Here is a 72,089-nt window from a genome sequence, read left to right as displayed (position 1 = left end):
AGAATTTAGGTGAAATCTATATATCGAGTTTATTCAAAAGTTCACACCTAATTATAAAAGTCTATCATTACCAGCTGTGAGTGTTAATATTTCAAGGTTGATTATAATTAATGAAAGTCTATTAATATAGCGTCTGATAGCTGCTATAAGTGATAGCCACGATAGAAAATTATTAGTGATAGCTACTGTGTTGATCTTTCAAAGTTGATAGTCATTTATGAAAGTCTATCATCGAGAGCCACTAATAGTTTTCCATCACTGGTATAGCTCAATCTTTCAAAGTTGTTGGTTTTCTTTCAATGTTGATAACTACTTATAAAAGTCTATCATTGATAGCCACCGATAGCATTAACTGTTAATATTTCAAGATTGATTCCAATTAATAAAAGTGTATCAATGATAGCCACTAATAATTGAAAGCAAATTAAAAGCTAATATTTCAATATTGTATTAATATCTCTCAAATTGAAAGCTATCATTGATAGCAACTATCAATAATAGCAATGATAGCACCTATTAGTGATAGCAGCTATCAGTAGAGATCAGTGATAGCTTTCAATTTGAAAAAATTGGAAAGAAGAGGGCAAAATGATGGTTAGGCGTGTGATTTTTAGTCTTTTACCATTTTTTATTCTATATATGCAATTATGTTATCCTTATAATACACAATATATTATTTTGGGTTTGAATTCCATTTATGCAACTAGTCCTTATTATTAATAATAAACTTGTAATAAAATATTACATACAAATACCTAAAAAAATAACTTTATTTTATGTCTCTGTGTGTATATTTTGGACATGATTGCCATGGTGTCTATCTAATATAAAATTCAAATTAATGATTGATAATGAATATATAAATTATTATTATTATTAGATATTTTATGATTTTTGTTTTTATACATATAGGTATTTTATTTTTTTTAATTTTTTTTAAAAATATGATCTCTTCTTTAAAAACACTTTATTTAAACAAACATAAAAAAAAAAAATTCTTTCTTTACCTTGGTAAACTAACAAAATTATTTAACTAACCATTTAAAAGTTTACTTTGGAATTTTAAAATTAACATGAAATTAAAAGAAACAAATAATCCTATAGATTGGTAATATTAAAAAAATCAATCAAAACTGTATTAGAAAAAAAAAAAGTATAAGTCCAACTATTAACGTATTAACATAAAACAAAATTCTAAAACACATATGGAGAAAATGACTAATACATGCATTTATAATTTATCTTTTAGATGACGTTTTTATCCATCATTTATGTTTTGGATCTAAACATTTAGATCTTTGGAATGACCCAAAAATATTAGTTATTGTAGCTTTTTAAATAACGTAATGATCCAAAAATATTAGAGATCGTAGTTCTTTTTATGAAAAAATCAATTGACAATCAACGACAAAACTAATTTTTTTAAAAAAATGTTTAATAGTAATAATGTAACATACATAAACTTTACAAACAAAAACAAAATCATTATTATTATAAAAATAATTTGAAAAACCTATAGCAAAAGTTGATACCTGTGATGGATAATATTTTGTTTGAAGAATCTTTTTTCTTTTTTGCATGCTTAAAACTACTTTGCATTCATACAAATCATTAAAAACTTCGAGAGAATAAATCGTGACATGAGAGAGAAAGGACTTAAGAAGAAGATACTCAAGTTTTGGTAGAAAATGAATAAAGATTAGATGTTTATCAAAAAAGACGTTACACTATTGAAATTCTATTAGTAAATATGATTAAATGTAAAGATTTTCAATATTCTAGCTTTTCATATTCCAACTTTTCAAGATACTCATACTGATTATTTTCCAATTCATAGGTTAATTATGCATCAAAATATTATATTTAATTGAAAATTTTGATAATATATAATCTACTTTTTATTTTGTTCTAGAAAAATTAAAAATTAAAGATAAGATATGAGTAATTATAAATCTTGAGAAGATAACAAATTCAAGGAAGATTACCATAGAAGTTATTTAATGTCTCGAGTGGGGTTAAAAATAGCAGTAGGTGAATTTTAATTAGTTTTTATTCATAAATGGTAGTTTTTTTTCCTAGGGATGCCCATTTACCCCGCAGTGACTCTGAACGCAGCGGAAAATCTCAGATTAGATGGAGAATGGGGGAGGGAGCGGGGATAATTTTTTTCCCATTGGCTAGACGAGGACGGAAACGGGGATTATATTCCCCGCCCCGTCCCGATGAATATATTATATAATTATATTTATTATTATTACAATAATTATAATTATAATAATAATTATTATTATTATTATTTTATCTATATACTTTTTACAAAAATTGTGGTATAAAAAATTCGTTGTTTTCTAATTTTCATTTAAACCTTTTCGTACGTTAATACATTTATAAATTGTTTTAACATTTAAAACTTTCTACTTCTAAGTCATAAATGTTGTACTTAAACGGAAAGCTTGGCTATGATATTGTAATATAATTTTAACTCTTAGAAATTATAAGATTAAATTATATTTTTACAAATATAATAGTATTATTTTTATAATGATTTTTTATACTATTTTCTTTGAATGAAAAATTTATTGGAAATAACTCATTTAATATATAATTTTATTTGGTTGAGAATAAATAAAATTGCTAAAAATGAATATATTAAAAAAATACGAAATTTTTCCTCACACAGAATTTTGCGAGGACAGGGAATAAAATAGGAGGACAGAAATGGGGACGAGAAAGTCTTCATCGTCCCCGTCCGCCCCGTGGACATCTCTAACTTTTGCCCACGTAATTGTAGTTATTGTTGTTTAGCCCGATTAGAGAAGGGACGTAATAGGAATAATAGAATTATCATTGGAATAAAATAGTAAAAAAAATGATCCTCTCTGTTAACCATTTCTGTTAACCATTTTTTTGAGATGGTAAGATATACAAGGATGATTTAAAAAGCGTCCTAAAAACATGAAGTATTAGTACATATCATCTACATATCTATATATTTATATATTATCTAAAAGGATTATGAGAAAAACATTTGATTTTCCTTTTATTCATTTTAATTGATAGTTATTAAGATGTCTTATGTAATTTCACACTTAAATCATTAAAATATCTCATTTTTATCTCTAATATCTTCTCCACATCAAATAAATGGAAATTTTTTTTTAATAAATCACCTTTTATTATCTAATTTTAATTCACGAAAAATATATTTTTTAAATCATATTGTATTTTTAGTAATCTCTACTTCACTATAAATAAAATGATTTTTAAATCTTATTTTATCCTCTAATATCTTATCCATGATTTTTTTTATAATCATATTTTTATCTCTAATATCTACTTCAATCAAATAAATGTAAAAATATTTTAAAACAAATAACATTTTATTCCCTAATCTTCTATTCATGATTTTTTTAATAAAAAAAATCACAATTTATCCCTAATAATCTTACTTCACATTAAATAAAGGAAAAAAAATAAAAAAATAAAATCAAATTATGATTTGAAATCTAAATTTTCTCTATAAACCGCCAATTTCAATCTCTCATTTTCAATCAGGTATCTTCTCTCTCTTTTTTAATTTCGTTAATAGCAACATCTTTCCCGACAATTTTTTCCTTCGATAACAAATTTAATTTCTCTGTTTCAAGTATCTCTTCTATTTTTTATGGAAAGATATCATTTCTTTTTTTTTGTTTAACGTCCAATTTCATACGAAAAAAGCAATACCTCAACTAAACTATAATCATATATGTCATTAATTCAAACTACACATAATGTTAATTTATATGAAAATTTGTTGACTACTTCTATATCTACTTAGTTGATGTCAACATAATTTTTCATTCAATTTAGTAGCATTGAGAACAACAAAATTGTCAAATTAATTATCTTAAATCTTAATTAATTAAGCGCAAAACCTTAACAATTCATAAGACATCAAGTATTCTCAACTCAATGTGACTATAAAAGCTATCAACGTACACCCAAAATCTTTCATCCACTAAAATGTTAAAACTTGTGATTAGATCGTTTTAACGAAAATAAGTGATATTTGTATGAACCAGATCGAATTTTTTTTCTCTAATTTGGCAGAAAAAAGAAAAGAAAAAGAAATTTTTATGTCGATTTAAAAGCACTTTTTGCATTTCTAGAAAATGAAGGTTGGATCCGCATTCACACTTGCCAAACTTGAAAAAAAAAAAGAAAAATAAATAAATAAAACCTTAATTCCTCACCACTTAGTTTGAACTAATTTTATAAATAAAATAAATAAATAAAAACCAATGAGACGATGGTCGTGAATGTGTTTATGACAATATTCAAAGTGGCAGATAATGTCGGAAATAAAATAAAATATTGTGATTGAAAATTTAAAAAAAAAAAATGGGAATCAATTCTTTGTCTTTGTGTCATAATTTTTCAATAAAAGGAGAGAAAAATATTAAATGAGTATTTACTAACAATAATGGTAACTATTCAACTTGAAGGGAAAAAAAAAAGAAGAAAAATTAATTTGCTCGTGATTGAATTCAATTCTCTGTTCTGTGAAAATCAAGTTGGATGGGACCAAAATAAATTCTTTAGGTACGTAAGAGGGAGGGAAAATGTCGGGGTAGGAGATGTACTCATTATTATTAATTTTGAAATAATATATTCTTTATAGGTCAATCTGAACACAAATTAATGGTTCGATGTTTTACTCTTACACGAGTGAAAAAAAATCAATATTAAATATTTATATCGAAGTTTGATATCAACCGTAATTTTGGGGAGACAATCAATCAAACGCCCTATAAAATAGACAACGGTGTGGTGTTTGGCCATCAACACTCCAACAATCAAGTCTCTAACATGTAGAGAGAGCTATATGGTATAGGAGTTAGGATTTATTTCAGCATAACTCAAATGTCACGAGCCCTCTCGATCATATAGAAATGGATTTTATAACGATTATTTGGCTAATTAACTTGTCAGATCATTGATCAAGTCGTTATAACCCTTGTGGATCGTTGGATTTATTACATTAGTGACCCAAGCATGTGCAATATTACAACACTTATACATAATATTTACTTTCAGAGGGTCGGTCTCCTCCACCCTTATGGCTGGTCCTACGGGTTAATCTCCATATTTAGCCAAACAAATGTATGACTTGATGGTCAACCTTATAGATCGATCTCGATACTTAGCCAAATAAACTTGTGGCTTGAAGGCAATCCTATGAATCGATCTCCATACTTAGTCAAATAAACACATGGCTTGATGACCGACTCTCTTAGTCAAATAAGTAGTCACTTTTTCATTCACAACATTAGAAAATATTCATTTTAAAAATTAAAGTTGTTCGTAATTTTGTTGATTCGAACATAGTATTTTAAAATCTTATCTCCTTTTGAATTTTTATATTGTGGTTTTTAAATATCTTAATAAATACATGAATTCATAGGCAAAATCTAAAAGCAAAATCTATATATTTTTTTTCATTGGTTTGGTTTGTTAAAACATCAATAGAAATTGGGTGATAAAACATGAAAAATTATTATTGAAGTAGTGTCTAAGCTCGTTTTCAAAAACCGAAAGGAAGAAGGTGCATATATTTTGCAAAAAAAAAAAAAAAAAAAAAAAAAAAATTGTATTGTGGATAAATTTGTATATAAATTATTGTTATTATTATTAAACCAAATTTAATAAAAATTAACTTTAAATAACTAAATTTAAAATTTATTAAAATTATCGGTTTATCGAAAGCACAAATACTAGAGTAAAATAAATTGGAACCTAAAGTACAAGGCCCAATATAGTATTTTAACCAGGTGAATTTTCCTTTGAAATTTAGCGCGAATTGCAAAAGCCACCCCTAAAGTACGGTGGTAGTTGCAATTATAGCCTCAGGCGTTCTATTATAAAAATTGAGCCATCAAATTTATTCAAGTGTTAAAATTAGGCCCTCAAACTTACATATTTGTAGCATTTGTAAGAATTATATAAGCTTGAAGATTCAAGTTTTATCATTTTGAGTCTAATTTTAACGTTTGTATAAGTTTGAGGGCTCAATTTTTATAACTGAAAGTTTGAGAGTATAATTGCAATGACCATTGTACTTTAAAGGTGACTTTTGCAATTTATCCTAAATTTCAAGTTACGTTTACTTTTCTATAAACGTAATCAAGCAGTGGTAACATGAAAAGTTGGGTCAAATTGCATTTATTGTTGTTTATCAAAATTATGTAATCACAATGAAGTGTGGGCCCTACAACAAAATCCATAATTTAATTGTGGAAGGGAAGATCATCTATCCGATTATGTTTGATCATTGTGTGAAACTCATACGATTTCTTTTTACTAACTTTTCATCATTTACCCTTTACCTCTAAATTCATACCCATATTCATATCAATATCAGTATCAGTGGTCTGTATCGATATCAATATACTATATGTAATTTTTGGATTAGTTTGTTACAAAAATGTAATTGAAAAACAAATTAAATAATGTGGTCTTATTAAATCAAATAACAGTAGATTTTGTTTGAAAAAAATATACTTTTTAGATTTTGTTTGAAAAAAATATACTTTTTAGAAATGTATTTACATGAAGATTATGTGTTTTTTTCTAAAAAGAATATTATGTGTTTTTCTAAATTAATATTTGAAAAATGATTTTTTTCTAGAATTGTGTATTTTTAAATTTTTTAAAATATAAAAAAATAGAATACGTAAATAAAAATGATAAATGGTGTTTCATTCTTATAACATATTACTTAACTGCCACGTTTTAATTAATAAAATATAAAAAAAGATATTATTGTAATCATTAATATGAAAATTTGATTACACATCACTTTAGAGTGAACATTCCCTTTGTGATTAAGGTTACGTTTACACTAGTGAAAATGTAATAAACCAATGGTAATATTACCTTTGGGTCACATTCCCTCCGAACGTCATGATCAAGTCTATTAAGATACTCATATTCATTGTCACTTTTTATGATTATGAAATCTGGCAAATGAATGTCAGTACAACTTTTTTTGAATGACTGTCTTGAAGAGAATATCTATATGTCTCAATTAGCGGGGTTTATCGCACAGGGTCAAGAGCAAAAAGTTTGCAAGCTTAATAGATTCATTTATGGGCTAAAACAAGCGTCTAGATCCTGGAACATGAGATTTGATACTGCGATCAAATCTTATGGCTTTGAACATAAGTTGACGAACCTTGTGTTTACAAGAAGATTAACTGTAGCTTTTTTGGTTCTATATGTTGATGATATTCTGGTTATTGGGAATGAAGTAGAATTTCTAGCTGACATTAAGACATGGCTAGCAACACAATTCCAAATGAAGGATTTGAGAGAAGCACAGTATGTTCTTGGGATCCGAATCGTTCAGAAGCACAAAAACAGAACGATAGCCTTGTCTCAGGTATCTTATATAGACAAAATGTTGTCTCAATATAAAATGCAAGATTCCAATAAAGGTATGTTGCCTTTCAGGCATGAAATTCCTCTGTTTAAGGAACGATGTCTTAAGACACCGCAAGAGGTTGAGGTTATGAAACGAATTGCATATGCATTAGTAGTAGGGAGTTTAATGTGTCATGTTGTGTACTCGTCCCGACATATGCTATGTAGTTGGAATTATTAGCAGATATCAATCCAATTCTGGATATGATCATTAAAGCGTCGTTAAAAACATCCTCTAGTATTTTCAAAGAACGAGGGACTATATGCTTGTATATGGTACTAAGGATCTGATCCTTACTAGATACACTGATTCTGAGTTTCAGACTGATATAGATTCTAGGAAATCTACTTTGGGGTCAGTATTCACTCTGAACGGAGGAGCTATAATATGGAGGAGTATTAAGCAAAGTTGTATTGCTGACTCCACTATGGAAGCTAAGTATGTAGCTACTAGTGAAGCAGCTTAAGAAGCGGTATGGCTCAGAAAGTTCTTTATCGATTTGAAGTCGTTATAAATATGCATATGTCCATCACTCTGTATTGTGATAATAATGGTGCAATTACTAATTTAAAGGAACGTAGAAGCCACAAGCACGGAAAAGACATAGAGTGCAAGTACCATCTCATCAGGGAGATCGTACACCGAGGAGACGTGATTGTCATGCAGATTGCCTCTGAAGACAACTTGGCTGATCCATTTACTAAGGCCCTCTCGGCTAAAGTGTTCGAGGGTCACCTAGTGGGATTAGGATTGCGAAATTGATAAAACTAGGGCAAGTAAGAAAAGTAATGGGTATCTGATGCCCTAGTTTATTGTATTTATTCTCTCGTTACTCAAAATTGTATATATGTTTGTATATATATGTAAAATCCATTGTAGTTTTAGTCCAAGTGGGAGTTTGTTGGATTGTATGTCCTAAAACTCGCAGTTTGAAATGTTAAATATATTCTATTATCAATAAAGATGTTATTGACGTTTATTCAATAAAACTGTTATTGAATATGTGAATTGCACTTGTAAAGTCTAAATCTAATAAACTAAAGATCCATGGCTATTATTTGAATACATAAACTTTATGTGGAGACATAAGAGTGGATCAAGTTCAGTAAATAGCCAAAATGGTCTATAGTATACGAATAAGGCTGGGTACCTTATTCTGGTAACACTACTGGATGCGACCCACTTTGTAATTATTACAATTTGTTGTAAAGTGCTACAAATGAAGTGGTCCTGATTTGCTCATGTATTGACATGAGGAGCGGAGACATCCTATGCAATGATCTTGCATAAGATCGGACCAAGAGTTAAGTCATTCTTACTTTATAATGTTGTTTACTGTTTAATATTGACTATTTCAAAGCGATGACCTAGGTAACCTGACCTTAATCCTCAGCTAACTATGAACTCCTGTTTATTTGGAATTATCCTTAGATTTACATGGGTGAGGGTTGCCTTAACAGCGCTGGCTCAATAAGCCTTCCATTTCAGGGCTAAGGACCGGTTAGATAGCTGGGGACATAAGATGCAAGACGGAGTTCACTCCTACCCACTTTTAGGGATAGTAGAGAGGTTATTTCCTTAAGTGCTGACTTCGAGTCTTGAACAAAAGGCCCCACCCTCTCATTGGCCTGAGAAGGACTCGGTTTAGTGATTGGATCACAAACCAATTCTTTATTAGAGGATTAGTGGGACTTAAAGGAGAAAAATGTAATCTTAGAGGTAAAATAGCTTTTGACTCAGCCGTTAATATGAACAACCTGTGAAGGGTTAACTTATTAATCATGGTTATATCGAGTGGACATAATATATCTACAATGAGAGGAGTGCAATTACTGGGCTTTAGTGGAGTGACCCAATAGTTAACGAATGGTGGTTAATTAGGTTAAAGAGTTTAGTTAGTTAATCGCGGATCGTTAAAGCCCATGATCTGTAGGTCCATGACGTTCCCCTACTAGCTCATATCAGACTAAACCTTAGAACAACGTGATGAATGAATTTGAAGCATTTAAATTCAGTTTTTGGAGCAACGCGTTAAATATATACGATATATTTAACCTAATGTTTAATTGTGAATTAAACATAAAGAGAGAGAAAATAGGAGATATGTAAATAATATTCAAATATCAAGATTATGAATAGTGATTCAAATTCATTAGGATTTTTGTTGGATTTAATATTAAATTGAATTAATTATTTAATTTAATTTAATTTTAAAATTGATTATTATAATTAATTTTGAAATTAAATGGAATTGGTCAAAATTGCATTAAAAGTCAAATTTGTTTACTTTAGACTTTGAGAGTCAAACTTTGATCAAGTTAGTGGAAAGATCCAACATTTGTGAGTAGGAAATGTCATCTTTTGCATGGCTAAGTGTTGTCTTTATTTGAAGACACTTATCCTACTAAATCCCACTTTAAGTTAGTGGATTTTGAGTGTCAAATTCTCATCAAACTCAAAGTTGCATGTTTTGGCATGTAATGGTCTTTATAAGGGAATGTGTAATGAATTTTAAAAACTCTTGACCATAGTGGAATTTGATGAGATTATGTGATAATCTCATTACATTTTTCTCTCAAAGACTTAACCTTTTCCTCTCCAAATTAATCACTCATCGAATCCCACAATCCCGTTCTAAGGTCAAAAAATAGTCGAGAAAACTCTTGTGGTGGTCTTCGAACCCTTCGTGAGGAGATTGGAGCTATATTTGAGGAGATTAAAAGCCTAAGAAGGTTGACCCCTTTTATTTGTTTCAATTGCATGCTTATCCTTTGTGATTAACCTAATTAGAGTACTTTAGATCCGTTTTTCTTCCGCTGCATATGTGTTCGTTCCATTTATTGGTATCAGAGCATGCTTAAAGTACTCAATTTTTGGTTAATTTATGCATATGGTGGGTATTGATTCATATGATGAATGGTTGAGTGTTCTAAAATGGATAATTTCGGTTTTGGCATCAGTTTTTCCTCTTGGGTTGTAATAATTATTGTAATTGTCTGGTGTTTTATGGGCTTTAATATGTCGTGAAGGGTCTGTAAATTTGTTAGAGTCATTAAAGTCGAAATTAGGCTTTAATTGCTCAATTTCGGCATAGAGGATAGCTCCAATTTGGTGAAAAATTGATCACAGACCCGAGTTGCACTCCCATACTTGATAGCCGACCCGATGACCCGACCCGGTTGGCGCCTAACCCGCGTGGAGGGAGTGAAGACTCGTGTAAGTCCAGATCCGGCGACCCGTCTCGACCCGTTCAGTCTGCTCTGGTTGAAGCCCAGCATGTGCGCGACCCAAGCGCGTCCGCCTCACCAGCCCAATTTGATCCAGCCCAGCTGCATTGCTCCGACTCGCACCTCCTCTATCCAGTTTGCACGTTCGGTTTGGTAGCTCAGCCGATTCAGGTCTGGATCGGTCCAGTTCGACTGGTTTGATTAGTTTTGACCGGTTTTGGACGATATTTACTGTTTTTTGGGTTTTTTAGGCCGGTTCAAGCGTTTTTCAAGTGGTTCGAGCTAGTTCGAAGTGTTTGGAGGCGGTTCGAGGCTAGTTTTTACTTGTTATTATAATAAGTATATCTTTTAGCTAGCTTAGGATGCCAAAACTGGTCTATTTTAGTGTATTTATTTAATTATACATTGTGAATGTATGAATTAAATAATTTATCTATTGTGTGCATATTGTATGCCATGTAGATTTTAAATCCCATTATAGGATAAGCATGTAGCATGCATTGCAAGTATATTATAAGTGTTATAATGTATAGTATGCATGTGCAGGATTCCATGTTTTTTTTTTATATAAGTTGTTATATTAACGCATGGAATTAATGTTTATATAATTGTTATATAAAAGCATGTTATGGATGCAAAGTATGTATATTATTTTATAAGTTGTTATAAAATTAGATTAGACATTAAAATCTATAGCAAAGATAAAAGCATGCTCATGTAGGTTAACCGTCTGTTTTAATAGTTAAATAGGTCGACATCTTGTAAAATACGGTTAAAAACTTAACTAGTATATAATCCTGTCTAAAGCTAAGGGTGCTTAAGTTGACGGTCTAAGGAATACCTCCTACCTATGGATTATGGCCAAATAATTAAGCGTTATTAATCGATTTATAAGCACAGTGAGTGGTGTGAGGTGTTAAAATTGGTTTTTCACTTAGACATCGTAGATTGAATCCAATTATAAACAATATACTTGGATAAACCACATAGACTTAGGTTGTTTAATTAGCCGAAATATTCCTAAGTAAGGATTTACCCAAAAAGAAAAAAAAAATAGAATGCTTCAGTGGGAGATTAATAACATATGGGATATGTTGTTCTTAGCTCTTACATCCCTAAGAGTTCACATCACGAGATTCATGCAACGCTTCATGTCACCCTGAAGTGACCTCCATTCGGAAAGAGTTTGCATGAGTCAATAACAAGGTGAATAGGCGAAGTAGTTCATAGTAAGTGAGTGAAGGATGTGTGTCAACGTGTCCTGCGGTCTCTTCAATTAGCTTAGACCATGAGATTCCTATATTGCGCTTATTTTTCGTCTTTAATTTGGAACTAGCTATTCGCTAACCATGGCTATCCCCTTGGAGGGTTGTAACATAAGATTCGGAACAACTCAAACTCCAGAAATGGATAAGATTTCTTAGGTCGTTTCCCAACTTTAACTCTCTAATTCGGTAGCCTTGTTAAGGCCGCTAATCTTTGAGATTTGAAAATGGAGGGTTACACTTACATAATTACTAAGTGTTAGTAAGTTCTTGACCGAAAATGATAGCTAAATGACTATCGAAATATGATTTATTCTGGAGATAGAATTTAGTCAAGAATACCTTGCTTTAGTGAAGAAGTATTTAGCTGACCCCCGGTAGCACTTATTTTGACTCATTATAGTATCGTTGCAAATAGCACTTATTTTTTTGGTTTCGATCAAAACATTAATTGAACTTGTATCTACAAGAAAATTATCGAAGAAAAAGTAGCTTTTCTAATACTTTATGTGGATGATATCCTACTCATTGGAGATGATGTAAGGTACCTTACTGAGTCTAAAAGAACAGTGTCCTAAGATAGCTCAAGGAGTTGAGGATATGAGACGAATTCTTAGGAGAATAAGGGACTACATGCTAGTGTATGGAACTAAGGATTTGATCCTTACAGGATACACCGATTATGATTTCAAACTGACAAGGATCCTGAGAAATCCACGCCAGGATCAATATTTATCCTAAATGGGGAGCTATAGTGTGGTGTAGTACGAAGCAAGGATGCATTGCAAATTCCATTATGGAATCCGAGTATATGGCTGCTTGTAAAGCAAAAAAGGAAGAAGTTTGGCTAAGAAAGTTCCTAAGTGATTTAAAAATGGTTCCAATTATGGATTTGCCTATCACCTAATACTGTGAAACAGTGGGGCAGTAACCATTGTTGATAAATTTACGAAAGCTCTCTCTTGACAAAAATGTTTTAGGGTCATTTAGAAAGTTTAGGTCTACGTGACATGTATATAGTATAATCTAGGGCAAGTGGGAGATGTGTAATGGGTATATGGATGCCCTAGTCTATTGTATTTAGCATTGTCCCGCCTTTTGGATTGTGTACAACCCATTGACTAGAGTATTAGTTTATGTGAGAGTTTATTAATTCAATAAAAGTTATTGTTTGTATTGTTGTCTAATTTGTCTTAATAACCCTAAATCTAATAAAATAACATCCAAGGTTATCTTATGAGTCTTGAACTGTATGTGGAGACATATAGGAATCAATGTTCAAGATATAACCTAAAAGATCTATAGTATAGGGATAATGCTGGGGACCTTATCCTGGTAACACTATGGATGTAATGACCCGACCCCCTAGGACTTAGGTAAGACTGTTACTAAGATAAATGCATGCACAAAGTTTAAAACGACGCTTAGTTATTTGAAATAAATGCTAATTAAACAAGAGAAATTCATAAGGCATTTATTAAATGCAATTGTTAAAACAGTTAATAGGGTACCCATAATTCGTAAAGACTATTAAAAGTATACAAAAGACATAATCCTTAATAATAAGTTTAAGACAGTAAAACTAAACATTAAGGGAAAAATATAAGGACTCTAAATGTCATGATGCGGAAGCGTAAAAACTAGTCCCAGTGGCATGATCACGAATTCTGCTGCGCCATCGCCGGTGTATCTCTACCCTTACCTGAAACATCAACATAAGAAAGAATGAGCATGAAAATCCTTGATACTATAGCTCACACAGTCTCAACGTTCTAAGAATCAACATTGTAAAATTCTAGAACATACATGAAAATCCTTGATACTATAGCTCCATCACATACACATGATTATTAACAACATATCATACTACATTCATGTATACCTTACATCATAATTCCACAGCATGCAAGTATGCCTCAACACCAGCAGATCAGATATCAACATATGAAAACACATACCATCACATACTAACGATCGAATACCTAGGTGTATCTTTAAACAAAACAGAACCCGTGCCAGAACATACTTGATTCAGGTCATACTATCAGTCAACATGCTAATATTTACTATAACTTACATTTATCACGTGAGCATACAAATAAAACCTGGCCCGTGGGTAGTTTCAATGGTAAGATTACTTACCTCAAATAAAGTCCAAAAGTTAAGTCAAGCGAACAAACTCCTTTCTAACTTTCCACAATTTTTGAATGAGATCCTAGAACATGGAAAAAAATCGATTAACCTTTGAGCCCAATTTTTAAACATTAAATCATTCCCAAATTACCAGCACAACTTACCCAAAAGTGGTTTGACCAAGATCACCTCAAAAGTTCTAACACCAAAATTTTGTTGGAATCAAACTCAAGTCATTCGCGTCTAAATTCAAAACTTCTCCAAAACTTGAATCTAAAGCCCAAAGTGTAGTTTGTTCCAAATTGTCGTCTCTCAAATAAATGCCTTAATCTAAGCAATTCAATAATAATGGTTAGAACCTCAAACAAATTCCAGCAACAACATTTTAATTCAATCCTTCCAAGGCTTAATATACTTACCAAAATGTTGCTTGGTCCAAAATTAGTTTCAAACTCAAATCCGTTTGCGAATCCAACTTAATCCTGCCAATGTCTGACAACACACTTCGACCTTAAAATTCCTTCAATGCTTGAATCTATGGCCGAAACAAATATGTGTCAATAGATTGAAGTAGAACACCATTAGCCAATAAATCAAAATAAAATAGCACAAACTTACCCCAAATCCAAGAGTTTCGACGACCCTTATTGTTGGCAGCAAAAACGACGAGAAACGACGGATTTGAAGCACCCTTGCGTGACTGACGACGAGCGACCCAAAAGTGAGGCGTAGTGGTGGCCACCTGGGTGTGGGTCTTCGAATCTGGGCGTGAATGACAGCGAAACTCGAGACTCTAGGCGACGACCTGCAACCCATGGAGACCAGCAGGGGCCGGAGAGCGGTACCATCGGGGTTCGACGGTCGGAGACGCGGCTGAGGAGAATCGGACGAAGATGGCACAGACGTGAGCGACTGGGTTTATGCAGAAGCGCGGCGCACGGTAAACGTCTGATTTTCGATCTTGGCGGTGACTGAAGGCTGGGCGGTGTAGCTGGGAGAGTTTCGACTCAGATTTGGCGGCTGACGAGGCTGAGTGACTAAGGCGGCGGCGGAGCAATGGAGGACGGGGAGGGGGGTCTCGGTGGCTGCTAGAAGAAAGGGGGAGAGAAAGAAAAGAAAAAGAAAAAGAAAAGAGAGAGAAAAAAAAAGAAAGAAAAGGGAAGGATTAAATAAAATAAAAATAAAATATTTTATTTTATTTTATTTATTTTATTCTTCTCCTAATCCCCATTATTTTCTTAAATTCTCTCATTTTCTAATTTGGAATTAATTCCTGCCATCAATTTCTAACATAAATTTCCAACTTCAATAATCAAATTCTAGTAATTACTCTTAAATGTCCAAAATTCCAAAAATTTCCCCAATTAATATAAATTAATGAAATTACACTACAACAAAATTTTGAGGTGTTACATTCTTCCCCACTTACAGAACTTTCGTCCCCGAAAGTTACTGTTGGAACAGCTCTGGGTACTGGGTTCTCATCTCATCCTCCCGCTCCCAGGTGGCTTCCTTGAACTGACGATTCTGCCATAACACTTTTACAAAAGTTATCTCCCTATGGTGCAATGTCTTTAACTTTATGGCGAGAATTTCTACAGGCTTCTCCTCGTAGCTCAAGTTGTCGTTCAACTGAAAAGATTCAAAATTCACTATATAGAATGGATCTGTCAATACTTTCTCAGCATCGAAACATGGAAGACATTATGGAATGAAGACAGTGCTGGAGGTAATGCCAATCGGTAAGCTACGGGGCCAATTTGCTCTAAGACCTCGAAAGGCCTAATGAACCTCAGAATCAGCTTCCCTTTCCTACCAAACCTCAGAATACCTTTCATAGGTGCCACCTTTAAAAACACTTTATCATTAATCACAAATCTCAGGTCCTTACGTCTCAAATCAGCATAGCTCTTCTGTCCGCTTTGAGTTGTTTGCATACGAGCCCTGATCTTCTGCATTGCCCTCTTTGTGGTTTGTACTAGCTCATGTCCTAGCAACTTCCTCTCGCCAACCTCATCCCAGCATACTGAAGACCTGCACTTCCATATAGGGCCTCAATGGCGAAGTGCCAGCGGCAGTCTGATAGCTATTATTATATGCGAATTCCATTAAATGTAAGTGAGAGTCCCAACTTCCTGAAAACTCTAGTGCACAAGCGCATAACATATCTCCTAATATCTGGTTCAGACATTCTATTTGACCATCAGTCTATGGGTGAAAATTGTACCAAAATTCAATCGAGTACCCAATGCTAAATGGAGACTCATAAAAAAACTAGATGCAAAACAAGGGTCATCGTTTGACATAGCTAAAACTAGTACCAAAAGTGGTGTAACCCCTTCCATAAATAACTATGAAACTTAAGATGTTAAAATCAACAACACTTTTACATGTCCGAGCTGAGAACTGTGAAAACAGTCATGAAATTAAGAAAGTCTTATATACTAAAAACATATATCTGAGCCTACCATGTCACAGGGAAAACTTCATATGAGCAGTGAAGAAACTGGTCATGCTATATAATGTGTCATCTGAAGATATGTACCAGTACAAATCTAGTCAAATGAAAACTGCTTCTACTCTATAAGCGCCGATTGTGATGTCTTTCTTAGGGTCTACATGTCTGAGAATAACTAGGTCTAATTAAGTCTCATATTCAGCAGAAACTCATCATGAGGCTCTATACTGCCATGGGCTATAAAACTTGCTTTAGCCAATCCTCATATTATTCCTCAGTCTTAAAACAATCATATATCATTGCTTAGACCCTGCTGCGGATGAGTCTAAAATTCTCTCTAAAAACGAGGTTTTGAAGTCCCTAGATGCTAAAGCATTAGTCAATTGATAAAAAAATTTCTATAACCTTGTAATAGCCGAAATTTTCCCCTGAAGTTCCTTTTTTTTTTTTTTTTTTTTTTTTTTTTTAACGATAAAACCTTCTTATCTCATAAGTCGTAGCTTGAATTACTCGTACTCCCTAGAGCTAGTTAACTCATTGTCAATGCAAGGGAAAACATATTATTTGGTACTGCTCCAAACCCACCTATAACTACTTCTTGCTATCAACTCAACTTTATTACCAGTCTATCCCTCATGTCAACGGTGATATTGGAAGATCCAACTTACTTCCTTTTGCCTATCTTGAGCTGGATTAATTTCCTTTTTCAATCAAATTAATGGTCTTGCTAGTTCATGTTTCCAACTTGCACACAAAGTCAAAATCCCTTAAATCCTACTAATGCCTTCAATGATTTATCTCTTAACTAATGAAGCCTCAACATACCATATCAATAGCTCTCGAACATCTACTGTTACTAGTAACTCCATTTAGTTTATCCCTTCTCGACCTTCTATTTCGACAACAGATTCTTGTGTTAAAACAAAGTTCCATACCAAATCATCTATGTAAGCTATCTTTCCATCTAATACATATTGTCCCAAAGTCCCACATGATCATTAGATATTTTTCTTTTACACCAAAACAAATACCTTGTAACCGCTCTTATCAAGCCTTCAAACCATACTTAACTAGGAGTTTCGAACACATTAAATTTCTTTCTCTTTCGCAAAAGAGTAAACTTTCTTGAATACTTTTCTCTCATTCACACTTATCTCTGATAAAACCACTAAATTCAAGACACCTTTTTTTGTTTTTTTTTTTTTCCCACTTTCCATGTGGAACATAATCTCTTTACTAAATTATATTTTATTTAACTCCTTCATAAATCTTATCTCTCTCACTAAGAATTTCCATCTTGTAGAATTCTTCTTTGCAAATTTGCATACTTTTAAACTCCAAAAGACTTTTATTTCTTCAAATTTGCCTAACTTAGATCTCCTCATCATAATAAGGCTCTGGTTTTTGTCTAGGTATACTAGAATAATCCTTCAACCTAAACAAATAACATCTTACTTTATCCCCTTTAAGTCCAAGGTCATGTCCAACCATTTTAGCTTCCTTTAATGACATCAACTTAGCTAAATATTCCAAAATAATTCTTCATACCATCACATATATTTTATCTACTCCATCAAGTCGTAGTATTATCCAAGTGATTATGACTTATGAATCCTTTCTAAATTTCTTCTCAAAATGCTGGGTTTTTAATATCTTAAAACCTTTAATAAATCCATCGTCTCTTCTTCTTGTCCTTCATATCCATAAAAAAATTTTTTAACCTTATTTTCGAGAAGGTGCCATGTGAAAAAAATTTATTTATACTGTCTCCAATTGCACCACAAAACATAACACTAGTCCTTAATGAATTCTTATCAAGACAATTTTATTCCTGGGCTTAAACATATACATACCTTTATTTCTAAACTGTCATAACTCTACATAGTTTCATCAAACTTTAAGATCTCTGAACTGAGGTATATGTATTTATTTGTTTCTAACATAATTTCCATGAGATAAACTAGTGCCAAGTGACCTCATAATTTATTTTATTTTATTTTTCTCCTTTTGTAGTGTCGTACCTGATAGTCCTCTTATAATAACTTCTAACGAGTCACTGACCTAGCATTAGAACCTGGTGCATTTAAGCTAAACAAATATTTTAATGCACAACTATCATAAACTTGTAATTGATAGGACATACCTGGCGATAACGAGGAATCCGTTCATGGGCCACCGGGACAATCTAGACTTACATAGTAAGTTAGTCTACAGAACCCAAAACATGGGCTCTGATACCAACTGTAACGACCCGACCCCCTAGGACTTAGGTAAGACTGTTACTAAGATAAATGCATGCACAGAGTTTAAAACGACGCTTAGTTATTTGAAATAAATGCTAATTAAATAAGAGAATTTCATAAGGCGTTTATTAAATGCAATTGTTAAAACAGTTAATAGGGTACCCATAATTCGTAAAGACTATTAAAAGTATACAAAAGACATAATCCTTAATAATAAGTTTAAGACAGTAAAACTAAACATTAAGGGAAAAATATAAGGACTCTAAATGTTATGATGCAGAAGCGTAAAAACTAGTCCCAGTGGCACGATCACGAATTCCGCTGCGCCATCGCCGGTGTATCTCTACCCTTACCTGAAACATCAACATAAGAAAGAATGAGCATGAAATACTTAGTAAGTAACCCCACCACTGGGGTCAGGCTAGACATATATGTCCTCTAGATACCCACCTATGGCACATAAACAAATGGAACAAACAAGAAACTGGGTCCTATCCTATTGTAGTTAAGTATGCCCAAAAAACTGGTGAACCCTGAAGGGAACACAAAACTGGTGAATCCCGAAAGAAACACAAACTGGTGAATCCCGAAGGAAACACAAACTGGTGAATCTCGAAGAAAACACAAAACTGGTGAATCCCAAAGGAAACACAAACGTGTGAATCCCGAAGGAAACACAAACTGGTGAGCATCTAACTAATCAATGAGGATATTCACACGGTCTCAACGTTCTAAGAATCAACATTGTAAAATTCTAGAACATACATGAAAATCCTTGATACTATAGCTCCATCACATACACATGATTATTAACAACATATCATACTACATTCATGTATACCTTACATCATAATTCCACAGCATGCAAGTATACCTCAACACCAGCAGATCAGATATCAACATATGAAAACACATACCATCACATACTAACGATCGAGTACCTAGGTGTATCTTTAAACAAAACAGAACCCGTGCCAGAACATACTTGATTTAGGTCATACTATCAGTCAACATGCTAATATTTACTATAACTTACACTTATCACGTGAGCATACAAATAAAACCTGGCCCGTGGGTAGTTCCAATGGTAAGATTACTTACCTCAAATAAAGTCCAAAAGTTAATTCAAGCGAACAAACTCCTTTCTAAATTTCCACAACTTTTGAATGAGATCCTAGAACATGGAAAAAAAATCGATTAACCTTTGAGCCCAATTTTTAAACATTAAATCATTCCTAAATTACCAGCACGACTTACCCAAAAGTGGTTTGACCAAGTTCGTCTCAAAGTTCTAACACCAAAATTTTGTTGGAATCAAACTCAAGTCATTCGCGTCTAAATTCAAAACTTCTCCAAAACTTGAATCTAAAGCCTAAAGTGTAGTTTGTTCCAAATTGTCTTCAGTCTCTCAAATAAATGCCTTAATCTAAGCAATTCAATAATAATGGTTAGAACCTCAAACAAATTCCAGCAACAACATTTTAATTCAATCCTTCCAAGGCTTAATATACTTACCAAAATGTTGCTTGGTCCAAAATTAGTTTCAAACTCAAATCCGTTTGCGAATCCAACTTAATCCTGCCAATGTCTGACAACACACTTCGACCTTAAAATTCCTTCAATGCTTGAATCTATGGCCGAAACAAATATGTGTCAATAGATTGAAGTAGAACACCATTAGCCAATAAATCAAAATAAAATATCACAAACTTACCCCAAATCCAAGAGTTTCGACGACCCTTATTGTTGGCAGCACAAACGACGAGAAACGACGGATTTGAAGCACCCTTGCGTGCCTGACGACGAGCGACCCAAAAGTGAGGCGTAGTGGTGGCCACCTGGGTGTGGGTCTTCGGATCTGGGCGTGAATGACAGCGAAACTCGAGACTCTAGGCGACGACCTGCAACCCATGGAGACCAGCACGGGCCGACGAGCAGTACAATCAGGGTTCGACGGTCGGAGACGCGACTGAGGAGAATGGGACGAAGATGGCACAGACGTGAGCGACTGGGTTTATGCAGAAACGCGGCGCACGGTAAACGTCTGATTTCCAATCTTGGCGGCGACTGAAGGCTGGGCGGTGTGGCTGGGAGAGTTTCGACTTAGATTTGGCGGCTGACGAGGCTGGGTGACTGAGGCGGCGACGGAGTGATGGAGGACGAGGAGGGGGTCTCGGTGGCTACTAGAAGAAAGGGGGAGAGAAAGAAAAGAAAAAGAGAAAGAAAAGAGAGAGAAAAAAAAAAGAAAAGAAAGAAAAGGGAAGGATTAAATAAAATAATATATTTTATTTTATTTAGTTTATTCTTCTCCTAATCCCCATTATTTTCTTAAATTCCCTCATTTTCCAATTTGGAATTAATTCCTGCCATCAATTTCCAACATAAATTTTCAACATCAATAATCAAATTCCAGTAATTACTCTTAAATGTCCAAAATTCTAAAAATTTCCCCAATTAATATAAATTAATGAAATTACACTACAACAAAATTTTGAGGTGTTACAATGGATATGACTTACTTTGTATTTGATACAAACGTAATGATCCAATGCGTTCGTGTAGGTGACACGCAAGTGGGGTATCCTATGCAATGAGCTTACATAAGACTGAACTGAAAAATAATAACCACTAGATGTAACACTGTTGACTAGTTAGGTTTCTATTTCAATATGATGACCTAAGCGACTTAGTCTTAATCCTAAGTATATTATGAACTCATGTTCACGAGGGATTGACTTTTGATTTGTATGGGTGAGTGTGACCAAATCGCCAATCTAATATGTATATCATTTTGGGGACAAGACCAAGTGGGGAGTTGGGAACATAATAATACAAGATGAAATTCACTCATTCCCTCATTGAGCATAATTAGATGAGTGTTCCCTTAAGTGGTGTCTCTGGGATTTGAACAAAGAGCCCTACCCTCTCATTGGTCTGAGTGGGTTTCTGTTTATTGGTTGGACCATAAATAATTATTCATTAGAGAAGCATTAGTACTTAAGAAGCCAAAGGTAACCCAAAGATAAAACGGTAATTTAATCAAGATGGAGTTACAAACACTCGTGAAGGATTAATTTGCTGGTATTTGTCTATATTCATGGACAAGAAATATATCTGCAGTGAGAAGAGTGCAGTTGTGGGTCTTTAGTGGAGTGTACCTGCAATTAACGAATATTGATTAACTTGGTTAATGAGTTTAATCAATTAATCTCATATCGTTGGAGCTTTTGATCTATAGATCCACCAGGTTGTTGGGGTTGATGCCCTAAAGTCTCGTGTCATGTAGTTTGTAAATAGTTTGTACGAACGCTTCCGTTGTATAATATATGATATTTACTTCACATCTGGTTTTATGCTCAGTTGCATGTTTTATTTGCTTTACCACAAACCAATAAACATAAAATCCCTAGTTATCTGTATGTAACTCAAGTATGTATATAGTGACATACAAGTGGATCATGTCTTGAGAGATAACCAAAATAGTCTGTAGTATATAGATATATGAGAGAAACCTTATCCTGGTAACGCTACGGATGCGACCCGCTTTATGGAATGGTCACAAATGTTGTGACTTGTCACAAATGGTCTGATCCTGATCATTCATATTGGGGACATACGAGCGAAGGTTTCCTATACAAATAGTTTGTATAAGACCTGACCACGAAGTGTTAACGTCTTGTTATATAACATCGTTCATGACAAAGACTTCACTTCACTAGGATGACCATAGGTAACATGACCTCAATCCTAAATGAGTTGGAAAGTCCTGCCATTGAGAGCGGTTCTTTAATTTGTATAGGTGTGAGTGGCCAGGTCGCCGATTCAAACCTACCATTTTGGGGATTCATCTGATTTGGGAGCAGAGAACTCAATTACACAAGATGGAATTCACTCCTTCCTAGAGGCAAGGGGAAGTAGATAGATAGCTGCCTTAAGGGCTGATTTCGGGGCTTGAACGATGTGGCGCTACACACCTTATCTTGGCCCGAGGGGTGTTCACACATAGTTGGACTATGTTGTATTGTTCATTAGAGAAATCAGTGGTACTTAAGGAGTGAGATGTAACTACAGAGGCAAAACAGTAAATTGGCCCAATTGTACTTATGAGCATTTGTGAAGGGTCATCGTACTCATGATTGGTTATATCTGATGGACACAGAAATATATATGTGGTAAGAAGAGTTCAGTTGTTGGTCTTTAGGGGAATGCCTGACAGTTAACGGATGGTGGATCTCGTGTCTAAAGAGTTTAGTCAGTTATTCATGGACTATTGAAGCTTTGAGCCACGGTCCATTAGGTCCCCTTGGTAGCTTGGATAAAGTCGAGAAACAATGTTTGGTTTAATTTGAAATGTTCAAATTGACAAGAGGGAGTTTGATTATATATGATATAATTGGACTGGTTAATTATATATGATATAATTGACTAAATATATGAGATACATTATTTTGAAGAAACTTAGATATAAATATGATTTATATCAAGTAGAGGATAAATTACTATTGTAGATATGTGATATTAAACTATAGGGAAGAATATAATATGATTATATTTATTAATTATTGAATTGGTTAATTATATGATAATTGACATAAAATTTCTCTCGGACATGCGTTAGTGGGAGCAGCCGTTTCGGTTATGGTAACCGAAAGATAGAATGAAAATTGGTTTCATTTTACAAAGGTTAGAAAAAAATTGGCATCGGTATGGAAACGTAAACGATCGCATAAGTCGAGAGCCTATATGATAGTTGCTTAGCGCTTAAACGATCGCACGCTAGTCCTTAAACGATTACTCAGCTTTCCTAAACGGTCGCATAGTGTGTCGTGTTTTCTAAATGATCGTCTACCTTTTACTAAACGATCGTTTAGTAAAACCTACACTATTGTGTAGCTTCTTCTAAATGATAAGCAGTTAGCTATACGATAGCTTTCTTTTCTCTCCCACTTGCTTATCGTCTACACGATTAGTTCATTCTCCAACCTCTACCAAACTCACCAAAGACCACACTTTAGATTCTCACTCTGAGAATACCAAGGGCTCTATTTTGGTGGGGTTTTCCCCGTTGCGTTTCACTTGTTTGTGATTGATCGTGCTGCTGCAGACGACGCGTTTGCTGGGCGATAGAGTACGGGTGGAGGTTCTTCCGCTGCATCTGAGTTCTAAAGCTTGAAGAGGGTCTTCAACTGATATGAGAACTTTTTCCCTTATTCTTTAGTGCTCAAAGCATGCCATTAATTATTGTTTGTTTGCATAACTGTATGTTAGAATGTATATGTTGTATTTCGGTCACGGTGAAATCGGAAAGATCCGAACGCGCTCATGGATGCTCTTCGTTAAGAGATCCTTCACAGGTCTCCTTATTAGCTCACTATAGGATACTTAAAAGAGATAATTTGAATTGTTCAAATTAATTTGAGGAAACTATATATTAATGTATTTAATATATAATTAATTATGGATACGATCTATAATTAAATTAGAGAGTAATATTTGAATAAGATTTTAATTCAAGTGAATTAGATTTACAAAGAATTAATTAATAAAGAATTTTTGCATATATACATAGAATGTATATGATGAATGTATATGATAATTAAATATATACATTAAATTGGGTTTAATTTTATTTAATAATTGTGCAAATTAAAATTAAATAAGTGTTATTTAATTGGCTAATTGATTAAATAAGCGTTATTTAATTATATGAGTTAATTAATTAAATAAATGTTATTTAATTAATTATAGAAAAGAAAAATACATTGGGAAAAGGGCTTGACTCTTCTCTATATAAAGACCTCCCCATGGTCATTTGAGAATGCACTAAATACACAATTCTCATTGTAGAAAAACTCTGACAATACACAACTCTTTAGTGTTATTGTGCAGAATTTTCTCTAAGCCATAAATCTTCTCTATTCTCCAAAACCTTATTCTCCTCTCCATCTCCCAATAATTGGATACCACTTATCCCTCTATTGGAATCTCAGAGAAAAATGAGGTAACTCTCGTGGTAGTGTTCGAGATCGCTCAAGAAGTTGTTTGTGATCAAGACCGTTTGGAGATTCGTTCATTGGAACCTTAGAGTGGATTGTTCGTGGCACTTGGGGAATCTACAGAGGTAAGAACTGTTCTAAATCTTTTCCCAAATAGTATGCTAATTTACGTGTTTATTCATTCAGTTTAGTATAACAATTTTGTTTATTGTAAAAATCGAATCGCGGGATGCAAGGCATTCTCACACGAGACACTTCCGTTGCAGGCCCTTTAATTTGATTTTTCCAAAATATGAAAAATATAGAGAAGCAAAAAAATATGCATTCTACAAAATTTACAGCATGCTTTAACAAGATTAAAGAGGAATTAGGGTTTGGTGATTACATACCCTTGAAGAAACTAAAAATTTCATGTGATCTTTTCCAATCAGTCACGAATGCACCAATCACCTTTGGATCAGAGCTCCAAAAACACAACACTTCAAAAGCCAATTGGAACACCACCACATTGAAAACCACGATATTCTCTATAGGATGAGAATATTAGAGAGAGTTGTGGGCTTCTCTAAATTTGAAAAAGGGAAAGAGTTTTTTTTTTCTTTTGAGAGGAAAAAAATTTGAATAAACTTTAGGATAGCATTTGGATCATTCACACCGACGTTCTGTGTTTTTTGAAAGAAGATGATAGCCTCTCCTCCAACTCCCCTCATCCCACGATTTTTTAGAGATAATAAGGGAAAGATGTTATTTTCATAATTCCCTCCCATTAATTCAAATTTTAATTTAATTAATATATATATATATAATATATATATTATACTATATGTTATATCAACTACAACATGTAGTTTATATTATTTCAAATATAATATGACCTATAGTTTGAAATTCTCTCAACAATCTATGGTATTTAATATAAATCGAATTTATATTAAATAATTATATGAATTCAATTCATATAATTAATATTTGAATCATATTCAAATATTTATTTTATCTCAAAATACATTATATTAATCGTATCATATATAATTATTTTATATTAATTATATCATATATAATTAATTATCTCAATTAATTTGAACAATTCAAATTAATCCAAAATTAATTTGATTCTCAATAATCTCAGTTGAGTTACCGAGAGGATTTTAGGGACCTATAGATTGAAGCTTCAATGGTACTTGGATAATTAATTAAACTCTTTAATTAAATTACCCACTTCCATTAATTGTTGGTGACTCCATTAAAGACCGACATTTGCACTCTTTGTGCTACAGATATATTTATGTGTCCATTGGATATAACTAATCAACAGTACGATGACCCTTCATAAATTGCTCGTAAGTACAACTAGGTCAAAATGACTGTTTTGCCTCCATAGTTACATTTAACTTCTTAAGTACCACTGATTTCTCTAATGAATAATAAGTCATAGTCTAACTATGACCAAACCCCTCTCCAGCCAAGAGAGGGTGTAGTGTCACATTGCTCAAGCCTCGGAATCAACCCTTCAAAGAGCAATTTCTCTACTTTCTTTAACTATAGAGAATGAGTGAATTCCTTCTTGTGTAGTCGCGTTCCCAACTCCCCAATCAGATGATTCCCTAAAATGATAGGCATATTGAGTTGGCGAACTAGCCATTCTCACCCATGCAAATCAAAGGACCACCTTTAAAGGCAGGAGTTCACGACTCACTCAAAATTCAAGTCAAGTCACCTATAGTCGTCCTGATGAAATATGAGTTTCTTCTATCAATTGTGTTATATAATGATACTATTTATTTTGTGGTCTGATCTTATACAAACTCTTTGTATATAACACATTCACCCACATGCCTCCACATGAATGATTAAGATCATATCATTTGTAGCATTTTACAACGGTTGTAACAACTACAAAGTGGGTTGTATTCGTAGTGTCACCAGGATAAGGTACCCAACCTTATCCATATACTACAGCCGTTTAGGTTATCGCTTGAACATGATCCACTTGTATGTCTCCACATACATGCTTAAGTTACAAAGAAAACCTTGGATCTTCGTTTATTGGTTTTGTGGGTTAACGCTACAAAATGTCAAATAAAATGCCTAAGATTTTGTTAAAAAAAAAAAGAAAGAAAAAAAGAAATTGTTTGTACATTACAATTACAAACTACAGAACCCACTGAAATTTAGGCCATCAACCTCAACAGTAGATCCCTGGGTTATGACCAATGAATACCATATAGAATTTCGATTTTCCCATCTACCTATAATTTCAAAATAGGGGTAGTCAATACCAGTGATAAGTGGTGATGTGAAGGATTTTTTCGGGTTTAGGATTTAGAGGTTCCAACTTCCAATGGTTATGGGTTAGAGGTTCTCATGCAACCCTCTACTGCCTATAAAAAAAAAAAAAAAATTGTGCAACTAGATATTATAGTTGTCAAATTTTGAGAGTCAATTATATAATACACGAAAATCAGTCTATCGATCTTTTAGCACTTTTAAATTAACTTTCAATTTGACTTTAAAAAACAATGTACTAAGGATGAAAACTATGCAAGTCTATTACTAATAATTTTTTAAATATAACATTTTTTTTTTTGTAAAACTTTAGCCATAATTCTAAGCTTCATTATTTAAATAACGTTATGTAATTTATGAAAATAATGATTATGCAAAACACATTGCTCAAATATTGTTTTGAGAAACTATTGGTATTCTTATTATTCTAACTTTTATTAAATGTTTGTAGGAAGAGTGTTAAAATTATGAGTATTTTTCTTAAAAAAAAAACATACTAAAGAACTATTTTCAAAACAGTATTACAATTATGAGTAATTTGTACACAAAAAAAGAAAAAAGAACACCCTTGAATTTTTTTGTTTTTTATCAAACTAAACGAAATGCACTTTAGGGATATGTTTAATAAAAATGTTGCAACTATGAGTATTTTTCAACAAAAACAAAGAAGGATGCTTGAGACAACCACAACAAATGAAGGATGCCTCATATTGAAAGTGGAAGAAAATAAAATTATAATAGTACATTAAAAATCTTCACCAAATTAAGCAACAAATGTCTAACTACAAAAAAGGGTTACTCCGAACATAAAACTTACAAACCTCAAACTATTTACAACAAATCACAAATCATTGACAGGTAACAAGTCAGAAATGTCCACAAAGAAAAATATCCCTCAACAATGTCAATATACATGTGTAAAAATACAAAACCACGGTACATTACATTCTTCACCAAGTCAAGTAATAAACATTAGACTATAACAAAGATTATTCTAAACGTAAAACTTACGAATCTCAAACTAGTTACAAAATATATGTTTGATTAGTTTGGATCGTACAAGGAAGAAAAAGAAGTATAGTTAGATCAGAGGGTGGGTCAATATGACTAAAATACAAAGAAAATAGACTAATACATACCTTTTGATTATGTTCAGAATGAACGGAGGTCGAGACAGTCCATACGTAGGGAGGCAGAACAGAGATGTTGTCTAACAAAAACATGAAAACATTGATGATAGATCTTACTTGGAATAAAATGAAGGAAGGACAAATCTTACTTGGAATAGAATGAAGGAAGGAAGGAAGCATACCTTGTGTAGGGCAATCATTCTTTTATTAGCTATCTTATATGAATGGAAAAATTTTGAAGTCAGAGGTGGAATAAGGAAATAAAATATATTGTAACAGCCAAAACACACATATGAGAATGTAAAATGGTTTAAGAACAAGTTGAAAAAAGAAAGTTATAAGAGGAAAGTTGGGAATAAGGACGTACCAACACAGTATATCAGAGGAGGCAGTAGAGAATTCTAGAAAATATGTGAAGTCAGGTAAAAATAGAAGATACAATAAGGTATGGGGTGGGAAGAGTTTGGTACACTTAAGTGTACCTAACCTCAATAAGTTCAAATAGTAACTTCATTAAACCCATAAGAAAGAGAGTCAACTCAAACATAAACAAAGTAAGTAATGGTCAGGTTAATATTAATTGGGTGGTTGACCATAAAATAAGACTGCTAAACAATAATGGGCAACCAAATTAAATACAACACAATATCTCACACGTAAATGGACATAAGAATAAAGATCTGAAGGCCTCGGGATTTGGTATCTCTTTAGTTAGAAGAAATCCAATTCCAAATAAACAAAATTAACATTTGCAACATTTGTAAACTTGAAGCTCAATTTCAATGTATAGAAATTGAATTTAGTTGAATATTGAAAACATTTTCAATGGAACAAAAAAAGAAAAGCCCATTGATCAGATGAAAAATACCAAATAAATTGACTATGTATGGAGGAAGAAATTATAAAACAGTCCACAAAACATAAGGAAAAACGGAGATTCAATAATTTGAAACCAGAATAAGAACGCGAATTTTGAATCTAAATACTAGAATGAAGTAAAATCGAATCTAAAATCATACTAAAAGATTAAAGTGTAGAATTTGGAACTAATCATCATCGACCTCAGAGAAAAATAATAGAAAATAAACCTATTGTGGGGTGGATCGAACACCCCCCCTCCCTCCTTACCACGCTCCAATAACATGGTCAGTAGCCCCTACCAAGAATTTAGTCGTCGTCCAATTTTGATGGTAAAGTAGGAAAAAAAATGACAAAGGAAGGACATGTGATTTATTATTGAAGCAATAAAAAGAGATCTATATAAAAAATTAAAAAAAAAAAAAGTAGGGAAGACAAAGACAAACCAAAACAGATATCAGTAAGGGAAGAAAATGAAGGAAATCAGACATGAGGATTTCCATGAGCAGCAGAAGGATCGTTCCAAATTCCATTCGAAATTGAACAACAACAATTACAGTACAAGAACGGAAACTAATAGGTCATGCACAAAACAAAATTGCAGCATGCTTTAGTAGGAATCAAAGGATAGAGTATGCGTACCTTTGAAGAACCATTCTTCAAACTCTCTCGAACAGACTTCAAGCATCCAAGAACAATAATGCTCGAACACAACGATCGGTGCAACATGCACCCAACAAATGGCCTTCAAATCCTCGAAATCAATCGAGTTGAGTGAGGACACTACCATAATGATTACCTTGGTATTCTCGGTGTGAGAATCCAGGAGTTGTGAGCTCTATATGAACTTGGTTAGAGGAAGAGACTAGAGGACATCATGTAGACGATCGAGCAAGTAGGAGAAAGGAAACTGTTTATCGTATAGACGAATGCTCGATTGTGTAGTAAATGGCAGCCTATCGTTAGACAATGCCACGCGATCGTTTAGCTACGATCAGATGAATGAACTATTGTATAGTCAAACTCCACGACCGTTTAGTCTCTCTATAGCTATCACTTAATGAAACTCTTTCACTTGATAGCTTTTTCCGTGAGTTATTTCCGAAAGTGGCAACCCTCTAAAATTAGAAAAATATTTTTCCTTTTATCTCACGGTTATCATAAAACCACCAATAACTTCCCACTCAATCGGTTATTAGAGAAAAAATTTTAATTATCAAATAATTAATATTATTATAAATAAATATGATAACCAACTTACCATATTATATTTATAACCTATAGTTTTAATATTTTATCTCATGAAACATATAAACTACAGTTCTTTTTCTATTTTATGGTACTTAATGTAAATCATATTTACATTAATCCTCCACTTGATGTATCTCATACATCACACCAATTATATCATATATAACTGAATTTTCTCTTGTTAATTTGAACACTTCAAACTAACTCCAAGAACTGATTCTCAACTTGAATCCATTGAGCTACCAAGGGGACCTTATGGACCTGTAGCTTGAAGCTCCAACGGTATGTGAATAACTGACTAAACTCTTTAGTCACGGGATCCACCATTCGTCAACTGTCGGGCACTTCACTAAAGACCGACAGGTGCACTCTCCTAACTACAGATATATTTCTATGTCCATATCAACCAATCAATAGTGCGATAACCCTTCACAGATTGCTTGCAAGTACATTAGGCCAAATTTGCCATTTTACCCCTATATTACATCTAATTCCTTAAGTACCACTGATTTCTCTAATGAACATAAGTCATAGTGCTACTATGACTGAGTTCTCTCTTCCAAAGATAGGATGTGGTCACTATGTTCAAGACCCGAAATCAGCCCTTAAGGGAGCAATCTATCTACTTACCCTTACTTTGGGGAAGGATTGAATTTCATCTTGTGTAACTGAGTTCCCAGCTCCCCAATCAGACAAATCTCCGAAAAGGTAGGCTTATTGAGTTGGCAATCTGGCCACTCTCACCCATACTAATCAAAGAACCGCCCTCAAATGCAGGAGTTCCCAAAACACTCAGGATTAAGGTCATGTCACCTATGGTAGTTTAAGTGAGATGTAAGTCTCAAGTATCAACGACGTTATATAAAGAGACGAATCATCTCGTGGTCTGGTCTTATACAAGCTCTTTGTATAGGACACCCCCGCTCGCATGTCTCCACGTGAATGGTCAGGATCAGACCATCTGTAGTAGTTCACAAGTAAACCTCTACAAAGCGGATCATATCAGTAGTGTCATCAGGATAAGGTATCCCTCATTTATCCTTATACTACAGATCTTTTGGGTTATTACTTAAGCCATGATCCACTTGTATATCTCATATGCATGCTTAAGTTTACATACAATAACCATAGATTTTTGTTTATTGGATATGAGTATCTTATTCATAACAATGTGTACAAAAAACTATGAGATTCCGGGAGTGGACACCAATCCCAACAAAAAAAAAAACATAGACGAAGAAGTAAACAGAATTAAATGGAAAAAAAATAACAGAGACTTGGTTGTAATGACATAATAGAACTAGAAAAAAATTATAAGAGGCGAAGAATAAACACATATAATGATCGAAAGAGGTAGCACACATGAAGAAGAATAAGATATCAATAGAAGAAAAAATAACAGGGTAAATATAATACAAGTGGGAAAAAGCTATCCTAGAAACGATGAAAAAAACGCAATAGAAGTAAAAACAAGAAATATTAGGGACGAAGAGGAAAAACATATAACAAATGAAAAAAGTAGCAGACATGAAGAAAAACCGTAAATCCTAGTCATAAAATGGAAACCAAAAGATCCGAATACAAAAAAACCTCACACAATAGATCTTTCATGCGAACCGTTTTTGTGAAATCAAGCCCATATCATTGAAAAAATGGAAAAGTTGTTGGGGTTGATGCCCTAAATCTCATAAAATCCCATAGTTTGTAGTTGTAATGTACAAACATTTTATTTATGTAATAACATATGTGATGTTTTATTTCAAAATTATTTGCATTAACCACAAACCAATAAACTAACATCCAATGTTATTTTGTAGCTTCAACATGTATATAGAAGCATATGGGTGGATCATGTTTAAGTGATTACCTCAATGATCTGTAGCAGATGGATAAGGCTGGATACCTTATCTTGGTGACACTACAAGAATGACCTGCTTTGTAGATGTTACAATCGTTGTAAAGTACTACAAATGATCTGATCCTGATCATTTATATGGAGATATGTGAGAGGGGATATTCTATATAAAGAAGTCTGTATAAGATCGGATCACGAAATGTTTAGTCTCATTAGATAACACCGTTCATAATAAAGACTTATATTTCACCAGGATGACCATAAGTAACATGACTTGAATCCTGAGTGAGTTGTGAACTTCTGTCTATGAAAGCAGTTCTTTAATTTGTATGGGTGAGAATGACCAGATCGCTGACTCAACAAACCTACCATTTTGGTGATTCGTTTGATTGGGAAGTTGGGAACATAGCTACACAAGGAGAAATTCACTCCTTCCCCAATGTCTGGGCAAGTAGATAAATTGCTCCCTTAAAGGCTGATTCTGGGGCTTGAACAATGTGGCGTCATACCCTCTACTGGCCCGAAAGGGGTTTGATCATAGTTGGACTATGATTTATTGTTCATTAGAAGGATTAGTGGTACTTAAGAAGTTAGATGTAACTTTAGAGACAAAATGGTAATTTTGGCCCAACTATACTTATGAGCAATTTGTGAAGGATCATCGTACTATTGATTGGTTATATCCAATGGATACGGAAATATATATGTAGTACGAAGAGTGCAACTGTCGGTCTTTAGTGGAGTGCCCGATAGTTAACAGATGGTGAATAATTTAATTAAAAAGTTTAATTAATTATTCACGTATTGTTAGAGCTTCAAGCTACAGGTCCATGAGGTCCTCTCGGTAGCTCAACGAGATTTAATGAGAGTCAGTTTTTGGATTAATTTAAATTGTTCAAATTAATTGAGGAAATCAATTATATATGATATAATTACTATAATGTATTTGATACATTATAATATCAAGTTTATTAGTAAGGAAATAAATGCTTGAATATCATTCAAATATTAATTATGTGAATTAGAGTCATATAATTAAATTTAATGTAAATGTGATTTATATTAAAGTGATTAGTGAGAGAAAATTTAAACTATAGGCTATATTGTATTTGATACAATATAGAAACTATCGGTTATATGTTATATGTGATATAACATATAGTTATATATATATTATATTAATTAATTTTAATTAATTTTATTTTTTTAAAAGTAATTGTTTTTGAATTATTGAGAGAGAAATAACTTCCCTCCTCAATTTTCTCTCAACACACGTATTATGTGGGTGATTGACAAAGAGAGATGGATGATTTTCCTCTTATTCCTTTTTGGTCAGAGAACTTGCAAAAAAGGGAAAAAGAAATATAAAAAGGTTCTGAGTTTCTTCTTAATCTCTGATCTCTTTCTCTCTAATCTCAAAAGATTTACTATTCCCTTAACAAAATAGCAAGATCTCGCACCTCTGGGTTCTCTACCTAAGAATACCGTGGTTTCCAAGTGGTGATGTCAAATTGGCCATTTCAATTTTGTTCGTGATTCACAAGGAAGAGGAAACGTGAAGTTTAGAGTCTTCAAGGGTAAGCCTTGTATTCCCTTTTTTTCTCTTCTATTTTATTGAGCATGTTATGTTTTTGAATTAAATGCATGATTTTGTATGTCTTTGTAAATTTTTATATTATGTAAAATTGGGAAGATCTATCGCTTCCGATCAAGGACCCTTCAAAGGGATCTTTAAAAAATAACATGCAAGGACGAATAAAAACATGAGGGAATCGAGCCGAGAACGTACAAATCCAAATTCATAAACTACATATTCCAAAAGATTTTAGATATGAACAAAAAGACGCAGTAGAACAATAAAAAAAATAGTTAGATCTACAAAAAAAAATCGTTCATATCTACTAGATCTTAAAAAAATAGTTATACAAAGAGAACCGAAGAGGAAAAACGCAGGGTTCAGCAAGAAGATGCAAATATAGAATGAATCTGAGGAGAATATAACTCATACAAGCCAGAGGGAGGAAGAAGAGACAAGATGAAGGAAAACGAATTGAACAACGAAAGAAGAGGGAAGATGAGAAGAGGGAGAGAAATGAGTGTGTAAAGGGGAGAATAATGAAAACACGTCATAATAATCGGAGAGTTGAGGATGGTAAAATGGTGGATTACCAAAAGTCCACTGTTTAATGCTTATCGATAATCCAAACAGTGATCGGGTAATTTAAACCCAGCTAGTTGGATTACCAAATACTCCCTTGATAATTCATATTACAGACAACAAACCCATCCTAATCAAATCTTAAGGGCCTGTTTGGTAGAAAATTTGAAAACAGAAATTTGAAAACAAATGATTAAATGAAAACAGTGTTGTATTTCATGTTTTCAAATATGTGTTTGGTAGCAGAATTTAGAAATTGAATTTTAATTTAAATAATAGCAGACTAGTTGTACTTACCTACTAAAAATTAGTAGATAATAAACTATTATTAATTTATTTATGAACATGTTATATGTTTAAAAAAATTGTAAAATTATTATTTTGTAATAATATATAACTTATAGGATAAATTGAAACTTTTGTCCCTATGATTTGGAAGAATTTAAAATTTAGGTCTTATGTTAATTTGAACTTACCCCTATAGTTTGACTAAAGCTTCATAAATAGTTAGAGATTATTTAAAATGATTTAACAAACCACAGAGACTATATGTGAAATTCTATCATACTATAGGAACTAAAATCTAAATTTTAAAACCACATGGACTAACTTTTAAATTTATCCTATCCATAGGGACCAAATTTGAAATTTAACTTAATTTATAATATATTACATAATAAATATTTTAATTTTTTAAAAATTGAATTAAGTTTATAACTTGATATACTATATTTCTAATTTTTTTTAATATTCTTTAAAATAATTATGCATTTTAAAATTTAAAATTTAAAATTTAGATAATATAAAAATATTGTTTTCAGAATTTACGGAGTTACCAAACACATATCAGTAAATCTAAAAACATAAAATTTTAATATAAACCAAACAATCTGACTAATCTGAATCTAAACAAGGGAAATTTGTACAGATGACCCAAAAATTGGGCCAAAAATGTCAAATGGCCCATTTTTTAAAAAATAATGTCAATTGACCCTTTGCTGACATCATCGCCATACCAAATTACGTGAATTGCCCTTACACTGGCCTCATGAGATAAATCTCGTTCTTGTCTGATTAAACGCTCTCGCTCTCGCTCTCGCTTGAAATTTCTTGATTTGATGTGATTGCTCGTCAGTGTACTGTTGATTTGACAAAATGTCATGATGAAAGCCTCAAATCAAATCAATAATACCTAAACACAATACAATGGTGATTTCTTTAAACTCTAAACTCCATTTCAAAGGTGATTACTTCTCTAGTTTTCGACGGTGTTTTGTTGAATGGAGATTTTTCAAACGGGGATTTCCATGACTAGGCTCTTATAAAGGAACAGCTTTTTCATAAAGGTGAATTATTTTGAGTATGTTTAATTATTTTTTATGTGTTATTTCTGGAAAGGTAGTATTACGAAATTTTGTATTGGGATAGAGTAAGAAAGAGGAAGAGTAAGAGAGAGAGCGAGATTTAGAGAGCGAGAGCGAGATTTTAAGAGAGAGCGAGATTGAGAAAGCGAGATTTTGAGAGAGAGCAAGAGTACACTTCAATTACTTGTATAACTTAATGACAAATGTTCTCTTGCATTATAGAATGTCAGAAAAGTGTCTATTTATTCGATTTGGAGGTGATTGGGATGAAAATGAAAGTTGGTATATTAAAGGACAGTTGAAAGGAATCGTTGTGCCCCCTACAGTGAATTATGAAGAACTTAAATCTCGCATTTACAGGGCTACAAAAGTCAGTTCTTCAGAGTTTGATCTTATCCTGAAAGTTAAATATAATCTTGAATTTGAAGCCCCTCTACAATGCATAACGGATGATGATGATCTTCACTTCCTTCTTTTGCGAGAAGAGCTTAGTAGACTTCAGATAGCTGTAACGTTGAAGTCTAAACAGGACGAAAGGGTTGGAATGGAGTTTAGAAATGTGAGTTATGATGATACGGCTGTGGACAGACAATACGAGGAATCATATCAGTTTTGTCGGGAAGAGGATGATATTCCATTGTTTACCAACACTGTTATTCCATTGTCTACCAACACTATACCATCAACATTCGATTATATGGATTGTGGTCCTTCAGTGGATGTGGATGTGAATGAGCAACCAACAGGATTGAATGAAATAGATTGTGATCATGGAGATGTGCGTCGTTCTACAGCAGCTTCAGTGGTTCCACCATCTGTGTCTTCAAGTCATAGGACAGAGTTGATTATGCCTGGCACCTCTTCATCTGGGACAGAGGACGTTAAAGTTGGACAACTATTTTGAGCAAAAAGAACTTGAAAATGAGATTATCTATTCTGTCCATCAACAGAAATTTTGAATTTAAGGTCAGGAAATCAACCAAATCTCTGTTCACTTTCAAATGCATTGGGGAGACATGTAAGTGGAGCCTTCGTGCAGTCAAAATAGAAGGGTCTGATATATTTAAGATCACAAAGTACTGCAGTTCGCACACATGTTCCATAGGAATTTTGAATCACGACCATAGACAAAAAACTGCTACGGTTGTTGGTCAACTCATCAAAGATAAGTTCATGGGCATAGGACGTATTTATAAACCTTGTCATATCGTTGAGGATATGATGAGAGATTATGGCGTGAATATAAGTTATGATAAAGCGTGGCGTGCAAGGGAAGCTACGTATAATCTCACTAGAGGTACTCTAGAATACTCATACTCCATACTACATGCTTATGGAGAAGCGCTAAAAATAGAGAATCCGGGTACAGTCTTTGAGATCAAACTTGAAGATGAGGTGCATTTCAAGTATATGTTTATGGCATTAGGGTCTTGTATTAGAGGTTTTGAAAGCTATCGGCCTTGTATTATTGTTGATGTGTCGCACTTGAAAGGAAAATACAAACGCACCATGTTGGTTACGATTTCTATGGATGGGAACAATCAATTATACCCACTAGCATATGAAATAGTGGACAATGAAATCGATCGATCATGGAAATGGTTTATCTCAAACTTGAAATGTAGTATCGAAAAACCCGATAATCTGGTGTTTGTGTCTTATCGGATGGTATCTATCGGCAATGCTATTCGTGCGTTTTTTTCCACAACATTTCATGGATTGTGCACATGGCATATAGAATAGAATCTGGTTACAAACTTTAAGGATAACACGGTTGTTGGGATATTTAGAGATGCAGCAAGACATTTCGCATGACAGAGTTCCAGACAAAATGGGACGAACTCCATAGTTTTAGAGACTGTGTTGTCACGAAATATTTGAAGACATCGGTCTTCAAAGGTGGGCATGGGTTTACCAAATAGAACGAAGACATTATAACATGACATCCAATAGTGCAGAGTGTTTCAATTCCTTAACTAAAGAGTATCAACTAATGCTCATAATATGCTTGATTGAACATGTTAGTGGAATGATCCAATCGTGGTTCTACAAATGGGGGAATTACTGGACATCTCGAACGACATTACACTCTGACTACTTTGAAACCCAATTGGTAAGTGAAGTTGATAAGGGCAGACGATATCGAGTGAAGCCTATTGATTGTTATCGGGTACACATGCGAGACAATCGATTAGACAGTATTGTCAATCTTCACACGAAGGAATGTACGTGTAACGAATTGGACTCACTTGGTATCCCGTGTTCCCATGCAATTGTTGCTGCCAAGGAAAGAAATATACCCATCCACAGTCTTTGTAGTCGATTTTATACAGTGGATTCTCTAATGACTGCGTATGCAGAGCCTATAAATCCACTTGGCCACATATCTGAATGGAAAAGTCCTTCTGGATACGTAGAAAAGATTATCCTTCCCCTGAAGTTTGTGCCACAAGCTGGGCGACGGAGAGTGAGAAGAATACCATCCAGAGGAGAATTTCGCAGACAAATGAAATGTGGTCGGTGTGGGAATTATGGACATAACTGCCAAAATTGTACTGAACCGCTTACAACCGTGCGAAGTGCCGAAAATGCAAGAGACCGAGACACAAACACCCCTCATCTAGTTTAGTTATAAATACCATTGATCATTTTTTCATACGTCATACTTGTAACATACTTCATACTTTTTCATACTTGTAACATACTTCATTGTTTTTCATACTTCATACTTGTGACACTTCATACTTCATATTTTCAACACAAAAAACAATAACAAGCTGGAGTATTTATATAATAGCAATATTCATACTCTCTCAATCTTCATACTCTCTCAGTCTTCATACTTGTAACAAAAATAGATAACTTCATACTCTTTCAATCTTCATACTGAATACAAAAAGCAATAACTTCATACTCTCTCAATCTTCATACTTGCAACAAAAGTGGATAACAAATACTCTCTCAATCTTCATACTTGTAACAAAAAATAATAACTTCATACTCTCTCAATCTTCATACTTGTAACAAAAATGGACAATAAATAGTCTCTCAATCTCGCTTTCTCTCACGATCTTGTTCTCTCTCAATCTCGCTCTCTTTGAACAACTCGCTCTCTCTTACAATATCTCTCTCTCTCAATCTCGTTCTCTCTCAATATCTCTCTCTCTCTCAATCTTTGAACTTTGAATCTTGAACCATGTTCTAAGCTCAATTATGCATGTTCTGATAAAATTCTGATATTGAACTTTGAACTTTGAACTTACATAAAAAAAATACATGTTCAATTATACAATGAAAAGAGCAGTAGCTCCATTATACATAAAAAATGCATGTTCTGATAAAATTCTAATATTGAACTTTGAACTTTCATAAAAAAAATATATGTTCAATTATACAATGAATGTTTTTACATACATACAAAATAAATGAATGTTTTTACATATATAAAAAATACAATAAAAAGTACATGTTCTATACTTATAAAAAATCTGGAGTGTTTGCCCATAGTTGACACGCTAATTGCATCCTATATTCACTCATCTTCTCTTGAGTGGTTACGGATGGATCAGCATCAATCACCAGGTGTTCCAGTAGTTTTATTGTGAATATGCCCCAATCGAACGACCCGTGTTGTATGTCGACGTTCATAGGTCGCGAGATTTTCCAACGGGCTGTGGATAGGTTCGGCTTCGATCGATCCACGTCACAATAGTGAAGTAGGGATGGTACTGTGACCGTCAATGGCTCTAGCCATTTCACCAGCTTTGTCATTGGTGTGTATGACGGAAGTGAGTCGAACAAGAATATGTGGCCTCTGTTAATGCCCATTGCAAGGACCATCCAGTGGTCACTGATATTCATTGCCGTATAAACGAAATCCACATTTGCCCATTTGACATCAGTAAGTGTCGTAGTCCTTATACGTGTTTTCATCTTCTCAAGCTAGGGCAGCCTCTAGAAGTGACTTATTCTTTATTCGTTTAAATACCCCACCACGAGAATTAAGGTGACTCTATCAAATAAAATGAGAAGTTAAGTAGAGAAGTAAAGACCAGGAAACTTAATGAAATGAGAAGTTAAGAAACGAAATATCAAAATTTACCGTTACACCAATTGGCAAGATGGTGAACTTGTGCATGCACATGTCAGGTTGGGTATAAAATTTATCTTTCATAAAATAAAATAAAGTATTTATGGTCTGCACGAAAAAATAATATGTCAGTAAAAGTATAAGATAGCCAACATGTAAATACGTAAAGACTAGGACACTTACATCGCACTCGACCAACGAATTCGAGGTAATCAATTCCTTGAAGAATTTCTTGGCGAGTGGTTTAAAGGAGTTCTCTCGAACCTCGTTGTCTGTATTGTCATCCGAGATCCAGCCCATCATTTCTGTCAGGATATTGTGTGGAACATCATATGCTACGTTATATTGACGATCAATCCAGATATTGATGTAGCTACACCTGGGAGAGGATATTTAGCCATATTTTTCTTCTTTACTTGGGCTGGGGGTGTATATTTATCAACCGGTTTTCTTTTACGACTAATTCTTCGAGATTCCTACATAAACAGATAACAAAACGTTACTAATCAAGAAATATAAAAATATAAACAAAGATTACCGATCAATAAATTACTCACCAGTGGAACTCCTTCTGTGGTCGTAACAATCCCAGAAGTGTCTGCCTCTGGGATGCCAAACATGTCAGCCTCTGTATATGGCATGGTGAGTAAGGCAGACATGTCAGGCTCTGTTTGTGGGATGTCGACCTGTATAGGTTCAACGTCAATTGGTGATGTCGTGGCAGTGGTGGTATCGGGCTGTAAAGGGGGGATGGGGATGGGAGTGTTAGAGGCAGTCGCAGTCGTATCGGGATCCCAAGATGGGATGAGTGACCTGATCGTCTCCTCATTCACCGTGGAACCCTTCAATTAGTAAAGTAAAATGGTGAGTTCACGAACACGTAAAAGCTAAACACATAAAGACATAAAATGATGCAAACCTTGCACATAGACTACAACGATGACAAGATGGCTGACAATTGCCCTTTCATGTCAGTCATGTTTTCCTCCATACTGGATACACGACTATCTAAACCCAATATACGGCCATCCAACCTCGATAGTGAGTTGTCAATGGACCGCAGGTACAAATAAGAGACTCGTCAGGATTGACTCCCTCCCTGCGGTGGGCAGCACACTCAGGACACTCCTCATCCACAAGTCGCTCTGTATCGGAGTTCGCAAGAAAGACATCAACTTGGTTCAACTCGTCCTCCTCGCGTACGTCCTCTATCATATCATGGAACATATCATCACTACATGTGTATGTCTCTCCTTCCACCCTTCTATATTCAGCATCCTCGTACTTAGAATGCTTGGGTTCATCCCTTCCCTCCACCCCTACAACCTCATCATTGTCATCTCCACAATGGTCATCACCGTCACTTTCACTTTCAGGACTACCACCTCACTCGTCGACCTATTGCCACTTTTAGAACTATCATCATCCGCACCTAGCTGAAATATAGGTCGTCGTTCCACTGGGGTATCTCGAAACTCCCTTTTAGCATTTGACATCATAGTGCCCTCTTTGACCTTTATATGCATTAACAACCCAGTAAACTGGATAGTGTCAATTTAACAACCAAATAAACATATTATGCATAGAGTAAACTACATTATTAGACTCGAATATCTCTCTCTCGAGTACTTTGAAGGACATTGAGTGGGAGCATGACCATCATAATATGCGGGGCAAAGCCACCTTGCTCCTTCGCTCCGCAATGTTCCCAACTGTCGATGAAGCTAAGATCTCGTACGTCCATACCTAAATAAAATTTAAAATATATTAAGAAAAATAATAATGTTAGATCAAACAACACGATTATTATGTTAATCAAATTTACCTGGAACGCTTGTGGAAATCCACATAAGGAGTACTTCACAACGTAGTTTTTATTTTCTTTGACCCTCGTCTTGTATAGACTGCTCTTATCATTCAACGCAGTCTTTAGGGCATCCAATGTCCTCTCCCAAATAATGGTATCCCAATCAAGACTATTGTAGTACTCCAAGTTTTGAACGTCCTTGAAATGTTTGAGGTTGACTGCATTTTTCTGTTTGTTTTTCCCCATTATTGCGACCTCAATATAGTAAACTAGGCTAATATTCACAGCATCATCATCATTTTCAGACTCTAAGTCCTTGTATTTTTCTTCAAGTTGACGGAGGTGTAAAGTGTCCTTTGTCACTCGATTACCAAAATACTTGATAGCAAGTTCATATGAGGACTGCTGGTTCCGATCAACTCATGATGGGGAAATCCACAAACCAGTCATCATTCGAAAAGGTGACAACCTTCCCACAGACAGAGAATGACATTGAGTATGATTTTGTCCTCTTCACTTCTTTAAGCAACATGTGATGGACAATTGGGCTGTTAAACACCATGTCAACGTCTACAAATCACCCAAAAACTGTTCTCTTGAACATGGCCAATTGCACATAACACAGCGAAAACCAATTGCACATAACACATTGGCGTGAGCTTCTCTTTGACAATCTTGTTTGCATTAACAATGTGGGCCAAACTGGTTACTTGATCGGGCAATCGGTCGGCTTTGGCTATTCTGAAACGTGTAGCCATCTTATATCACTCCTGCATTTATTAAAAAAATTCAATCAGTAAACTCCTTCAGAAAAAAATGTAAAACAACATTCTGTTTAAATCCCATTGGATTCGCCTCGCTAGACTCGCTCTCGCTGGCATCGCTCTCTTCGGTATCGCTCTCTCCAGTATCGCTCTCTCCGGTGTCACTCTCACTTATCCCCCTCAGATTCTCTCTTTTTACTCGTCTTCAACCACATAACACATCGAAAACCAGAAAAACAAACAAAAAAACCATAGGTTCACTTATCTCGCTCACATTCGCTCTCTCCGATGTCGCTCTACCGATTTTACTCTCACTTATCTCGCTCACAAACTCTTTCTACTCGTCTTCAACCACAAAACATATCGAAAACCAAAAAAACAAACAAAAAAAACCATATTGAAAGATTTTCTGATAAGATTCGATTTGTCGACGACAATAGAATCGTTTGCAAACCGGAAATAGTTTTTTCGTTTATGAGCGATACGAAGCCGTTAGCCTTGGAAAATTTGAATGAAGAATAGTTTAGTTTTGGTGGGTTCTCAGTAAAAGGTAAGAAGACGAAGAAGTAAGGGCAATATACGTAATTTGGTATGGCGATGTTGTCAGCAGAGGGTCAATTGGCATTTTTTTAAAAAATGGGTCATTTGACATTTTGGGCCCAATTTTTGGGTCATTCGTACAAATTTCCCTGAAGAATAGTTTTGTTTTGGTGGGTTCTCAATAAAAAAATAAGAAGATGAAGAAGTGAGGACAATTTACATGATATGGTATGACGATGATGGGTCAATTGACATTATTTTTTAAAAATAGATCAATTTTGGGGTCATCCGTACAAATTTTCCTCCAAACAAACCATGTGTTAATTATCAACGCTATAACACTCACGATATATCGAAACTATAACGCTATAACACTCACACTATGTGTTAATTATCAAAGCTATAACACTCACGACATATGTTAACTATCAAAACTATAACACTCACAACATATGTTAACTATCAAAACTATAACACTCACCTTAATTACTTAGGAGCCTTTCTAATAGTTCCCTTTTCTACCTCGGGCTCCCTTTTTACCCCTAGAATCCAGATCCAACTTACAGCTTAGATTACTCATAGTTCTAAACCTTATTTTGAGATACTTTCTTCTACAAAACTATTCTAAAATGTCTCAAGAAGCTTACCGTAAAATATTAGCTTATAACTCTTCATGGTTTAGCCGGAATCATCCAAAAACAAGACTGGCCCAGCTTACCCGATACCAGCCCAATTCCTTAGAGCTTTTTCTCATTATCCAGCCCAATTCCTTAGAGCTTCTTCTCCGGCAGCCTCACCATGAAAATTAGACTCTCTTATCTTTCAAATGGCTTTGGAATTACATCAAACGCTCGAGTAGATTGGGAGATCTCCTCGTCTCAAGTTGATGCATTCTCCTACACCCTCACTGTCCAATGCACTCTACTTTTCCCCTCTTTTTACGAATTTTATGATTTGTGATTTGAAAATGAAATCCCAAAGGCTCTATTTATAGGCGTCCAAACCTCCTATAGTGTTGACACCACCTACTTGGCTGCATGGCCAAATGTTTAATCCTCCCTTTATCAACGTAAATTGACTAACTCTCCTAATTAACCCCTTAATCACTTACTTAAGTAGGAAAATGGAGATCCGGGTTTCACAATTACTTCCCCCTTAAGAAATTTCGTCCTCGAAATTTACTCAAACTAACTAACTCTGGTTTAAGTATTTATTTGTTTCAACTGATTTTATAGAAAGCACAATTGGCAAAAAAGTTTATCAAACACTAATACGCTTCAACTGATTTTACAGAAAGCACAGTTTGTAAAAACTTAAAAAACTATTTCAGTTTTGGTTTCTTGAACTTTCATAAATAAATTATTTTGACCATTGTTATTATGCAGTGTGGTTTCTGGATGACAAGAAAAATAATAGTAGATATCAATTTTTCTTTTTCTTTTTTTTTTTAAAAAATATACATCGTAAAAAATTAAATTAGACATTTTCAAGACATAAGGATTTCGATGGATTTTTTCTTTTCCCTTTTTTTTTTTTTTTTAATTTTTAATTTTAAGTTCAAAGATCGAATTAATTTTTTTTAAAAAAAAATCTTAAAATAATAGACAAATACAAAGCATTATAGAAAGTTTGATATTAATTTCAAACTTGAGCATTATTAAATAATCATGAAAAATATCTTCTTTCATGAGGTCCAAATCGAAATAACACTTATTATAAAAAAAAAATGAAAAAAAAATAAAAAATAATAAAGGCCAACAAAAATCAGGGAAATGCACAAAAAGGGACCCAGGGGTTAAGAACCATGAAAAAAGTTCAAGTACTCATGTAATAGTTAAGGGACTTTTAGGTTTATTAGAATTTGAAAAAACAATATATTCAATAACAACTTATTGAATTTTCAGAATAAGTTCTACTATTTACAAACCACGAGTTTTAGGACATCAAACCCAACATAAAATTATAACTATATATGTACTTACGTGAAGCATATTTGTAGCAGAAGAATCCCTACAAAAAAGAATAAAAATAAGAGCAAGAGCAACCCAACGATGGCTAATTATATGCACATCGCACCCTGAAGCCAAGATACAAGGATTGAGTCACGGAGCATGAATAAATAAGAACATCAATAGAATTGACTACTGATTCAGTGCAACAAGAATGAAAGAGAAAATATGAAATTAACTTGTTTATGAGATAACTGAGCCTAATTGGGAAGGAATCATTGCAGGTCCTCCTTCACTATAAAACAACTATTGTCCAATACCCAGACGAGCAGGGGATATATGGGCATCCGAGGGCAACTAAAGCAGCCATGACAACTGGTTGTATATGAGATAACCGAGCCTATAGGACACAGTCAAAGCCATTAAGTCATAATGTTTGACTAAATTAAAAAAAAAATGAAAATTCTGGGAAGGAAGAGTTTCACCTGATCTGGAGTTTCAATCTTATCCCTCCCACTGCATATCATATCAAAACCACCCTGGTAAAACAAAAATGCATTTAAATCAAGAATTGCATTCAAATGGCAATCACTTCGCATCAAGACTGCACATATTCACACTAACAATTCTAACAAGTGAAAGCTAGAAATCCCCTCAAGAAAATTAACCTGATTGCGATACGGGTAGATAAATTGTGCAATCAATTCTACGTATTTACCATATCTTGAGGTGGTCTGCAACAAGATTTGGAGAAGATAGCAGCTGGAGAATGAGATTTGAAGAAGTTCTACAAGAGGTATGTCTTGAAACTTACTTGTTTACAGCAAGAGCATGCTTTATATTTTGCCAAAATTAGTGTATTTGAGTGCTTAGATGATCCCCGCTCTCGCTCTCTCCCACTTTCTCGCTGGTCTCGCTCTTTCCACTCTCGCTCTCTCCAACTTTCTCGCTCAAACTCTCGTTTTCTCCACTCTCGATAAGGATATCGCTTTCTCGAGCCTTCTCGCTCATTTGGCTCTCGGTAGTGTCGCTCTCTTCAGCCTTCTCGCTAGCTTGGATCTCGGCAGTGTCGCTCATTCCAGGTTTCTTGCTCTCTCCAATCTCGCCGCTCTCGCTCTCGCTCTCTCCCACCTCGCTGGTCTCGCTCTCTCCAACTTTCTCGATCAAACTCTCGCTAAGGATCTCGCTTTCTCAGCCTTCTCGCTCATTTGGCTCTCGGTAGTGTCGCTCTCTTCATGTTTCTCGCTAAGGATCTCGCTCTCTCCAGCCTTCTCGCTAGCTTGGATCTCGGCAGTGTTGCTCTCTCCAGGTTTCTCGCTAAGGATCTCGCTCTCTCCAATCTCGCCAGCTTCGCTCTCTCCTTTCTCTCCACCCTCTCTCCAACTTCGCTCTCTCCCATTCTCTCGCTGCCTCCACTCTCGCTGGTATCGCTCTCTCCGCTCTCATTCTTTCCAATCTCGTTAGCTACCGTGAATATAGTTAATCTCCGTGCAACTTCCACACGAATTTTCCCAAATAATTTTCTATATTTTCCTCAGTTCTTCAATCCTTTCTTCACTATTCAGGATTTAAGTCTTCAAGGTTTTCTCTTCTTTTTATCCTTTTAGGGTCCTCTCTACTCGTACTCCAGAATCAAATATGGTTATCGTAACTATAATACCTAACCATTATAGTTTACATTCACTCTTACTAATTGTTGGTGACAATTATTACAGTTATTATGACAATTGTAAAATTATTAGATTATTTACATAACATAGGATTTAACTTTCTCCTAATTAACCCCTTAATCACTTACTTAAGTAGGAAAATGGAGATCCGGGTTTCACAATTACTTCCCCCTTAAGAAATTTCGTCCTCGAAATTTACTCAAACTAACTAACTCTGGTTTAAGTTTCATAACAACCACTGTTGTAACCTCCTATACCCTCGTCTATTACCACGCTTCCACTGCGCTACTCTAATATCAACTTTCTCAGTTTGAGCGAGATAGTTGGAGAGAGCGAGAGTGTAAGCGAGAGTGGAGAGAGCGAGATTGTAAGCGAGAGTGGAGAGAGCGAGATTGTAAGCGAGAAAGTGGGAGAGAGCGAGAAGGGTCGAGCTATCGGGTAAGCTGGGCCAGTCTTGATGTTTGGATGATTCCGGCTAAACCATGAAGAGTTATGAGCTAAGGTTTTATGGTAAGCTTCTTGAGACATTTTAGAATAGTTTTGTAGAAGGAAGTATCTCAAAATAAGGTTTAGAACTATGAGTAATCTAAGCTGTAAGTTGGATCTGGATTCTAGGGGTAAAAAGGGAGCCCGAGGTAGAAAAGGGAACTATTAGAAAGGCTCCTAAGCAATTAAGGTGAGTGTTATAGCTTTGATAATTGGATTAGCTCAACATAAGCGCGCGAGGAAGCCAAGGCATAAAATTTTCGGAAGACATATTTAAGAGAGACAGACCGGAATTTCGTGTGGCACTACCGGAATAGTTTGTCGGAGAATTGTCGCCGGATTATGGTCGTCGGTTTCTCTGTATAAACCCTAAACCCTAATCCCTAATGCTCATTCAGAAACCTCGCCTTTTGGTATACGGAATCTTCCACGCCGTCGAGCACAATCATCGTTCTAAGTTTCGAGTTTCAGCTCTGCAACTCTCCTCTTTGTCTGCCCATTCATGGCTGTCCACGCCAGGAAAGCCCCTCATAAAGTGGCCTTCACTGCCTGACGAGTTCGGCAATCCGTTGCAATCGGATTCTGCCGTGATTTCAAACCCTAATCCTGCCATTGACCCGAAACTCGAAGCAAGTTATGCGCCGAATGACTTGTCTACCATTTCTGGCATCCTTTCCGATCACGGTGTCCGGCCCGGTGCAGAGCTCGAGGATGCTCTGGACCGGACTGGAATCGTGCCGAGTTCGAGTTTGTTGGAAGCTGTGTTCGATCATTTCGATTCGTCTCCCAAGTTCTTGCACTCGCTGTTTCTCTGGGCTGCGAAGAAACCCGGATTTTGTCCCTCTGCAGTATTATTCAACCGTCTGATCAACGTTCTTGCGAAATCGAGGGAGTTTGATTCTACTTGGTCTTTGATTATTTCTCGTCTCCGTGGAGATGAAAAGCCCTCTTTGGTTTCGGTAGACGTCTTCGTGATATTGATCAGGCGGTATGCTCGTGCAGGTATATTTTTAATTAGGCTACAATGTCGGTACTTCTGTATGGATTTGATTGATTTTCCATTTATTTTAACCGTCCCTGTATATGAAAATTCATATTTGGAAATCACCTTCCTTCACCATTCCAATTTAAGGGTTATATTCATCTTATATTGTCATTCTGTACTGTTGAGTGCGCTCGATTGAAACTTGAAAATGAACAGAGAAATTTTTTAGCTCGTGTTCTTGTTTGAGATAATGGTTTGGTTTATATTTTCGTTTTTGTTCTTATGGATAATAATTTCTTCAGGCATGCTTCAACCTGCAATTCGAACTTTTGAATTTGCTTGCAACCTAGAAACAATTTCAGGGACCAACTCAGAGGGCTTGTTTGAGATTTTACTGGATTCACTCTGCAAAGAAGGTCATGTCAGGGTAGCTTCCGAGTATTTCAATAGGAAAAGGGAAATGGATTCAAGTTTTGGACTGTCAATTCGAGCATATAATATACTTTTAAATGGATGGTTTCGATCAAGAAAGCTCAAACATGCTGAGAGGCTCTGGTTTGAGATGAAGAAGAACAAAATATCTCCAACTGTTGTTACCTATGGCACCCTTATAGAAGGCTACTGTCGAATGCATCGTGTCGAAAGAGCCATTGAATTGGTGGATGAGATGAGGGGAGAAGGTATTGAGCCAAATGCAATCATATATAACCCAATAGTTGATGCACTTGGGGAAGCTGGGAGGTTTAAGGAGGCACTGGGAATGATGGAGCGGTTCATGGTTTTGGAACAAGGCCCTACTATCTCGACGTATAATTCTCTTGTCAAGGGGTATTGCAAGACAGGAGATCTTTCTGGGGCTAGCAAGATCCTTAAGTCGATGATAAGTAGAGGATTCACTCCAACCCCAACTACCTATAACTACTTCTTCAGATTCTTCTCGAAGCATGGTAAAATTGAGGAGGGTATGAACCTTTACAATAAAATGATTGAATCAGGATATGCGCCAGATAAACTTACATATCACCTGTTGCTGAAGATGTTATGTGAAGAGGAGAGATTAAACCTTGCAGTTCAAGTTTGCAATGAAATGAAGGCTAGAGGGTTTGACATGGACTTAGCTACAAGCACCATGTTAATTCATTTGCTTTGCAAGATGCATAAATTTGAAGAAGCTTTTACAGAATTTGAACACATGATTCATCGAGGAATTGTTCCTCAATATCTTACTTTCTTTAGATTGCATGATGAATTCATGAAACGTGGATGGACAAAAATGGCATCTAAGCTGCAAGAAATGATGTCTTCGGTTCCTCATTCAGAGAAGTTACCCGATACGTATAATCAAACTCCTGATTCTATCCGTGCTAGAAGAAAATCTATTATGCGTAAAGCCGAGGCAATGTCCGAAATGTTGAAGGTCTGTAAAGACCCTAGAGAGCTTGTCAAACGCAGAAGTCCATCCGAAAATGCTGTATTTAGTGCAAATAGGTTGATGGATGATATCAAAAAGAAAGCCAGCCTTTGACTGTTTGAACCCATCTACTTAAATTTTGCTGTTGCTGGTAAATAACTTCTCGTTAGCTCAACACAAAATGACTTGCGCCACATAATTTATACATAGAAATCAGTGGAGAAACTCCAACAAATGGATCAGTTTCACTGGCATGTACAGTTACTTGGCAAGGGGGCGAACACACTTTGTGCGGATCGAGTGTTTTTAAGGTGAACGGGGGCGCTCGTATATCGAATGGAGAGCTCGCAAGAATTCAGTTGGATTCAGAATTGTTTTATTCATTTGAATGTAGAACAGAACGTAAGTCCATTTGATTTAATCTTTCTTTATCCAGAGTAACATTATTATTATTAGGCCTCTTTGAAGGTTGGCGATTGACTTTAGCTGTTCAAGAATATCACTGTAATCCAAATCAAATCCCCTACTTTGATTTTCCCATTTCATTTTGCTCAATCTGAATATTCTCTCATATGTGCAAAAGCTTTTTCCCCCAGGGATCAGAAACCATTTGCTGAATTTCAACTTTGAAGTCAGAACATGCGACCAAAATTACATAGCAGGGAGAAAAACAAGGATGGGAGTGTTGAATTCAAGGACACGACGTATGTGAATGTTGCTGAAAAGCAAGGTTTTCCAACAGAATGATGATGAAACGCACAATTGTTGGGAAGTGCTTTTGCAACCAAACTCAGTTGAATTGCATCATTGTCCATTAACAATGTCACGGGGAGCTTTGTGAATGCGGGTGAAATTATTCGAGGAGGCTATCACAATGTCGTTGACAATTTTATAACGTTAGATGAAATACAAAATATATAGAATTTGTATCTTGGAGTTATTATGAGTCGAGTAAATTTTTATCTACATTCAACTATTATTAAAAAATAGCTACGTTGTGACCGTTTCATTGAATAATTTTCTCCATCATAGCAATTGGTTTCAGATTGCAGCCGATGACATTTCTTCAGGAACGGCTGGCTAGTGGAATCCACTCCACCTCCTCGTAAGATCACCATTTTAAGTTCTTTGCCACTCGAGCATCACACACATCAACTAATTTGATTGGGGAAAAAATCACAATTTACCTACTTTTTAAAAGGGTTTATAATATTCTAAGTTTGGTTGTATGGATAATTATCAGCTTTAATATTGTTCATTCAAGCATGCTTTGCTTTTGATTATATAATTGCTTTTTTTGAACCATTGTTCTCATCATATTGTTTTAAATACCATATCGCATTTATGGAGTGGGATTTGAAGCTATGAGTTGTTAGAAGTATTTTTTGATTGAAACAATTGTTATCATTGGGGAAAATAAAAGAATACAAGCGCATACAAAAAACCAAACCTACAAAAAGCCCTACTAAAGAAAGAGTTTCCAACTCGGTAAGAAGTCTTCGAAATCGAAATTGAAAGAGAAACATGAAACCTCACTAAAGACTAGACCTCATTAGAGTCTCTCCTCACCACGAAACACTCTATGTTGAAAGATAGTTTTATCTCTATGTATCATGGTATTATAACTTTCTTTATCTTCCATAGTTTTATGAACGGGACGGGTTTAATACTTCTTTGTGAGCTTCATAGACCTTTTTGTAGTTTTGATATTGATTTGATTGTGTTGAATCCAAGTTGTAGTGAGTTGGTAGATTTCTTCAATAGAAGCTTGGTTTCTTACCAGATATATATAATCAAATTAAATTAGTTGCTAATCCTAGTTATTTTGACTTTGTAATTGTAGATTGGATAGTATTAGTACTCTTAAAGAACACAGAAAAATGGAAGTAAAAATAATTTAAAACCATTTATTATCTTGTTTGGGTATGTAATTATTACCATCAATCGCTATAATCTTGAAAATTTATTTAACCAAAAAAAAAAAAAAAAATAGAAGGGTTGATATCTTATTTTAGACCTATAACTAACTGTATTCCATTTTTCTTTTTATCCATGAACTGGCTGCATTTGGGATTGATTTTGAAAGAAATAGAAGTTAACCGTTTTTTGTATTCGGTAAAATAAATTACAATTTAATGGAAAATCACACTTTTTTAAATAAGCTATTTACTAGCTTTTAGATTTTCTTAAAGGAGATGCAATTTTTAATAATTTTTTACTTTTATTTTTATCATTTAAAATTAAAATTTATTTTATATATCTATTTTAAATAATTAACAATAATTTAGTATTTATTTATCAAACACGTGTAACCGCTTCAACTGATTTTATAGAAAGCACAATTGGCAAAAAAGTTTATCAAACACTAATACGCTTCAACTGATTTTACAGAAAGCACAGTTTGTAAAAACTTAAAAAACTATTTCAGTTTTGGTTTCTTGAACTTTCATAAATAAATTATTTTGACCATTGTTATTATGCAGTGTGGTTTCTGGATGACAAGAAAAATAATAGTAGATATCAATTTTTCTTTTTCTTTTTTTTTTTAAAAAATATACATCGTAAAAAATTAAATTAGACATTTTCAAGACATAAGGATTTCGATGGATTTTTTCTTTTCCCTTTTTTTTTTTTAATTTTTAATTTTAAGTTCAAAGATCGAATTAATTTTTTTTTTAAAAAAAATCTTAAAATAATAGACAAATACAAAGCATTATAGAAAGTTTGATATTAATTTCAAACTTGAGCATTATTAAATAATCATGAAAAATATCTTCTTTCATGAGGTCCAAATCGAAATAACACTTATTATAAAAAAAAATATGAAAAAATAATAAAAAATAATAAAGGCCAATAAAAATCAGGGAGAAGGAAATTTGATATCCAGAAATAAAATATCAACAAATATGTCTCATTTTTATGCATATAAATCTTATTTTCATAGTTGAACTTTGAATCTTATTATGTTTTCGTTTCTAAATTTTTAAACACGTCTATTTTAGTCCTCAACTTTTAAAAAACGCTTACTTTAGTATCTCCTATTAAATTTATGTTAACTCTTAAATAAAATGATGAAATGATTTGTATTTTTAGATGACTGTGCTGCCAAATAAGTTAGTCATACTAAAAAATTTAGGGTTTCAATTTTGAATTATGTGGTAGAATAATTGATTAGGGTTTCTATTTCATCAAATATTTAACAAAATCTGAATAGTATAGACCAAAATAAACACTTTTTACAAGTTCAGTGACCAAACGATGGTCACATAATCCTAAAACCCAACAAAATTATGGGAATTTATAAATAATGAAAACTTTTAATATTTCATATATATAAACATATGTATACTGGTGTTAAAATATTGAAAAAGATAATTTAAAAAAAAAAATAGAGGATAGATATTGATTTTTTTTTAGCAAGAGATGGGGATCAAACTCCGACTTCTAAGTTCACTTTTGCGATTGAAAACATAATTGATCTTTGATATTGATGTCTAATTTATTGATGTATTGATTGTGAATACTATTTTGTTCTATATACTTTATTTCTTCGTTTTGATTATTATATTTTAAAAATATTTAGTTTGATGCCATATTTTCAACTTTAATTCATTCTAATCTATGTATTTTTAGAACATTTGTTTTGTCCTCTTTTTTAAAAAAAGTTGCTAATTTGTCCATATTTTCAAGACTTTAGCATAAAATTTGTACACGATAGAAACACTTCATTCAAATTGATGTCTATAAAAATGGAGCGGATTAAGTATCATGCATTGAATGGACCAAAATAACAACTTTTTAAAAGTGTAGAATCCAAAACATATGTTTTGAGCATATATAGAATAAAATGGATAAAAGTGACAATATATAAATCAAAATGATTGTTCCGAAAGTATAGAAACCAAAATGAACAAAAGTAAAAAAATATAAACACATTTAAACCAAGGTATTAATTTTAAGAGTAATAAAGTATAAGCCTAAGCATTTTGTTAATTTGAACCTAACGAACAAGACACCAATTATCCTTATCATTAAGTTGATGGTTCGATCTTCAATCCCGTCATAATATTTTTTTTCTTCTTGACAATGTCTGGAGTATCGGAGATTTGAAATCTTACTGTAATATGATTGATTTGTTTTATTATAGACAAAACTTGGGTAACATGCTTTGAATTATGCAAGCAACATGTTTCAACAATATGCTACGTGACAGACATATTCTACCAAATATTTTTTCTTATAGTTATATTGCATATTCAATGATCTGTCTTCCTTTTCTTACAAAAATTATTTCTTCCCTCCTTGAAAATCTTCTTAAAGGTTCAACCATATATATGTTGTGGTCTTGTTTAATTTTAGGTTTAGCCCATTTATTAAAAAAGTGAGTATTGAAAGTTTTGAACTCAGTGATTGTGTAAGTCTCGATCTTCATGTATTGTGTTCAAAAACTTTTTTTTCTTTGTTGAGGGTTTGTTCCAGTGGTCAATTAGGCCTAGCTAGATTGTTGTGAGCTTGGGGAGTAAGTAAGAACTCGGTTTTTCTTTTTTCTTTTTTCTTTTTAATGTTGTATTGAACTGGAAAAAATTTTGCTTATGAAGGTGAGTGAATCTCATACTTAGGGGAGCTTAAGTAGTTTGTTCTGATGGGATCTCATGTAAAGCTTAGAGAAGCTTTATTGTGGGAATGAGGGAGCTCAAACTTATAGAGAGCTCAAGTCGAAACTTAAGAATAAGTTGTATATGAGCCTAATTGCTTGATTTTATATTAATTTTTTTACTAATTTCTAACCGGTGTCGGTTGTTAATATAAATTTACAATAATTGAGCTATGTTCTAGTTCGGGTTATCAAGTAATAGTTGAACTAAACAAAAGTCTAGGCAATTTTATGTAAAGTAATGAAGAGAGAATCTACAATAGTTTTAAGTACAAAATTATTATATTTTAATTACAAATAACCCAGTTCGATTTTCTTTCCAATGAACTGAAGAAGCTATCTGTCCTCATCCTTCAAAATCTTCATCATTCATATTTCTCTCAACAATTTCTTTTTCCATGTGATTTTGATTTTGATGAGCTTGTCACCTGTTCGATTTTTCGTCCATGCGCAACTAAATTTGTTGACGAACTCACTGAATTTCTCACGATTTAATCAAAATCCGATGAACTGAAGAAACAGAATCCCTCACCGGCGCCGGCGTCGGGATTGGGAAGTTTCTCAAGATGCTTTTCTCTGCGGTTTATCTCGAGAAAAGAGCCTGATTCTTTCAGTTTCCTCTCTCTTCTGATTCTTTTTGCCTTTTTTTTGTTGGTTCTCTGTATGTTTCTTTTCAAAAACCGAGTTTCTTGTCTTTTGTTGTTCTCTACACTCTTGCTCTTTATGCAGAGTGAAATGGATGCTTCCGTAAAGAGGCATTGCTTGTGGTTCTGTCTCTAATGGCTCGTCAAGGCGCTTATTCCAATGCTGGCTACTGCAGCAATGGTGAGAAGAAGAGTACGAGCCAGGTTCAACAGTTGGGTAACGCGATCTTCCATGATTTTCTTGGCATTAGGACCAAAGATGCTTCCGTACTCTTGGCCGCGAAGACGCCGGATGTAAGCTTCTCGGAGGCATCGACGCCGCCGTCGGCTTTGGCTTCTTCTAGCGGTGGCCGTGGACTCCACTCCGCCGCCTCCGATCTTGCTTCTGGTCCGTTTGTTAACATTCGTTGTCTTGAATTTGCATTTTTCTAGGTTATTTAATGTCTATTTGCTTTCGTGTTAATGATTTTGTTGAATTGCTTCTCCTTTGCCTGAATGACTTCGATATTTTTTGGTTTTCCTTTTGTTTTGAAGAATATTCCGATCATTATCGTCATCTGATGGTTTTTCGATCCTCACTGAGCGTGATTGTTTATTTTTCTTTTTTGTTATATTCTTTGATCAAGCAGCTTTTGATTATAAAATATTGATTTTCATGTGTGAACTCGTCTTTTCTGTAGAAAGTTGACTTCCGTGGTTTTATGCAAATTTTCTTCCTGCAACGTAGAATTTCTGTCTGCAACCCTCATTCCCTTTGCTCTTTATGTCACTGTAAAGTGTAAAGGATTGGTGTCTTTGAGGTCGCCATTGGTTAGAAGCTTTCCGAAAGACCTCTTTTCCATTTGACTATCTCTTTTCGTTCAGTTTTTTTAAACTTATGTATTCTGAAATGGAAACTACAATTAATTTTTCTAGAATCTTCCTTTCCCATTGTTAATTTCTTCCTACTCAGGCTAGAAATTTCATTCAGCTTGTATATCTCTCCCTGAACTGAGTGTTGTGACGTGCAACTTTTCCTTTGATTTATCTATGAAGTTTGAACTGAACTTATTGATGTATGTGATTTTGAATCCTTATTGTGGCTGTTTGCTTTATTTTCAAGTATCATCTGTCTGATTTGAGCATTGAATTCTTATCTGACGTAAAATTTACTCTGTTCTTTCCTCACTTTTTATAGAAAACCAGGTTGGAGATTACCTTGAAGGGGTTCCATTCTACAGTCCAAGGAATGATATATCCGGACCTGAAAATGGTAACCGAATAGCAGGGATTAAACGCAGTAATCCAGATTCTGCTTTCATGGGGTCATATAGAACCCAAATTCCTCATGTAAGCCTCTGACTCTCTTGAGAGTCGCACGCAGTGAAGGTTTTGACAGCTTTTAGTTTCTTTAGTCATATTCACATGGAAGTGAAAAGGACTTCTATGGATAATTTGATATAATTTTCTTTAATCTTGTATTAGATACTACAAAATGGAGCTGGTGGAGATCGACCAAGATACAACGATAATGAGGCACTTTACAGTATGCAGCCACCAAGAATTGCTGCTTCTTCCGTCACACAACATTCTCTTGGTACTAGATTCAATCCGAGTATTTCCAAATGGGAGAGACCCATTTCGTCGAACATGAGTTCTGCACCGAATTCTCCACTCGGGAGTCAGTTTGTGCCTCGTGTTCATCAAGTAGCTTCCAATTTTTCCAGAGAATTTAATGTTGCTCCCTCCAGTATTTCTCAGTCTGCTGCTGATGAAGGATCTAGAACTGGGATGAAAAGCCCTGGAGTTTTAAATAACTTTAATGCTCGACATGATGGGAGACGCTCTTCTCAAATGTTGCTAGGTTGTGACAAGCAGAAGACCAATACTGAAGGTTTAGCATACAAATCTTCTAACCCTCCCAGGTAAATTCCAGACCGCTCATCATTTTGAATAGCTAACATTCTCAATTGTCCTACAACAATTTAGGGTTCGTTTGAATTTTTAGTCAATTTCCATAAACAAATACATGGTTTAAAAACTCTTTTCCCCCCAAAACTTAGCTTGGATTTTGAGAACATTTGAAAAGGGTATATAACAGAACAAAGAACCTATAAGGGGGAGTAGTCAGTAGTGTTTAAAGTTTATTTTTCAGAAATCAAATGACGATCTGACGGAGCATTAGAGTGTTGTGTGTTTAAATATATTGTGACAGTCAGCAGGATCTTGATTCAAACAACAGACAGATGACTATTTTCTATGGCGGTCAAGCTCATGTTTTTGATGATGTCCATCCAAACAAGGTATTTTTCCTGTCTGGCAAATGCTTCATCTGAAACCATCTTGGTCCATAAGTAATTCATTATACTGTTTTCATTTTTTGCTTGGATTTTTTAACTGATAAGCTCACTATACATGCTTCATAAAGATTTATCGACTTTGGCTATGTTAAAAGTTTGTATCGGATGGGCAATTCGCAATATACTATCCAACATACTTCATCAAGACCTAGCTATAATAAAATCTTGAATGCAATGAGAAAATTGCAACATACATCAGTAGTATCATTTAATTACAAGTCAAGAGGGATGTATAAATTTTGTTCCATATTTTTGTTGGAGAAAAATTTCGTTTTGGAGTTCGTATATTGAGCACCTGACCAGCTTTAGAAGGAAGAAGCGTATGTGTATGTTTGATCTTCTAAATGAGGACGTTTTAGTTAAAATTTTAGGACTTCACTCAAGTAGAATTTCTGTTTTGTTGTTGATTATCCGTTAATCTCAGTAGTAGCTGCTGCATATTTTTCAGGCTGATATTATCATGGCCTTAGCTGGATCAAATGGAGGCTCTTGGTCAACAACCTTAGCACCTAAATTAAATGTAACTGGGATACCTAGTGACCAGGAATCAGCTAAAGAGCATCATGGAAAGTTATATCATAGTTTGATATCCACCAGTCGAGGAGTTGGCGATATTCCTACCTCGACGCAAGCAGGTGATTCTAACTTAAACAAGATTGGATTAACTAATTAAGTATGATTAACAACAAAATATGTTAGTATATGCGGTCACAGATTTTTGCAGCTATCTATCAGCTTTTCAAGACTCGATAGTAAGATTTTACTTTGTTAAAAGTTGTTTGCAAGTTTGTTGGTGCAATCTTTCATTTAGGTTAATTTATAGGCTTTTATACATAATAATTGACAAACCAAACCAACGTTCTGGCTGTAGCTGTTGGTGATCATCGACACGGCGTTGCAGCGAAAGAGACCCGAGAACCTGTTCATTCAGCAGAGCCCAATGCTGAACAGTACAAGGAGAGTTAAGTTGTAAGATTACTGTTAGAACCAATCTCATCGCCGTTTTCGTCTATCAGTCTTGTGTTTCTGCAAATAACAGTCAATTACTCTCTTAAGGTGACGACGATGGCTTTCTTTCCATCCCCATCCCGCCATCCCCATTCTCGTGCCTTTTGTTCGCAGCAAGAGGTCATTGATCAAAACTGAAGGGTAAAGAGATTTATGGTAGAAAGTATTGTTGTTAGTCCAATTTCATTAGCATTGTCATTATTTTCCTTTTAGCAAATACAACAGTCAATTGCTTGCTTAAGGGGACGGGTTTCTCTAATATTTGTTTGATGCAGAAAAGTCGGTTGCCTTCAAAGCTTGCTATAAAATTTTCCATTTTATCTATTGTGAAGTGTAGTGGAAAATTATGTTTATACTTTTCTTGCCCCTAATAAGATACAATGTCATATCATGGGTAGATTCTTTCTTTCAAGGGTATTTTGGTCATTTTTATTTTGAGGTTAAAATTGGTAGTTTTTTCCTTTCATGCCACTTTGGTAAATGACTACTTTGATTTTTTTTTATTTAAAAAAAAAAATCCATTTTGTTTTTTATTTTTGTAAGCTAAAATTTTAAACACTATTTACACCTATAAGGGTTGTTTGAGTGTTTGTGTAATTGAATGGATTTTGGATTGTAATGTAATTCAACACCTATGTTTGGATTGAGCGTTTTGAATCCAATTTGTAATATTAAACTCATTCCGTTTCGATCTTTTTTAACTTTGAAGGAATCAAATTCCAATGCAAAAGTGTATGCTAGTGCTATTGAATTTAATTTTGAAAAACTTTAAAAACAGAAAAAACTAAAAATTAAAACATGCTTTTACAAAGAAAATGATCCTACTCTTGAAGATTGCCTTCAATGTATTTCCTTTCCTGTTCATCTTACAAATGCAAATCTCTTTCTTGAACAAGAATCAACAAAACACTATCACTAGTGTCTTCTTAGTTATTCGTAGGCAAGAATTGGATTGTGGGATGTAAAACCTCTTGGACAAGAGAATTGATTTTACAAACAAGTTCTAAAATTTGTGAGTGAGAAAGAGTTCCTGTGAGAGAGTTTTCCTTTTCTTTTTTTTTTTTTTTTTTTTTTTTTTTCCTTCTTCTTCTTCTTCTTCTTCCTCCTCCTCCTAATACGTTCAATCACTTTCTTCACTAAAATAACTCTTCTAGTGGGGAGTTATTTAAGTTAAGTTATATTATATTAAATCATATTTAATATAATATAATTAAATTAATAATTAATTAATCTAGTCATCATATATTTAAAATATGCACTTGAATCATATTAAAATGTATATTTCTCTCATAACTTATAGTTTAAACATGAATCTCATTTATATTGATTTTATCGATCGCCCTATCTCGACAACTACATAGAGGGTCTCTAGTATATATAACCTATAATTTTTTATGAATCTCATTCATAAAATTAATATTGGAATCACATTCAAATATATACAAATATCTTTCTCATTATATAAAGTTTAATTTTTGAATCTCATTCAAAATTAAATTTATATTAAAATATATCCATATACATTATATGAATTGCATCTCATACAATTAATTTACACTCCCTTATTTAATTTGAACAATTCAAATTAATCGAAAACTCATTGATTCTTTTTATTATTTAATTTGAACAATTTAAATTAATCCAAAAACTCATTGATTCTTTTTATACTCAACGAGATAGCAAAGGGGCCTAAATGGACCTACAGACTAGAAGTTTCAATTATATGAAATTAATTAATTAAGCTCTGTAATTATATTAATCAACATTCATTAATTGTGAGACACTCCATTAAAACTCATAACTGCACTCTTCGCACTGTATATATATTTCTATGTCCACAAATATAGTCATTACTAGTAAGTCAACTATTCACGAATTGCTTATAATTATAGTTGAGTCAAATTATCATTTTATCCCTGTAATTACCTCTTACTCTTTAAGTATCATCGATCCCTCTAATAACAATCGATCAATTTATAGTCAAACTATAAACCAAATTTCTCTTGAGCCAATGAGAGGTAAAATCTCATTGTTCAAGACTTAGAATCAACCCTTAAAGAGTAATTCATCTACTTACCCTAAAATTTCATGTAGCTATGTTCCCTATTTGAACAAATCTCCAAAATGGTAAGCTTATTAAGTTGGTGAAACGGTCCATCTCACTCATACAAATCAAATGGTTGCCCTTGTAAACAGAAGTTCATAACTCACTCATGATTGGGGTCGAGTTACTTATGGTCATCCTATGAAATATTAATCTCTTTGAGTGTTATAAAGAAAGATTAATCATTTCTCAATCCGATCTTATACAAACTCTTTATATAGAATAGGATATTTGTAATACATAGTAGAATAAGAGAAAAAAATTTAAGAATATATTACATCATTAAAATATTTGCAAATATGAATGAGTTGACTAGTCAATCTTTGATTTTTTTTAATTTCCAATTTCGCCCTCCCTTGTCTTATCTTGTTGTGCATCTTTTTTTTCAATCTTTTTATTTTTTTTCTCTTCTTCGATTTTTGCTTCTTCCCTCCCTATTTTCATTTTTTATTTTATTTTCTTTCTCAGTTTTTGCTTCTTCTCTCTCTTTTTTTTATTCTTTCTTTTATCCGATTTTTGCTTCTTTCCTTTATTTTTTATTTTATTTCATTTCCTTCTTTTTCCCTTTCTTTTTCTTTCCTATATTTTTTTTCTTTCATTTCTTTCTTTTTTTAAATTTTCTTTTCTTTATTTTTTTATTTTTTTAAAAAAAAATTCTTTTCTTTCTTCGGTTTTTGCTTATTCCTTTTTTTAATTTTCCTCAACTCTTGCTTATTCCTTTTTTTTATTTTTATTTTCTCCCCTTTCTCCAATTTTTGCTTCTTTCCTTTCTTTTTCTTTTTTTAGTTTTTCTTTCATTTGTCCAATTTTTGCTTCCTTTTTTTCTATTTAATTTTCTTTCTTTCTTTCTTTTTTTCTAGTTTTTGCTTCTTCTCTTTCTTTTATTTTTAAAATTTTTCTTTCCTTTATTTGAATTTTTTTTCTTTTTCCCATTTTTTCCCACAAGAATCATGAGACTGAATTCCATACGCAGGATTTGAAAGTACTCGCTTAACATCAACAAGTCAATCATCAAGTTTGATTATTATAACAAATAATAAATATAAATAGAAAATGAATGTCTATCAGTGATAGCCACTAATATTTTCAATCATTGATAGCTTAATCTTTGATTATATTTTCGTAGTTAATAGCCACTTATAGAAATCTATCATTGATAGCCAACTTAGTGAATTTAATTAATAAAGTTGAATCTCAAACTAAAATGTAAGTGGAATGCCTAGAAGTTATCACTAATAGCATGTTTATCAGTGATGGAAGCTATCATAAAAAAGAAAAGAGACTTATAAATGTTTGGGAAGGACAAGAAAGGGGCAAAAAGGTGTTCAGTGGCTATGATTGATAGAAGTTACTACTGATAGCATGTTACCAATGATAGAAGCTAATACTAATAGCATGTTATCGATGATAGAAGTTATCCGATAGCACGTTATCAATGATAGAAGCTACCATTGATAGCACATTATCGGTGTAGAGAATTACCACTGATAGCATGATATCAGTGAGATCATTGATAGCATCTTATTATTGATATTATCAGTGAAAGAAGCTATCATTGATAACTACAATATGAGTGATGTTAGTGATATTGGTGATAAAACTTAGGTGATATCTATATATCGAGTTTCTTTCAGAGGTGATAACCAGTTATAGAAGTCTATCATTGATAGACTTAAGTGTTAATATTTCAAGGTTGATTCTAATTGATGAAAGTCTATTAGTGATAATGACTGATAGCTGCTATCAGTGATAACCATGATAAAAGATTATTAATGATAACTACTATGGTAATCAAAGGTGTTGGTCTTCTTTCAAAGTTGATCATTATTTATAAATCTATCATTGATAGCCACTGATAGCCTTAAGTAGTAATATTTCAATGTTGATTCCAATTGGTGAAAGCGAATCAATGATAACTACTAATAATTGATAGCAAATTAAAAGTTAATATTTCAAGATTTGCTATCAACGATAGCGATTGATAGAAGCTATTAGCGATAGCAGCTATCGGTGATAGCTTTTAATTTGAGAAAATCGAGAAGAAGCGAACAAAATGATGGCCAGGCATGAGTTTTTTTAGTGGGTAGTATCCGTAGTGTCTACCGCATACTATTCAAATTACGTAAAATAACCTTGAATCTTAGTTTATTAAATTGAGTGAATGCAATTTAAATGTCAAATAAAATAATTTTCTTATTCATTAAATAAATAATTTGTATATATAATTTACAAACAAACCCAACTTTATCCCATTTCGTTGATTCCTCACGCATTTCAACACTTCTTTGATTTCTAATAATCTTGATTATATTCCAACCTTTCAAACAGCTCCTAAGTTCCTTTGTTTTTAAAATTTAACTAAAAATTCAAAACATATTAGTGGTATATGTACATGTTACATTACATGATAATGTAAGATGATGCTATGGTATGTGCATGCAAATCAGATAATCTCCACTTTTCTCCTCGACCATGCGAAAATAATGAAAATTCTAACATCTCCACTTTCAGGAAGAGAAGAAAGTTTTCATTTAAAACAAATTAGGAATTTGATAGAGAGGAAAAAAAAACTTGTCAGCGTCTTTGGATGGGGAGTCTATCTTTGATTTCACTCTGCTAATTCTTACTCTAATTAAATACAATGTGGGATAACTTACAAAAAAAAGATTAAGTATTAAACACTAAAAAAAAAAATCATTTTTCTAAAAATTGATTTCAAGTATTTTTCTCAAATCAATTTATCTCGTAAATTCCTTTTTTCAAAATCTATTTTGAGTGATTATTAGACACCTCCATTTTTTTTAAATTAAACACTCAAAAGATTAAACCAAACAACCTCATAGTTGTAGAATAAAGAGTTAATAAGTTATTAGTTGATATTTTTTTTAATCGTGGAGCCCATAAAATAGTCTTGAGAACTAATATATTTGAAGAGTTTAGAGAGAATGAGTTTAAATCATGTGATTATGACTACTAACACAAAATATTGTATTTCTTTTCTCAATAAGCGTGTTTTTTTTCTTTTTCTTTTTTTTGAGGGAAATTTTCTAAATAGAAAAATCTCAAAAAATATATATTTTATAGTAAAAAGTTCAAAAAAAAAATTAATTTTTTTTAATATTTAAAAATGCCCCTAACTAAAGTGTCTTAATTCAAACTCTTTTCTCTCTTAAAAAAATAAATTAATGCGGATAATCAAAGATGATATTTTTAAAGACCAATTCAACTTGTATTATCAACCTCAACCTAAATGATTCGAGGTTAGAACATATTTGTTATATATTCACTGGGCTATTATAATTAAGAGCAGCGGCCCAAACATTACCGGGCCGCCTAAGCCTGAACGGTATTGCGAGAACAAACAATCTAAGGTGAAAGATCAACAAAACTTTTCTAATGCACATTTTGTACTGTACTACATGTACTACAACGATCCCAATCTGTACTGCATTACATTTCAATTCAACTAGTTTTTTCTTCAATTTTTCCTATACCGAAAATTATTCATGTTCATCAATAACGATCAGCGGATGTGATTGATGTGATACAACGACTGAAGAAGATGAACATCAATAGCAATATTAACACTACAGCCATTGATGTGGTTCATCTAATGACTTACAAAACAAGAGTGATAGATATTTACAAAGAGAAACAGTAATTGGAGCTAGTTTTAGAAGAAATTACTCGAATTCCCGGAGCGTTCTTCACATCCATTGATTCATATGCAATTGCCTCCCACTTCCGACGATGCGACGGCCTCGGAAGGTTCTCAGGCACGATGAACTCCAGCGAATTGGCTCGCCATGGAGCGCATTTTCTCTTATCGCTCCATCTCGAGATCTTCACACGCTTCCTCGAATAATCCACAAGTTGCGGCGGCGATTCCAGAGCCAGAGATTCACTAGCGACGAAGATGTCGCTGACTTCGATTGCGAAAATCAAGCTCGCTAAACCTAAAACGCATACGCTTCGGCTTCTCCATGAGCCTTCATCTTCCTTCCTGCAGTTAATCGAGAAATCGAAGATGAAAAAACAGTCAAACAGATCGATTCGTCATTGAACGTAGAATCGATAGAGATGAAGTTGATTTGGTTGAGACTTACACAGATAATCGAGCGGTTTTTGTAGAATCGAAGGAATTTGAATCGGGAGCTTGAGGAAGGAGAAAAACTGAAGAAGATGAACAGCTAATTCTTAAAGCCATTTGCTCTGATTTTTATTTCTCGAAGAAACAGTCAAACAGAGGAGCCGCAAGGGGTGATCGTTGGACACTATATATAGACAGTGGTTACGAGAAACGTTAAGGTTACGGTGACTATCACCGAAGAATTGAACACGTGGATTAGGCGCTTTTTTATATATATATATATTAAAAAAAAAAACAAAACAAAACCAAAAAAAACATATATATATTTAGAAAAATTTGCGTTTGCCGGGAGTCGAACCCGGGTCTATTGCTTGGAAGGCAATTATCCTAACCGTTGGACTACAAACGCTTGATGTAAGGAGCGTTTAAATAGTATTATTTATATATTTTATTTAGAAAATGACCTATAATAAATCTAGGTCCGGTTTGGGTAATATTTGATTTTTGTGTTTAGTTATTGATTTTTTTTAACTCCTATTTTGGTCTTTAAAATTTTAAAAACTTCTACTTTAGTTCAATGTTTACTTTGATCCATGCTATTAAGATTCTATTGCCTTTTAAACAAAATGGTTAGATGACTTGTATTTATTTGATGATTAGGCAGTCAAATAAGTTAGCGACATTAAAAAATCTAGGATTTCAATTTTGAATTAAGTGATAAAGCGATTTTCTAGAGATCTCAAAAGTCAATGTGCATTCAAGATTTTGGTCATTTACTATTTTAGCGTTGGTGGTTGATATTTCACTTCACCTTCATCTTGTTCAACCTATGCTAAATACAATTCAATTTCACCATTAAAGAGTTAACAAAATATTAATAGCAGGGACAAAAAATAAATACTTTTAAATAGTTGTGGGACTAGACGAATGTTTTTAAAGTTTAGGGGTTAAAATAGAACAATATTCAAAGTTTATGGACCAAAATAGACAATTTTTTTACACAAGAAAACAAACTTTCATTAAATATGTAAGGGGGCATTTGGGACACTTCTCTCAACTTCTACTTTCCAACTTCTTGGTCCAAACACCCCTAAAGGACAGGTCGTATAGGCTACGACATCAAAACCTCCATTAACCATCAAGCTCCTAAGTCACAAGAAAATCATGCTTGTTTTTCCACAATTCTTATTCATGAATTTTATAATTTTCTATGCAAGTATTTGATTTTTTAGCCAATTTCTAAGAACGGAAACAAATCTTTTAAGCTCCGTTAATAACCATTTAATCTTTGAAAATTAAGTTTATAGACACTACTTTTATTGTCAAATTTTTTTCCTTTGTTATCTACTTTTTATCAATTATATAAAAAAAAAAACCAAAATTTGAAAACGAAAAAGTAACTTATAAAAACTTGTTTTTATTTTTGAAATTTGGCTAATAATGCAACCATTATACTTGAGAAAAATGTAAATAACCGAGCGATTTTGTTAGAGTCGAAGGAATTTGAATTGGGAGCTTGAGGAAGGAGAAAAACTGAAGAAGATGAACAGATGATTCTTAAAGCCATTTTCCTCTTATTTTTATTTCTCGAAGAAACTGTGAAACGAAGGAGGCGATTGTTGTATACATAGATAGCGGTAATGGGAAATGTTAAAGTTACAGCGACCGTCACCCGAAGAATCGAACATGGGTTCAGGGGAGGGGGTTTAAAAAACAAACAATTTATTATTTTTTAAAAAAAAAATGAAAAAATGAAAAAATGTGTATACAGGAGTCAAACTCCAGCTTATTGCTTAGAAGGCAATTATCCTAAACGAAACGCAAGATGAAAATAGGATTAAAATAATATTTAAAATTTATTTAGAAAACCAGATAGTTACCAAAGTACATAATAAGATGAGACTTTAATAATAATGTGTTTGTCGGGAGTCAAACCCAGGTCTATTGCTTGGAAGGTAATTATCCTAATCGTTGGACTATAAACGCTTTACACTATGGAGAATGTTTTTGTTTAATTACAAATTTAGTTTTTTTTTTTTAATTCAACAATATGGAGGTAGGGATTCACAAAGATACCTTTTGGTCAAAAGTAAATGTCATTCAAATTATTTTTGTATTTGGGTACAAATTTTTTATAATTTCTTGTTCTATAATGAAATTGAAGTAGATGAAGAAATAGGAATAAGTATTCCCATTGCAATTTAAGTGATGGTTGAAATAGTGTGCAACATGATATATTGAGAATTCATTGATTGGTTGCAGTACAATGATGATTAAAATAGAACATTGAAGAATGATTTTAATCTCATGTGGAACCTAGAAGAGTTAGAAAGAGGAATATATGGCCTCATTTGTAGATGACATTACACCAATTAAAACATTATACAAAATAAATAAATAAATAAATAAGAGGACAGAGGATTATAAGGGGTCATGAGTTCAATCCATGGTGGCCACCTACTTAAGATTTAATATTCTATGAGTTTCCTTGACACTCAAATATTATAGGATTAGATATGTTGTCCTGTGAGATTAGTCGAGGTGTGCATAAGCTGACTTGAACACTCACGGTTATCAAAAGAAAAAGAAAAATTATACTATGTGTTATTATACCATATTTTATTAATATTGGCAATGAAATGGTTATTGAATCATATTACTTGTAAAACATATAATTAGAACAAGAAACTTATATTAATTATAGGTTTGATTCATGAACTTTAAGCTTTGTTAAAATCACTTTTATTATTTTCAAACACTCCAAAAAGTACTTTTAATCATTTAGAATAAGTATTAATAATATGAAAATTGCATTTGAAAGTATAAAATTAAACATTAAATTGATGGGTTGTAGTACAATGGTTTAGTGTGCCTCGATATGTACTTAAGTTGTATGTTAATGAGAAAAAACATTTGAAAAACATGTCTGCGAAGAAGAAGTATAGAGTCCCTCACTACTGATTGTTGGACCTCAAGATAAAATATAAATTATATGGTACTAATTGCCCATTTCAAAGATTCTGATTGATGATTACATAAGAGGATACTTAGTTTTTGTCCACTTGAGAATCATAAAGGTGTTACTATTGATAATATTGGGATCGGTGTCCTAAATCTTTTTATTATAGTAGTTTGTAAACTTGTATAAACAAATTATTGATAATAAAATAAACGTTATTTTATATGTGCATTCATTTAATCCAATAAACTAAGTCCTAGGTTATTTTATGTAGCTCAAACATGTATGTGGTGACATACAGATGGATTATGTTTAAGTAATAACTAAATGGTCTGTAGTATATGGACAAGGTTGGCCTGATGCCTTATCCTAGTGACACTATGGATACAACTCACTTTGTAATTTTTACAATTATTAAAGTGTTATAAATGATATGATCTTGATAATTCATGTGGAGACATGTGTGTGGGGGTATTCTATACAAAGAATTTGTATAAGACCAGACCATAGAATGATAGTCTCTATTTATAATGTCGTTACTTGAAGAGACTTACATTTCACTGGGATTACCGTATGCGACTTGACCTTAATCTTGAGTGAGTTCTGAACTCTTGCTTATGAGAGCGGTCTTTTGATCTGCATGAGTGAGAGTAGCCAAATTCACTGACTCAATATGTCTACCATTTTGAGGATTCATCTGAATGAGGAGCTAGGAACTCAACTATATAAAATGAAATTCACTCATTCCCGTTGTTAGGGTAAGTAGATGAATTGCTCCCTTAAAGGTCGATTCTGAGTCTTAAATAATGAGAGCTTTTACCCTCTCATTGGTTAGAGAGGGGTATAGTTACAGTGGGACTATAACTAATTGTTCATTAAAGGGATCGGTGGTATTTAAGAAGTTAGATGTAATTATAGGAATAAAATGGTAATTTTGACTTAGCTATACTTAAGAGCAATTTATGAAAGGTCATCGCACTGTTGATTGATTATATCTAATGGATACATAAATATATCTATAGTGCGAATAGTGCAGCTATCGGTCTTTAGTGGAATGACCAACGGTTAATGAATCTTGATTAATTTAATCAAATAGTTTAGTTAATTAATCTTGTATCATCGGAGCTTCTAATTTGTAGGTTCATAAGGTACCTTGCTAGCTCAATAAGGGTTTAATGAGAATCAATCAATTTTGGACTAATTTATTAAAATGAATTAATTATATGAGATACAATTAATAAAATGTTGAAGGAAATCGGACTCAAGATTTCCATGAGCAGCGAAACAAGATTATTCCAAATCACAATCATGAATGAACATTACATTTACAGTTGAACACAAATAAGCGTTTATACAATTAATACAGAAACTACAGCATGAATAACTACAAATGCACAAAGGAAAAACTCTACGAACACTTGAAGATGCGTCTCCACGCTTCTTTGCGCACGACTGCTCGAACAACAGCAACCTTGAACGCTCGATCTACACGACTGCAACAGAGCACGAACTTCGTGCTTGTTCTCAACGATCACCTTGGCCACGAATTCCTCAGCAACAGCACGAACAACCTCCATAGTACCTCGACGGTGTAGAGTTGAGTAAGACACCACCAACAAGGCTACCTTGGTATTCTCGGTATGAGAATCCAGTGTGTGGGCTCTGTTCGGACTTGGTATGAGGTAGGCGAAGGAGGAAATACTAATCGTGTACACGATTGGTTAAGTGGGAGATGATAGAGACCTATCATATAGGTCGATGCCCAATCGTTTAGCTAAAGCTAATCGATCATCTAGCAAAAGCTATGCGATCGTTTAGCTCGGCCTGTCGCTTATAGACACTACACGATCGTTTACTTTGGGCAAGCAATCGTCTAGCAAAAGCTATGCGATTGTTTGGTAAATACTGTAAGATCGTTTAGCTCGCCACTGCACGATCGATTAGCTAGCCTAAGCTATCGTTTAGTAAATCTATATTTACTTGACAACTCTATGAGATCCCTTTTTGCTGAGAGAGAAATCTCCAAAACTTTTTATGAAAAACTTACTAAAATTAGGAAAACCATTTTCCTTTTATCTCACGGTTACCATGAATCCAATAACCACCCACTCAATTGGTTATTAAAGAAAAAGAATTAATTATCCAATAATTAATATTATTATAAATATAAATAATAAACAACTTATCATACTATGTCTATAACCTATAGTTTTACTATTTCATCTCATGAAACATATAAACCATAGTTCTTTTTCTATTCCATGGTACTTAATGTAAATCTCATTTACATCAATCCTCCACTAGATGTATCTCATACACCATACCGATTATATCATATATAATCAAAATACCTCTAGTCAATTTGAACATTTCAAATCAACACCAAGAACTGATCCTCAACTAAATCCATTGAGCTACCAAGGGGACCTCATGGACCTGTAGCTCGAAACTCTAACGGTACGTGAATAACTGACTAAACTCTTTAGTCACGAGATCCACCATCCGTTAACTGTCAGGCACTCCACTAAAGACCGACAGTTGAACTCCCCTTACCACAGATATATTATATATCCATCTTAACCAATCAGTAGTGCAACCCTTCACAGATCGCTCGTAAGTACAGCTGGGCCAATAATAGTTATGCCCCTTAGTTACATCTGTCCCCTTAAGTACCATTGATCCCTCTAATGAACATAAGTCATAGTCCTACTATGACTGAGTCTTCTCTTCCAAAGAGAAGTTGTGGCCACTATGTTTAAGCCCCGGAATCAGCCCTTAAGGGAGCAATCTCTCTACTTATCCCTGCTTCGGGAAAGGAGTGAATTCTATCTTGTGGATTGAGTTCCCAGCTCCCAGATTAGACAAGTCCCCGAAAAGGTAGGCATGTTGAGTTGGCAATCTGGCTACTTTCACCCATAGTAATCAAAGGACCGGCCTCAAAGGCAGGAGTTCCCAAAACACTCAGGATTGAGGTCGTGTCACCTATGGTCGTTTAGGTGAGATGTAGTTCTCTAGTATCAACGACGTTATATACAGAGTCTAGTCCTCTCGTGGTTCAGGTCTTATACAAACTCTTTGTATAGGACACCCCCGCTCGCACGCTTCCACATGAATGGTTAGGATCTACCATCTGTAGTAGTTTACAACACTTGCAAAATTCTACAAAGCGGGCCATATCCATAGTGTCACCAGGATCAGGTATCACACCTTAATCCTTATACTATAAACCTATTTAGGTTATTACTTAAGGCATGATCCACTTGTATATCACATATACATGCTTAAGTTCATATAAGATACACAAGAAGCTTTGTTTATTAGATATGGGTAAATGTCAGAATTATATAACACTTATTTTATTCATTAAACAATGTGTATCTTTACAAAACAACGAGACTCCGGGAGAATTAGGACACCAATCCCAACAAATGTATGTGAATACATTATATTATAAAGTCTAATAAGATAAATAAATATTTGAATTTGACTCAAATATTAATTATATAAAGGAGATTTATATAAAAACTATATGTTAAAATTAATACGAATATGATTCATATTAAAACTATATAGTTTGATGAGAGAGGCGAGTTATTTGAATATGATTCAAATATTAGTTATATGAATGAGATTCATATAAAAACTATAAGCTAAAATTAATATGAATGTGATTCATATTAAAACTGTAGGTTATATAAGAGAATATAAACTATAGGTTATATTACATATGATATAATATAAACTATAGAATATATATTATATATGAAATAATATATAGTTGGTTTTAAATAAATTAATTATAATATAATTAAAAGTTGAAAAATAACTCCTTAGGAGTTATTTCCCATTGTCGAGAAGGAGCTATCAGATAACTCCCCCATCTCTCATATATGATATACAGAGGTAGATGTGTGGTTAACATGAAAGTACTATGCTAAAGAAAAGATATCTCACTCCATCTTCTTCCCCTGTAAATTTTCCTCTCAAGATCTACCTCAATTCCCTCACCAAAATCATAGGAAATCAGAGGCAAGCCCACCACTCTGTTGCGATTCCCATATTGAGAATAGCAAGGTAACTTTTATGGTAGTGTCCAAAGAACATTGTGTTTGTTGTGTTCATGGGATTTTTTCATGACGAAGAAGTTTTTCACTGATCGTGATTCAAGGAGATGAGCACTAGAAGAAATAGTTTTTCAAGGGTAAGTGATATCTCTTTTCATTTCTTCTCTGTATATTACATAGTAAGCATGCCTAAGGTTAAATGTTGTTTATCCTCTTAGTTATCTATTTGTCTTTGTTTTTAACAAGTTCCAAAAACGAATTCTTAGACACAAACGATCATTCGGTTCCGCTACGGAAAATTGATTCCATTCATATAAAACCATTTAAAAAAATTTGAAGTGTTGGGCCATTGAAAGGGTAATGATTTTGTTGGTTGATAATGTTGTTGGGGTTGATGTCCTGAATCTCGTAGGGTCCTGTAGTTCGTAATTGTATTGTACAAACATTTTATTTATTTAATAAAATATGAGATATTTAATTTGATATTTAGTAGCATTAAACCCACAAACAGATAAATTAACATCCACGGTTATCTTTTATAGCTTAAACATGTATGTAGAGACATATAGGTGGATCATGTTTAAGTGATAATCTAAATGGTCTGTAATAGATGGATAAGGTTAGATACCTTATCCTGGTGACACTACGAGTACGACCCGCTTTGTAGATGTTAAAATTGTTGTAAAGTTGTACAAATGATTTGATCTTGATCACTCATGTAGAGACATGTGAGCAGGGGTATTCTATACAAAGAAGTTTGTATAAGACCGGACCACGAAATGACTAGTCTCATTATATAACGCCATTTATAATTGAGACTTTCATTTCATCAGGAT

General features: G+C 33.7%; 4 protein-coding genes and 1 non-coding gene across 7 annotated transcripts; 3 read left to right on the top strand and 2 right to left on the bottom strand.

Moving 5' to 3' along the window:
* Positions 1-37,628: 37,628 nt before the first annotated feature.
* LOC120084846 (uncharacterized) lies at positions 37,629-38,318 on the top strand. Its single transcript, XM_039040663.2, has one exon. It carries the CDS (start codon positions 37,629-37,631, stop codon positions 38,316-38,318), a length of 690 nt encoding a protein of 229 aa, XP_038896591.2.
* An 8,873-nt stretch (positions 38,319-47,191) lies between these two features.
* On the top strand, positions 47,192-50,405 carry LOC120087253 (Pentatricopeptide repeat (PPR) superfamily protein). Of its 2 annotated transcripts, none has more exons than XM_039044188.2 (3): positions 47,192-47,997; positions 48,283-49,793; positions 49,988-50,405. In XM_039044188.2, the coding sequence occupies exons 1-2, from the start codon at positions 47,382-47,384 to the stop codon at positions 49,503-49,505; spliced, it is 1,839 nt and encodes a 612-aa protein (XP_038900116.1). In that variant the 5' UTR covers positions 47,192-47,381; the 3' UTR covers positions 49,506-49,793; positions 49,988-50,405. The 2 variants fall into 2 exon arrangements, with proteins under 2 accessions (XP_038900116.1, XP_038900117.1); XM_039044189.2 differs by having other exon boundaries at positions 47,210-47,997; positions 49,975-50,405.
* Positions 50,406-54,259: 3,854 nt separating this feature from the next.
* Positions 54,260-58,433, top strand: LOC120086603 (uncharacterized). 2 transcript variants are annotated; one of them, XM_039043332.2, is made up of 7 exons: positions 54,260-55,077; positions 55,867-56,018; positions 56,154-56,593; positions 56,884-56,971; positions 57,477-57,663; positions 57,900-57,997; positions 58,085-58,433. In XM_039043332.2, the coding sequence occupies exons 1-6, from the start codon at positions 54,825-54,827 to the stop codon at positions 57,992-57,994; spliced, it is 1,215 nt and encodes a 404-aa protein (XP_038899260.1). In that variant the 5' UTR covers positions 54,260-54,824; the 3' UTR covers positions 57,995-57,997; positions 58,085-58,433. The 2 variants fall into 2 exon arrangements, with proteins under 2 accessions (XP_038899260.1, XP_038899259.1); XM_039043331.2 differs by having other exon boundaries at positions 54,267-55,077; positions 57,900-58,433.
* A 5,074-nt stretch (positions 58,434-63,507) lies between these two features.
* On the bottom strand, positions 63,508-64,580 carry LOC120086473 (histone deacetylase-like protein). The gene is made up of 2 exons (XM_039043147.2): positions 64,247-64,580; positions 63,508-64,143 (listed from the first exon to the last, which is right to left on the bottom strand). The coding sequence occupies exons 1-2, from the start codon at positions 64,345-64,347 to the stop codon at positions 63,783-63,785; spliced, it is 462 nt and encodes a 153-aa protein (XP_038899075.1). The 5' UTR covers positions 64,348-64,580; the 3' UTR covers positions 63,508-63,782.
* Positions 64,568-64,639, bottom strand: TRNAG-UCC (transfer RNA glycine (anticodon UCC)). The gene has a single exon. It is a non-coding gene; the product is annotated as a tRNA-Gly (tRNA).
* Between the last annotated feature and the right edge of the window lie 7,450 nt (positions 64,640-72,089).

Source organism: Benincasa hispida, chromosome 9, assembly GCF_027475165.1.
Source record: "Benincasa hispida cultivar pf3 chromosome 9, pf3_genome.v1.1, whole genome shotgun sequence".
NCBI classification, from domain to species: domain Eukaryota; kingdom Viridiplantae; phylum Streptophyta; class Magnoliopsida; order Cucurbitales; family Cucurbitaceae; genus Benincasa; species Benincasa hispida.
The sequence above is the reverse complement of the archived record's forward strand: the minus strand, read 5'-3'. Positions and strand labels throughout refer to the sequence as shown.

What these genes read in the sequence shown, in the direction of transcription:
- LOC120084846 (XM_039040663.2), top strand. Translation starts at nt 37,629, where the DNA reads ATGACATCCAATAGTGCAGAGTGTTTCAATTCCTTAACTAAAGAGTAT.
- LOC120087253 (XM_039044188.2), top strand. Translation starts at nt 47,382, where the DNA reads ATGCTCATTCAGAAACCTCGCCTTTTGGTATACGGAATCTTCCACGCC. An exon ending in CAGGCGGTATGCTCGTGCAG is followed by an intron (nt 47,998 to 48,282) that starts GTATATTTTTAA and finishes TAATTTCTTCAG; the next exon opens with GCATGCTTCAACCTGCAATT.
- LOC120086603 (XM_039043332.2), top strand. Translation starts at nt 54,825, where the DNA reads ATGGCTCGTCAAGGCGCTTATTCCAATGCTGGCTACTGCAGCAATGGT. An exon ending in ATAGAACCCAAATTCCTCAT is followed by an intron (nt 56,019 to 56,153) that starts GTAAGCCTCTGA and finishes ATCTTGTATTAG; the next exon opens with ATACTACAAAATGGAGCTGG. An exon ending in AAATCTTCTAACCCTCCCAG is followed by an intron (nt 56,594 to 56,883) that starts GTAAATTCCAGA and finishes ATATTGTGACAG; the next exon opens with TCAGCAGGATCTTGATTCAA.
- LOC120086473 (XM_039043147.2), bottom strand. Translation starts at nt 64,347, where the DNA reads ATGGCTTTAAGAATTAGCTGTTCATCTTCTTCAGTTTTTCTCCTTCCT. An exon ending in AAAACCGCTCGATTATCTGT is followed by an intron (nt 64,144 to 64,246) that starts GTAAGTCTCAAC and finishes GATTAACTGCAG; the next exon opens with GAAGGAAGATGAAGGCTCAT.